The sequence below is a fragment of the Emys orbicularis genome, chromosome 1 (genome assembly GCF_028017835.1).
Source record: "Emys orbicularis isolate rEmyOrb1 chromosome 1, rEmyOrb1.hap1, whole genome shotgun sequence".
NCBI lineage: Eukaryota > Metazoa > Chordata > Testudines > Emydidae > Emys > Emys orbicularis.
In genome coordinates this window covers 142,703,817-142,774,851 of record NC_088683.1, presented here as the reverse complement: position 1 = coordinate 142,774,851, position 71,035 = coordinate 142,703,817, and the positions used below count along the sequence as shown (strand labels likewise).

At 47.9% G+C, this 71,035-nt stretch overlaps 2 protein-coding genes across 3 annotated transcripts in view; one reads left to right on the top strand and one right to left on the bottom strand.

Annotated features, from left to right (window-relative positions):
- The window catches only part of LOC135893174 (TRPM8 channel-associated factor 2-like), a 19,450-nt gene extending 1,183 nt beyond the window's left edge, over positions 1–18,267 (bottom strand). Inside the window, exons 1-6 of the mRNA XM_065420974.1 lie at positions 17,651–18,267; positions 13,253–14,244; positions 12,158–12,252; positions 10,969–11,182; positions 9,730–9,969; positions 2,724–3,061 (exon numbers count right to left, since the gene is read on the bottom strand). Coding sequence (XP_065277046.1) covers positions 2,724–3,061; positions 9,730–9,969; positions 10,969–11,182; positions 12,158–12,252; positions 13,253–14,244; positions 17,651–18,267 — 2,496 coding nt within the window. The remainder of the gene's footprint in view (positions 1–2,723; positions 3,062–9,729; positions 9,970–10,968; positions 11,183–12,157; positions 12,253–13,252; positions 14,245–17,650) is intronic.
- Positions 18,268–42,460: 24,193 nt separating this feature from the next.
- Positions 42,461–68,527, top strand: FKBP4 (FKBP prolyl isomerase 4). 2 transcript variants are annotated; one of them, XM_065403124.1, is made up of 10 exons: positions 42,461–42,544; positions 48,791–48,935; positions 50,654–50,796; positions 61,632–61,752; positions 62,240–62,396; positions 63,779–63,869; positions 65,329–65,412; positions 66,317–66,502; positions 67,039–67,278; positions 68,304–68,527. In XM_065403124.1, the coding sequence occupies exons 1-10, from the start codon at positions 42,461–42,463 to the stop codon at positions 68,334–68,336; spliced, it is 1,284 nt and encodes a 427-aa protein (XP_065259196.1). In that variant the 3' UTR covers positions 68,337–68,527. The 2 variants fall into 2 exon arrangements, with proteins under 2 accessions (XP_065259196.1, XP_065259188.1); XM_065403116.1 differs by having other exon boundaries at positions 67,831–68,527.
- The last annotated feature ends 2,508 nt before the right edge of the window (positions 68,528–71,035 follow it).

Below are 71,035 nucleotides of genomic sequence, written 5' to 3'. Positions count from 1 at the left end.
CTCTGATCAGTACGGCATTTCCTATGTTTCCAGATGGGGAATGCTATGCATAGGCCCTGGCTCCTTCACCTCAGCAGAGAGGCAAGGAGACCCTCAGGGGCTCCGCTGACTGATGGCAGGAACAACACTGGCTTGTTTTCACTGCCCAGCTGGGGAGGGCCTGTCAGCACTGCTCCGCCTGAGTATAACCAATGGCCACTCAAGGGATGGTGGGGGAGAGGGGGAAAGCAGTTGTACTACAGCTCCCCCACTCTTATCTACAGTACTTACCTGGCCCCCACTACCCTAGTAACTGAGCACCTCAATGGTAGGGTTACCATACGTCCGGATTTCCCCGGACATGTCCGGCTTTTTGGTGCTCAAATCCCCGTCCGGGGGGAATTTCCAAAGTTTGCCGATGACACTAAACTAGGAGGCGTGGTAGATACACTAGAGGGTAGGGATCGGATACAGAGGGACCTAGACAAATTAGAGGATTGGGCCAAAAGAAACCTGATGAGGTTCAACAAGGACAAGTGCAGAGTCCTGCACTTAGGACGGAAGAATCCCATGCACAGCTACAGACTAGGGACCGAATGGCTAGGTAGCAGTTCTGCAGAAAAGGACCTAGGGGTCACAGTGGACGAGAAGCTGGATATGAGTCAACAGTGTGCTCTTGTTGCCAAGAAGGCTAACGGCATTTTGGGCTGTATAAGTAGGGGCATTGCCAGCAGATCGAGGGACGTGATCGTTCCCCTTTATTCGACATTGGTGAGGCCTCATCTGGAGTACTGTGTCCAGTTTTGGGCCCCACACTACAAGAAGGATGTGGAAAAATTGGAAAGAGTCCAGCGGAGGGCAACAAAAATGATTAGGGGGCTGGAGCGCATGACTTATGAGGAGAGGCTGAGGGAACTGGGATTGTTTAGTCTCCAGAAGAGAAGAATGAGGGGGGATTTGATAGCAGCCTTCAACTACCTGAAGGGGGGTTCCAAAGAGGATGGAACTCGGCTGTTCTCAATGGTGGCAGATGACAGAACAAGGAGCAATGGTCTCAAGCAGTGGGGGAGGTCTAGGTTGGATATTAGGAAACACTATTTCACTAGGAGGGTGGTGAAGCACTGGAATGCGTTACCTAGGGAGGTGGTGGAGTCTCCTTCCTTGGAGGTTTTTAAGGCCCGGCTTGACAAAGCCCTGGCTGGGATGATTTAGTTGGGAATTGGTCCTGCTTTGAGCAGGGGGTTGGACTAGATGACCTCCTGAGGTCTCTTCCAATTCTAATATTCTATGATTCTATGATTCTATGAAATAGGGAGGCATAAGCCAGGGTCTGCCCAGCACGATCCACCGGGTCTGCAGCGCAGCCCAGCTGCCCCAGCTACAATGCTCAGGCGGGGAACGGGGGGGCTCAGGCTTCCCTCGCGGGCGGGGACCCCCCGGCCACTGGGGGACCCTTCCTGTGGCCCCGTTGCCCCGCGCAGCTTGGAACCCGGCGCCGCGGGAGCTGTTTCCGGCGGGGACAGGCCGGGGAACGAGCTCGGCGGCAGGAAGGAAGCTGCGTCCGGGGCTGCAGGGACCGGCGCTGCCGTCCGAGCGTCTGAAGCCCCCAGCAGGCAGAGGCTGCCGGGTGAGTGGGGGAGCAGGGCAGGTGGGGGCATAGAGGCTGCAGGGGCAGGGGGGTGCAGGGGCTGCAGGGCGAGTGGAGAGCAGGGGTCACAGAGGCTGCAGGGGCGAGGGGGTGCAGGGGCAGGGCAGGCGGGGGGCGCAGAGGCTGCAGGGGCAGGGGGGTGCAGGGGCTGCAGGGCGAGTGGGGAGCACAGGTCACAGAGGCTGCAGGGGCAGGGGGGTGCAGGGGCTGCAGGGCAAGTCGGGAGCAGGGGTCACAGAGGCTGCAGGGGCGGGAGGGTGCAGGGGCTGCAGGGCGAGTGGGGAGCAGGGGTCACAGAGGCTGCAGGGGCCGGGGGGTGCAGGGGCAGGGCAGGTGGGGGGCGCAGAGGCTGCAGGGTGCAGGGGCTGCAGGGTGAGTGGGGAGCAGGGGTCACAGAGGCTGCAGGGGCGGAGGGGCTGCAGGGCGAGTGGGGAGCAGGGAAGCACTTAGCAACCCCCAACCAAGATCAGAGCGGGAGGGAGGAGGGGGAATGCAGGGTGCTCAGAGGAGGGGGCAGAGTTGGGGCAGGGGCTTTGGGGAAGGGGCGGGGTTGGGGCGGGGCTGGGGGTGGGGAAGGGGCGGAGTTGGGGCAGGGCCAGGCCCCCGTGGAGTGTCCTCTTTTTTCAGTGTTGAAATATGGTAACCCTACTCAATGGTTATGTCTGTATTCTCCTCACTGCACCCCTGTGAGGGAGGGCAGCGTTGTTATCCCTGTTTCACGGATGGCATACAGAAACTAGGGCCCAGATCCTCAAAGGTATTTAGGCGGTAACCGCCTATTGAGTTTAACGTGCAAAGAACCAGAGCAACAGCTCCTGTTTTCCTACCCAGGAGGGAGATGGGCTTTGCCACCAAGGCAAAGGAGCCGATGCTGTCTGCCAAAGTCCTGCAGCAGAGAGAGGGCCTGGAAAAACACTATGGCAGACTGAGCCATCCATGTGGCTGCTGGGTGCTTTATAGACCTACGACAAGTCCAGCTCCTAAGCAGATGTTTGTGTGGGCTGCAGACTCCAGCCTGAGGATGTTTATCTGCCAAAGAGATCACTGAGCACAATGAAAACACTCCAATCTCCAACCCCACCTCTCCCATAGTTACCTGCAAGTACGTCTCCAGCGCAGTCCACATGCTCCAGTCCTTCAGCTGAGCCCCTTTCTCCAGATAACCTGTGACCCTCTGCTTCCGACACGGTGGCTGGAGAGCCTGGTGGGCCCTGTCCCTGGGGATCCCCAGCACCTTCTCATGCACATAGACAGACCACAGGTTGCAGGTGGCCTCAGTAGTGTGAGGGGGGAATTCCCAGCCTGCCCGCTGCTGGTTGTGTCCCAGCTCGTGGATGGGGCCCCACAGGCCAGTGGCTCGCATGTGTTCCACATTCACCATCTCCTTCACCGAATCCAGGTGGCCCATGATGGGGTAGCCAGCGTGCATCCAGCCTGGAGGAAAGACATGGGGAGTGCTAACACCAAATGCTCAGACATGCTTATGGTGCATTTGATCACTATGGATGCTGTTTTATTAAAATATGACTAAGCAAGTCCCGCCCATTTCCATAGGGCCTTTCATCTAGCTGAGGAATAAGGCCCTCAGTGCCATAATTATCTGAGCACCTCACCATCGCTAATGTTTTTATCCGTACCACACCCCTGTGAGGCAGGGCTGGGCAGTGATACCCATTGTACAGATGGGAACCAAGGCACAGAGGGGCTAAGGGCATGTCTGTACTGCAATCACGGCATGCCGCTGCAGCTCGTGTAGGTGCCCCCGAGATAGCTGTGATCTACCTAGCACAGGTACTGGCGCTGTGAGGCTGCACCACCCTGGGCTTCAGTGTGGGCTGCACGAGCCAGCCCTTGGCCCTGGATTATTACTCACACAGGTAACCCACGCTAATGTCTGTGCTGCTGCAGCTACACTGCTCCAGTACCTGAGCTAGGTAGATGAACGATAGCTTGGGTATGTCTGCATGAGCTGCAATCACACCCTGTGGATGCAGTCTCAGTGACTTGCCTAAAGTCACACAGGAAGGCTGTGGCAGAGCAGGGAGACCCAGGTTCAGCTCCCAAGTGCCCTGGGAAATGCATCTTCCTGAAGGGTCCCAAAGCACTTCACAAACCACATACACTATCTATGTCTGCATTTCAGGAATCACTTTGCCTTTCACGCGATGTCACCTCTTGGGAGGAGCGCAGGAGCTGTTCAACAGCCCCCAGCAACATTTTGCAAGAGCTCAAGACCAGAAAAAGAGGCAAAACATTAGTCCATTAGAAACACCTGAGGAATTTTAAGTCCACGGAATGTGATCACTGTAACTGGCAGCTGCCCAAGGTAACACAAGTTAAAACTAAGGTTTACAACAAAATATTTCCATGTGACTTAACCAGGCATCAGGAGTTCGGCATTTGAGCACAAACCTTGTGCTGACTCTCTGCACAGTGAGGAATTTCACCCAAAGTGCTGCTCTGAAAAGTGATACAGTAAAAACAGCCTCCTGAGGCGCCATATTTCAAATCTAAGTGACTCTAGATCAGATGTGCTCTGTTTACAAGTAAAAATGTGCTCTGTTTTTTTCCCAGATGCCAATATTGGAACACATCCTGGACTCAGAGTCAAGCTGGGTTTTTTCCCTCTTTTCAATCATCACCAGCAATAAAGGTTCTACAGTTTAAATTCTTCCCTCGGTGACACCGCTGAACCTTATTTTCAGTAGGTTTGCACAGGTGTAATTACAAGGCCCTATCACTGAAATTTAATCAACAATTCTGTTGCTGAGACAGATGGAGGAACAGAATCCAGATTGCTCTCTCCAAGCCGTACTGTAATAAAAGCTATGTAGTTGAGCATTCATGTCAGCAGCTCTGAGTCTGACCATGCCCAGGGAGCAGAACTGCCAAGTAAGAAGGGTTCGTTTTTACACAGTCACTTGTCAGAGTAGAGCTGCACTTTCATGCATCTGTGTAGTTTACAGAACTCTGCCTCAGCAGATCCAGGTTAAAGAACTACAGACCCAAGTATCAACCCTGCAGTGCATCAGAGAAAATGAAGACTTTCTGGATAGGAGTCAGCGTTTGGTACTGCAGGCACAGCATGCTGAAGAATCAGAGAGGGCAGTGCAGAACGGGGAAGAAAATTGGCAGCATGTGACCTCCAGAAGAAAAGAGGGGAGAACTCATGTACCCCCAATGCAGATATAGGTAAGAAACCGTTTTCAGGCTCTCTGCACAGGTACTATTACGGAGAATGGTTTGGAAGAGTTGTCTGAGGAAAGGGATCAGAAGGAGACCCCATCGACTGGAAGGCATGGGATGCATTGTCCTAGGGATGGGGGTTCCACAACCACTACTCCCAAGAGGAGGAGACAGGTGGTGGTGGTCAGGGACCCCCTCCTAAGGGGGACGGAGTCATCCATCTGCCATCCAGACCAGGAAACTCAAGAAGTGTGCTGCTTGCCTGGAGCTAGAACTCAGGATGGATGAAAGCTTATGCTCCAATGCGTCTTTTAGTCTATAAGGTGCCACAGGACTCTTTGTCGCTTTTTACAGATCCAGACTAACATGGCTACCCCTCTGATACAGGAGAGATGGTTGTATTTTAAAGAAGCCTTATTGAGGGCACAGGAACAAACCATCCCGAAGTGCAGAAAGAATGGCAAATATGGCAGGCGACCAGCTTGGCTTAACAGAGAAATCTTCGGTGAGCTTAAACTCAAAAAGGAAGCTTACAAGAAGTGGAAACTTGGACAGATGACTAGGGAGGAGTATAAAAATATTGCTCGAGCATGCAGGGGTATAATCAGGAAGGCCAAAACACAACTGGAGTTGCAGATAGCAAGGGATGTGAAGGGTAACAAGAAGGGTTTCTACAGGTATGTTAGCAACAAGAAGAAGGTCAGGGAAAGTGTGGGCCCCTTACTGAATGGGGGAGGCAACCTAGTGACAGATGATGTGGAAAAAGCTGAAGTACTCAATGCTTTTTTTGCCTCGGTCTTCACAGACAAGGTCAGCTCCCAGACTGCTGCACTGGGCAGCACAGTATGGGGAGGAGGTGAGCAGCCCTCAGTGGTGAACGAACAGGTTAAGGACTATTTAGAAAAACTGGACATGCACAAGTCCATGACTGAATGCATCCAAGGGTGCTGAGAGAGTTGGCTGATGTGATTGCAAAGCCATTGGCCATTACCTATGAAAATTTGTGGCGATCGGGGGGAGATCCCAGACGATTGGAAAAAGGCAAATATAGAGCCCATCTTTAAAAAAGGGAAGAAGGAGAATCCGGGGATCTACAGACTGGTCAGCCTCACCTCAGTCCCTGGAAAAATCATGGAGCCAGGTCCTCAAGGAATCCAATTTGAAGCACTTGGAGGAGAGAAAGATGATCAGGAATAGTCAACATGGATTCAACAAGGGTAAGTCATGCCTGACCAACCGAATTGCCTTCTATAATGAGATAACTGGCTCTGTGGATATAGGGAAAGCAGTGGACATATTATTCCTTGACTTTAGCAAAGCTTTTGATACAGTCTTCCAGAGTATTTTTGCCAGCATGTTAACGAAGTATGGATTCGATGAATGGACTATAAGGAGGATAGAAAGTTGGCTAGATAGTTGGGCTCAACGGATAGTGATCAACAGCTCAATGTCTAGTTGGCAGCCAGTATCAAGCGGGGTACCCCAGAGGTCGGTCCTGGGGCCAATTTTATTCAACATCTTAATTAATTATCTGTATGATGGGATGGATTGCACCCTCAGCAAGTTCACAGATGACACCAAACTGGGGGGAGAGGTAGATACGCTGGAAGGTAGGGATAGGGTCCAGAGTGACCTAAACAAATTGGAGGATTGGGCTAAAAGAAATCTGATGAGGTTCAACAAGGACAAGTGCAGAGTCCTGCACTTAGGACAGAAGAATCCCATGCACTGCTACAGGCTGGGGACCAACTGGCTAAGCGGCGGTTCTGCAGAAAAGGACCTGGGGAGTACAGTGGACGAGAAACTGGATATGAGTCAACAGTGTGCCCTTGTTGCCAAGAAGGCTAATGACATATTGGGCTATATTAGAAGGATCATTGCCAGCAGATCGAGGGAAGTGATTACTCCCCTCTATTTGACACTGGTGAGGCCACACCTGGAGTATTGCGTCCAGTTTTGGGGCCCCCACTACAGAAAGGATGTGGACAAATTGGAGAGAGTCCAGCAGAGGGGGCTGGGGCACATGACTTACGAGGAGAGGCTGAGGGAACTGGGCTTATTTAGTCTGCAGAAGGGAAGAGTGAGGGGGGATTTGATAGCAGCCTTCAACTACCTGAAGAGGGGTTCCAAAGAGGATGGAGTTAGGCTGTTCTCAGTGGTGGCAGATGACAGAACAAGGAGCAATGGTCTCAAGTTGCAGCGGGGGAGGCCTAGGTTGGATATTAGGAAAAACTATTTCACTAGGAGGGTGGTGAAGCACTGGAATGAGTTATCTTGATTTTAACAAATAGGGAGGAACTCGTTGAGAATTTGAAAGTAGAAGGCAGCTTGGGTGAAAGTGATCATGAAATCATAGAGTTTGCAATTCTAAGGAAGGGTAGAAGGGAGAACAGCAAAATAGAGACAATGGATTTCAGGAAGGCAGATTTTGGTAAGCTCAGAGAGCTGATAGGTAAGGTCCCATGGGAATCAAGACTGAGGGGAAAAACAACTGAGGAGAGTTGGCAGTTTTTCAAAGGGACACTATTAAGGGCCCAAAAGCAAGCTATTCCGCCGGTTAGGAAAGATAGAAAATGTGGCAAAAGACCACCTTGGCTTAACCACGAGATCTTGCATGATCTAAAAAATAAAAAGGAGTCATATAAAAAATGGAAACTAGGACAGATTACAAAGGATGAATATAGGCAAACAACACAGGAATGCAGGGGCAAGATTAGAAAGGCAAAGGCACAAAATGAGCTCAAACTAGCTACAGGAATAAAGGGAAACAAGAAGACTTTTTATCAATACATTAGAAGCAAGAGGAAGACCAAAGACAGGGTAGGCCCACTGCTTAGTGAAGAGGGAGAAACAGTAACAGGAAACTTGGAAATGGCAGAGATGCTTAATGACTTCTTTGTTTCGGTCTTCTCCGAGAAGTCTGAAGGAATGCCTAACATAGTGAATGCTAATGGGAAGGGGGTAGGTTTAGCAGATAAAATAAAAAAAGAACAAGTTAAAAATCACTTAGAAAAGTTAGATGCCTGCAAGTCACCAGGGCCTGATGAAATGCACCCTAGAATACTCAAGGAGCTAATAGAGGAGGTATCTGAGCCTCTAGCTATTATCTTTGGAAAATCATGGGAGACGGGAGAGATTCCAGAAGACTGGAAAAGGGCAAATATAGTGCCCATCTATAAAAAGGGAAATAAAAATGACCCAGGAAACTACAGACCAGTTAGTTTAACTTCTGTGCCAGGGAAGATAATGGAGCAAGTAATTAAGGAAATCATCTGCAACCACTTGGAAGGTGGTAAGGTGATAGGGAACAGCCAGCATGGATTTGTAAAGAACAAATTGTGTCAAACCAATCTGATAGCTTTCTTTGATAGGATAACGAGTCTTGTGGATAAGGGAGAAGCTGTGGATGTGGTATACCTAGACTTTAGTAAAGCATTTGATACGGTCTCGCATGATATTCTTATCGATAAACTAGGCAAATACAATTTAGATGGGGCTACTATAAGGTGGGTGCATAACTGGCTGGATAACCGTACTCAGAGAGTTGTTATTAATGGTTCCCAATCCTGCTGGAAAGGCATAACGAGTGGGGTTCCGCAGGGGTCTGTTTTGGGACCGGCCCTGTTCAATGTCTTCATTAACGACTTAGATATTGGCATAGAAAGTACGCTTATTAAGTTTGCGGATGATACCAAACTGGAGGGATTGCAACTGCTTTGGAGGACAGGGTCATAATTCAAAATGATCTGGACAAATTGGAGAAATGGTCTGAGTTAAACAGGATGAAGTTTAACAAAGACAAATGCAAAGTGCTCCACTTAGGAAGAAAAAATCAGTTTCACACATACAGAATGGGAAGAGACTGTCTAGGAAGGAGTACGGCAGAAAGGGATCTAGGGGTTATAGTGGACCACAAGCTAAATATGAGTCAACAGTGTGATGCTGTTGCAAAAAAAGCAAACATGATTCTGGGATGTATTAACAGGTGTGTTGTGAGCAAGACACGAGAAATCATTCTTCCGCTCTACTCTGCTCTGGTTAGGCCTCAGCTGGAGTATTGTGTCCAGTTCTGGGCACCGCATTTCAAGAAAGATGTGGAGAAATTGGAAAGGGTCCAGAGAAGAGCAACAAGAATGATTAAAGGTCTTGAGAACATGACCTATGAAGGAAGGCTGAAAGAATTGGGTTTGTTTAGTTTGGAAAAGAGAAGACTGAGAGGGGACATGATAGCAGTTTTCAGGTATCTAAAAGGGTGTCATAAGGAGGAGGGAGAAAACTTGTTCACCTTAGCCTCTAAGGATACAACAAGAAGCAATGGGCTTAAACTGCAGCAAGGGAGGTCTAGGTTGGACATTAGGAAAAAGTTCCTAACTGTCAGGGTGGTTAAACACTGGAATAAATTGCCTAGGGAGGTTGTGGAATCTCCATCTCTGGAGATATTTAAGAGTAGGTTAGATAAATGTCTATCAGGAATGGTCTAGACAGTATTTGGTCCTGCCATGCGGGCAGGGGACTGGACTCGATGACCTCTCGAGGTCCCTTCCAGTCCTAGAATCTATGAATCTAGGGAGGTGGTGGAATCTCCATCCTTAGAGGTTTAAGTCCCGCCTTGACAAAGCCCTGGCTGGGATAATTTAGTTGGGGTTGGTCCTGCTTTGAGCAGGGGGTTGGACTAGATGACCTCCTGAGTTCCCTTCCACCTCTGAGATTCTATGATTCTATGGACACCCTTAAGGACACAAAGAAGCACCATGAGGGACTAGAAACATTCAGCTCTATGCAGGTCACATGTTTATTTGACTCATTGCATTTGTCTGAAGTTTCAGTTTAACAAAAAAGCCTTGAATGAATTAAAGTTGCTGCCTAAAGCCACTTCTTTTGGAAACCCTGCTAGGACCATGCTGCCATACACCCACCAGCTGAGATCTGGACGTCTGTTACAATCCTCTCTGGCCTTGGGAACTTCACTGGTGCTGCTGCCAACTCAGCTATAGCCAGCATGATCTGGTCCCAGAGGGTCAGAAGAGGCTCTGGGTTCTCTATATGGCGGATGGTGTCAGCAGGCACAGTCAGAATAATGTTCTCAGTAGCTAGTTCGGCCCAGGGAGCAGGGTAGTGCCGGATGCTGGCCAGCCACTGGCATTTACAGGTCTCTCCTGTAGCAACATGGAAAACACATTAAATGTACCCCAGTCTCTCAGTTACACTCCCTGAGTGTTGGCTGCAAATGTGTGACTTCATCATGAATTCCTCTCAGGAATAATAGTACTTGGCATTTATAGAGCACTTCACATTTTTTAAATGCTGGATGGGCATTAATAAGTTAATCCTCACAGCTTTCCTAGGAACTATCACTGTCCCCCCGGTAGTGATAGTCAGATTAAGTGACTTGCCCATGGCCACACAGTAAGGCTGTGGCAGAGCCAAGAACAGTACTCAAATCTCCAACTTCGCAGCTCATTGCCTTAAGCACTAGATCCTTCCTCATTTCACTGCTGAGCCTCCTGTCTAGTAATTATCTCCTATCTTTACATGAGTCCCCCCTCTATACATCCAAACAGTCATGCTATTTAAGCATGTTATGGGCAAATCAAGTCCACAGCTTGTGAAAAGTGGGTCCCAAATCCACGTCATTCCTCCCCCCCAAAAAAACAAAGTAAAACCAAATCAATATGGGGTGATTCACAGGGGACACCTGAGTCGCTGTCCACATTTCTCTAAGTGACTTCTCTTCCAGCGAGTGAGATTGGCAGGCGTCAAATAGCAATGCACTGGTTTTGTTTGGACTGATGGAGGAAAAAGAAATTTCGTAAACCAATAAAGAGAAGACTGATGGGAAATGCAGCATACACATCAAAGGGGCGGTTGTGGATTTCTATTGTAGTGACAGGACATGGCCACACAGGGGCAGCACAGGGAAAGGGGGAGGAATGAGGAAAGGGGTGGTGGAAATCTTTCAAGAGGGCAATAAAAAGTTGACAGTTTTCAGCAAAAAAGAAAGAAAATAACAATCCCAGTTTGTCATTTTTCTGGGAATTCCTATTTTAACCATTTGGACTCTGGTTATATTTAATGCCACACATTTTGGCTTGGGTGCCCATGCGTGGCACTTTGAGAGGGGCTCAGGGGAAAGGCCCCAAGGGATGAACACCTACCCAGTCTGAAGTAGGGAACCTTGACTGCCCCTTCCACAGTGATGGGCACTTTGCCCAGCTGGCTTCCCCCTGGCACGAGGATGTAAATGAGGCCGCCCCAGAGGCAGGAGACTGACTGCTTCTGGCAGCTGACCTGGCACTTGCGTATCACCATGGGGGCCCGTTTCAGCTCCTTTGCAGCGGTGAGGTCATCAGAGTGACACCCGATCTGCACCTGGGGAACAGAAGGGCAGGAAGAGCAGGGTCAGGCACTCCAGGCTCCAGATTGCAGCCCCACTCCCTCTGCCTCAGGGCCTGTCTGAAGTAGAGCCCACAAAGCTGCAGGGCACTGATTGCCATCCAGCCCTGTGGTGACCAAACGCAATTGCTGTCTGACTGCTGTATGTGAAGCAAGAGATCATAAAGCTCAGTGCAGCTCGTAAGAGGGAAGCTGTGCCCCTCACAAAGCCATCTACAGCCCTAGCACTAAGGCTCAGGTCCTCAAAGGTATTTAGGTGGCTTGACTGATTTCATTGGGAGTTCAGCACCTTTGAGGACCTGGGCTGGAATGCCTCCCTCATTAGAAGACTCAACACAGGAGCCATGGATTGGCAGGGCCACAGTGACTGAATTCCCCCGTACCCTTAGAGGTGTCCCTTGAGAGCAAAGAGGAAGCAAACTGTAGAAAGTACAATGTGTGGGTGAGATGCTGACTCGGCTGTTGCCTCAGGCATCCCTGGTTAGAGAAAAATTCAGTCTCCAGGGCTCATTGCACCAACATCAGCGTCATGTAAGGTAACACACGGATGTCTGCAATTTACTGCAGCAGGACCTTGTTCAGTAATGTCAGCAGCTGCCTGATCCCCTTCCCACCTTCCCTTGCTTCCCTGCACAGCTACAATGAAGCAGATATAGTGTGGAGAGCACAGCACCTCAGGGAGCAGCGAGAGCTGTGAAATAATCCAACCAACAAAGCAAAATGGGGAGGCATAAAACAGTTAAGAGAGGGCAGAAGAAATTGTGAGGAATTTTTAAAAATGTAAAGGCATGAAACAGCCACAAGATGGCAGGAGAGCATAAGGAATGAGAAAGGAGCAGGCCTAGGCATAATACAGACTGATTCTTGAGAACCGTTGCAACTCATCTCGCTGATATGGGTACCTCACAAATGTATCAGTGTATAAAGGCCAGCTGGGTTAATAGAAATCACCTGCAGACCAGCACTGGTCGCCATGCAAGGAAACGTTATCACTGCCGTGTTCCCATCAGGTAGGTAAAGTCCTGTACTCATCCATGCTGTCCCACCTGTAGGGAATCACAGAAGAGAGGTCTGAATACAGAGCACTTAGGCTCAGGTCTTCAAAGGCATGCGGGCACCTAATTCCCAGTGAAAATAATGGGAGTTAGGCACCTAAATACCTCGAGGACCTAGGCCTTACTCAGCACTCCTGGCCCCTGCCCATTTCCATGCTTAAAGTAATGCAGTTTTTTTGAGTTGCCAGAGTGAGAAGAAAGAATCTGATTTTTTTCTTGCTCAGAACTCTCAGAATTGGCCTGTGTGTTACCAGACCTGTTGACAACGTGCTGCTTGGCTGAAAGCATGAGAAATTTTAGCATAAGGGGCTTTTTTCCCCTAGCCCTAACTAACACATGAGTACCCTGACATTTCACTATAGTTGGACTTGTTTCTAGACAGCCACCCTAGGGAGTTGCAAACATCAGCTGCCCAGCAGAGACTGTAAAGCTGTGATAAGCAGCTGAGTTCAGAGCTCTTTATACTGCCCAAGCAGAAACCCTCCCTTAACTTGGAGTTAAGGTTGATCAAGTATATTTCAGCACAATTACTAAGGGCCAGATTGCCTCCTCCATTGAAGGTCATTGGACTACTTATGCGAGTAAGTATGCAACAGTGTGAATAAAGACTCCACATCCAGCCCGAAAAAAAGGTCTATGCAATCACCAACTAAGCCACCATTCACACCCACAGCAAGCACAACTCACACCCCTTACATCATACACTCAGACTGCAACTCCACAATACTGTCACTTCTAACATGGAATCACTCCCAGCGCACACATGCAGTGCCCCACAATCACACGCAAACGTACAAGCTTGACACCAACCCGTCTGATTGGTGGAAATAGCCAGTGTGTTATTGGCACATGGGGAAGTATGAGTTTTGGTGTTAAAGTGAAATCTTAGCAGGGGGGGGTGTGTGTGTGAGAGAGAGAGAGAGAGAGAGACACACACACGTGTTTTCCATGTGATTCTACATGGGGAAGGTGGAAAGACTGCTCCTCTCACCTGTATTTGTGCCATCGATTTCCAGGGTGATAGGAGAGCTGGACGGGAGCATGCAGACCCCATCGGTGGGTTTCTGCACCAGGACAGCACAGTCCGTCATGGTCTGGGACAGCTGTGTGGCCAGGCACAGCAGAGCTGCCTCCTTGGAGTTGCTCTTGATTGGGTTCGTCTTGCTGACCTGCGGGATCCCACCTCTGCGCAGCACTTTGAGCAGGATGCGGTGGAGTGAGGAGTACGCAGGGCAGTCTTCAGCTGGGATCTTCAGGAAGGCAGAACAGTCCTGCCCTAGTCTATGCAGCCAGTCTGCCAGGGGAGCTCTGAGTGCCTCCTCCTTGTCCACATGCCTCTGGAAGAGGGAGAGTGCCTGACGGAAGTGGTAGTGACGGGGAAGCTCCCCCGGTAGCAGTGCTGCGTATTTATCTGCCTTGAGGGTCATGCCCAGGATGCTGATCCCAAAGCGGTTGAGGATTTTGTTGCCAGGGTATCCGGCAACGGCAGCTTGGCCTTGATTTTGGGAAGCCCAGTACCAGGCCTGCCCCCCAATCAGCAGCCCTCCCCCCTCCGCCACAAAGGCCTGGATCTTCTCTGTCTCTTGGTCGCTGTGAGAAGGGCAGCAGTAGACGCTCATGTCGCCCGTCAGCGCTGATACCCGGTACTTCCGGCCCTCCTGGGACAGCAGGGAACACAGCCCCTTCAGGGGGGCAGCAACCCCAACCAGCCCCTGCCTCCCAGCGTCCAACCAGTGTACAGCATTGAGCAGGAACCCTGCCAGCTTTCGGGCACACAGCTGGCCCTCATGAGAAGCCACCACCACCCGGCCCCGGCCATAGCGCGCTGCAGCAAGGAAGCAGCGGTGGGAGCTGTCCAGGCCGAGGGGGAAGGCCAGCACCCCATGCACCAGCAGTGGGGAGGGCACCCCGCCGGTCACTATATCCAGTTCCGACACACCATTGAGGAGAAGCTCTACATCCTGGCTGAGATTAGCCCCGTGCCTGCAAAATCAAGAGGCATCCCTGTTTAGGCCCAATCCCAACATCCTTTATACAATCACAGACTCATGAGGGATGCTAGGGGCACACAACAGGCCATCCCTAGCCCATCTCCTCCCCTGCCCACACTCTTTGGTGCTGCCCCTCACAATTTTATAGTGAGTCTGGTGCTAGGTGGAGTTTTTCTGAACTGCAGTCTCAGCCTTCGTTTTTAAAGAGTCCATTTGTAGCCTCAGAGTTGAGCTTGAAAACGTGTCCCAGGTGTGATCTAGAGGCTCCGAACCCAGGAGACCAAAGAAAAAGAACCCAACCTTCACTGTGTGTTTTGGGTTGTTTTAGCTCTCCTGATTTCTAAGCCAATCTCCACTGGCCTGACTCATGATTTTTGAACTCCTGGGGTTGGCAAAACTATGAGGCCTAGCATGCCTAAGCCACCTCAGAAATGCATCCTCTAGTCAAGCCTGAAAGATTTGCCAGTGCCTTTTCCTTAACTATCCCACTGCTACTGCTCAGAAGAGAGGACTGCCTCTGTCCACACATACACATCAGCGACTCAAGCTGAAACAAGTCTCTGATCTCTGTAAAGCATAGCCACCCTTTTCCTAGCCATTAACCTCTGCTTCCCAGTGCTCCTATTTCTCTTCACTCATACTTATCATTTTATCCTGTGCTGCCCCTGCATGGCTCTTGCAGTTAAAGCCGTGTCGAGTGCTGTGGTTTTATTTCCCCCTGACTTTGCTGTATAATTTTACCAAACGTAATTTTCCCTTTGTCACTTGTGATGAATCTGCTGCTATCTGGAACCTCTGAATTTTCCACCCAAACAAAAAAACCAACCGCTTGATAGAGTGTGAGAGTAAATAACACCTGTGTGTCCACAGGGCAGGAATTAAAAACTCTGGCCTCCTCATTTGATTTCTTCTCCCAGCTTCTTTGCCACACATGACACCAATCCCTTAAAGCTCAGTTTTATTTGCTACAGGTGAAATTTACAACTATGCTGGCGGCCAGAACACGGTGAATGCACCATTTAAGCCCCACTTAAACTCTCAAAATAGGGTGAATTCCACCCTAAGTAAAAATTCCCAAAGCACGATAATCTCCATACAACTTTCCTGAGAGGAAAGCCTCCCACACACCTTGTTGCCAATGCCCTGCAGGTGAGAACATGACAATCAATCAGCAACTTGTAATAAGTAACTTAATGACATTAATTTGTAGTTGTGTCCTGAGCACCTTTCCACATCCTACGGCAAAGATTCTCTTTACCTTTGTAATAAAACAAACCCAGCAGCTAGAGAGCAACAAAACCAGTCATCCAGCTGGAAGAGAGAAATGGAGTTTCATAACACAGTGCTAGGGAAGGGGAAGGGACTGGGGAGACAAAAATCTGTGGGGAAAATTTTCTTACAACAGCTGTGGCTTTAACTACAATGAAATGAAGTGGCCATGTTGTAAAAGCAAAGCAACATTTGTGGTCATTAAAGACCCCACTGCACTTTATGGAAGTCAGAAGCCCAGATTCTGAACTGTGCCAGGCACAGCTTGGGAGTGGGGGCAGGACGAAGATGGCTGGGCACAGGCCAGCTGGGAGCTTGTCTGGTTTCTTGTGTAAACCCAAAGCTTTACACCTATTGTTCTTGGCCTGAGGCACAGTCTGCCTGCCAGGCTCCACCCACAAGATGGCTGCATTTCAGTCATAAAGGCTCCGTCCAACTCTTGCCGGAGCCAATAGGAGACTTCCCACTGACTTCAGCGGGAGATGATTGGGACTCCGAAAGCATGGTGCATTATCCAAGTAACATAAGGAATACTCTGTGTCTGTTTTCTAAAGCACATTCATTAATTGGAATTTTTAAAATATAGAATCATAGAAATGAAGGGCTGGAAGGGACCTCCAGGGGTCATCTAGAGGCAGGACCATCTAGACCAGTGATACTTAAACATCAGTGGTTCAGGAGCCAAATTAGTGATCAACATTACCCAAAACAGCCACAGTAGCATGAATTCATTATATCATTTACTTTAGGGCTATTCATATGTTAACAGTACGATGGGGAAATATTTGTATATAAATATTATTCTCACAGCAAAGAAGTTAATAACTTCATGCAAGTTTATAACTTAGTTGGTTAATAACAGCATAAAAGCATCCTGATTGGTTAATAACTTAGACTAGTTAATAATTAAATCAGTGTTGTAATATCATGTGCTGCAAAGAACCTCAGGAGACACATTAAAGAGCCACATGCGGCTTGCCAGCCCCAGTCTGAGTATCGCTGACTAGACCATCCCTGACAGGTGTTTGTCCAACCTGTTCTTAAAAACCTCCAGTGATGGGGATTCCACAACCTCCCTTGGAAGTCTGTTCCAGTGCTTAACTATCCTTAGAATTGGAAAGTTTTTTCCTAACATTTAACTGAAATCCCCTCACTGCAGATTAAATCCATTAATTCTTGCAACTACGTTTTAAATAGTACAGTATTTCAATGAACTTGCTGGCTTGGTACTCAGTAGCTTCCCCTCACCTTGGCTGAGCAGCAGGGAAAGAGGCTAACCAGTGAAGGATGCTGGGTTACTCAGTTCAGTACTCAGCCAGTAGAGAGCTCCATAATCCGTAGGGGACTGAAGAAAGGAAGAAATGTCCTGAGGGCTGAGAGGGCCTGGCTCAGGTGGGATCCAGGGGACAAGCTGGCCCTGAGAGCTGGGCAGGGAAACAGCTAGTTGCCTGTTGTTGGCAAGGGAGCTGTGGCAGCAGCAGGGGCATCCCGAAGCTGAGGGATGCATTGTGTTCCTCCTCAAACAGCTTAGAGCATGATGAATGCCTCAGGCATGTTCCCATTTTATAGGGACAATCACGATATTTGGGACTTTTTCTTATATAGGCACCTATTACCCCCACCCCAGTCCCATTTTTCATACTTGCTATCTGGACACCCTACGGGTCACACTCCCTGTTCTGTCTGAGGTGCCTGCAACGTCACACAATCCTAGAGTACACAGCTGAGAAAAGAGAAAGGGCCAAGAATGGCTATTACTGCTCTCCTCATCCTGTGTGCAATAGACTCCCTGGAGCCTACTAGACAGTCAGTGCTCAGTGCCCACAGACATGACCCCCTCCCCCTCATGGCCCTGCGGATATTTTCTCTTGGGAGGGAAGCAGTCCTTTTGGATTCCATAGCTTAACCCAGTGCCAAATGACTAGCCAGGACACCTCGCTCTTTTTCATTTAGGGTTTGATTAACTAAAGGATCCCCCACCCTTCCCTGCTCGGATAATGATTTGCACCTTCACCACCACCCCGGATATCTGAAAATGGGGTGTTTCCCCCCTTTCTCTGGCATTTATGTAAAACTCTCACTTTATTGGGGCAAAGCCAATAATGGGAAAGGTGATAAGTGTTACTCACGGGACAATCAAGGGGATCTTTGGGATCTTTCCCGAGACTTTGAAGATCCCTGGCCCCACTGTATTGCCGGTGAAGTACACGCCAGCCACGCTGGTCACTCGGTTCCCAGGGAATTCAAACAGCACCTTCTCCGCACCGTGTTGACTAGCCCAGTACCAGGCCTGACCACCGATGAGCAGGCCCCCACCTCCCTTTACAAAGTGGACCAGCTCCTCTGCCTGAGCGTCGTCATAGGCATCTGTACAGTACACCCCTAGAGAGGCACTGAGCCCCACGCCAGGCTGCACTTTAGTGCTGGACCTTAGAAGCAGCTGAGAGAGAGGATCCAGGCTCCTATGGATTCCAACCTGCACCTCTGGGGAGGGTCTGAGCCAGTCCACCGCGTTCCTAAGGAACTGGGAAAAGTTGGGATTCTTCAGGATTTCCTCGTGAGAAACGACCACCATCCGTCCCTTCCCATAGTGAGAAACAGCGATCAGTACCTGCTTCTCAGGGCTTACCAACACCGGGAATGCAGCGTCTCCTGTGAGCAACAGCTCACAAGGAACAAAATTTCCAGTAAAATCCCACTGCCCAACACCATCCACCAGCAGCTCATAGGTGGCAGCAGGCTTCATCTTCAGTTTCCTTTTATCTGACAGGAAGGAAAAAGATTATTAGGGTGCAGCTCGAATCTGAAAAGTGACTGTCAATGACCATGTTAATTGTCCCACGAGGAGCCCACAGCAAATGGGCTTTGTTTACAAAAGAGGGTGCCAGCCCTGCACACACTGGGGGCTGTCTTACAGCAGAAAATTAGATCAAGCCTGCTATGTTGCTCAGGGGTATGAAAAATCCACATCCCTGACTGGCATAGTGAAGCCAACCTAAGGCCCCATGTAGACAGCACTAGGTTGGGAAGAATTCTTCTGTGAACCTAGCTACCGCCTCTCAGGGAGGTGGATTAGCTACAGCGACAGGAGAACCCCTCCCATCGGCATAGGTGATATCTATGCTGAAGTGCTACAACAGAGCAGCTGTGCCGCCGTAGTGTTTCAAGTGTAGACAAGCCCAGGGTATGTGTACACAGCATTTTGGAGCCCACAGCAGCACACCTCCCAGCCCAGGTTGACAGACTGGCTTTTGGCGAGAAACCAGCGATAGCGTACACACTGCAGGGTCACTTTTTTCGAAAAAAAACCGCCTAGTTTTGGCGACAAAAAACTTCCACCCCTGTGACAGACTTTTGTCTTTTCCCCTCCCTTTATTGTCGACAAACAGCCAGTGCAGACACCACAAGGTTTTTTTTCATTTTTTATTGACCTCCAGAAAGTATCCCACAATTCCCCTGCTGCCGCTCTGGTCAGCGGTTTGAACTCCGCTGCCCTGCGGCCAACCCGCCCCTCCCCCTTGCAAGCCCCGGGACTTTTAAATCTCATTTCCTGTTTGCTGGCTTCCCAGAGGAGCTTTCCAGGTGGCTCCCCAGGTGAGCATGGCTGGCTATCGCATCAAACGGGCTCCCGCTTGGACCACCACTGAACTGTTGGATCTGATCCATATATGGGGAGAGGCAGGGCTGGTGCAAGGATATTTTGCGCCCTAGGCAAAATTTCCAACGTGCACCCCCCCCCTTCCTTCCCCCCGGAGCATTGCTTATTATAAACTTTCAAAAATGAATACTGCATAATGTGGCATTGTTCATTAGAATTAATACAAGGGGGTCAGAGGAGATGATCACAACGGTCCCTTCTGGCCCGGGGGAACCTATGAGCAAGGAGGAGGCTGAGAATGCCCCCAGCTTGCAGGGTCTCTAAACATTCCCAGGCTCTGAGTACTTCGCCCTCCGGGGGGGACCCAGGGGCAAGGAGGACAGAGCCGGGCTCTCCCAGGGAGTAGGTAAGGATCTCCCTGGGGATCAGGGCCGGATCCCCACATTGGCACAGTGCCACTGGGGGGGGGGGTGTCAGTGTTTGGAAGTGGCACCTGCGCCTGCCCTTTCCCCTCCATCGCGCTGCGGGGTTTAGTTTCACTTTCCCTCGCCCCAGGAGACGGCTGCGCCAGGCCCCAGGCGCGGCGCGTTGGAGGGCGAAGCTCACCTGAACTCAGGACCGTGTCCTGCCTCCCCCAACGGTTCTGTCCCTTGGCCGCGCTGGTCGCCGCACCCGGCCAGCTGTCTCCTCCTTGCTCCACGCAGGCTCCCACTGACCGTCCTGCGCGGCGCCCCTCACTGCGGGGGCGGGTTTGTTATGGAGGCCTCGCTCCCCGTCCTGCCCCGCTCAGCTGACTCCCGTGGCATCAGACACCGCTTTTTGGCGCCCCCAAATCTTGGCGCCCTAGGAGGCCGCCTAGTTCGCCTAGTGGTTACACCGGCCCTGGGGAGAGGAGTCTGTTCAGTCGCAGCTGCGAGTGACCCATAAGAATCAGGACACATATAAGCAAATTTCTCAAGGCTTGTGGGAAAAGGGCTATGATCGGGACACGCAGCAGTGCAGAGCGAAGATAAAGGAGCTGAGGCAGGCATACCATAAGGCGCTGGAGGTGAACCATCGCTCTGGTGGTGCACCAAAGACCTGCCGTTTCTATAAGGAGCTGAAAGCTATCCTTGGTGGTAACCCCACCTCCATCACCGATAGCACCGTGGATACTTCGCATGCAGCTGAAAGAGGGGGTAATCCAGAGGCTGAAATTGTCGATGAAGAAGTCGAGCTAGAAGAGGATGTGGTGCTCCCAGCGGGGTCGCCCGGTGGGGCAGGCAGCCAGGAACTTTTCTCCACTCCAGAAGTGCTCAACGGAGAGCAGGAAGCAGATGAGTCTGGGTAAGTTGCTGTGGCTTGTGTAGGGAACTGAAAAGAGGGAGGCAGGTAGTGTTTTCTGTGAGCTGGACATTGCCATGTGTAGCTAATCTGCATGGCCAAGCAGGGTGTTGATGGACATCGAGACCTGCAGGGAATCCTCCAGAGAGAAGCTCTGGAAAGTTTCCAAGAGGTACTTGTTAATCCTCTGCTGCAGATTCCAAGGGATTGCAGCCTTGTTAGTTCCCCCATTGTAGGAAACAATACTATGCCATTTAGCAATCACTGGAGCTGGGACCAAAGCGGCATATAGACCGGGCTGAAAGTCACAAGCATTCAGCAGCTGAGCCCTGGTTTCCCTGGTCACCCTAAGCAGCGAGATGTCAGCCAGCAGGTTGGCTGCCTGTGAAAAAGTATGGGATAATTTTAGAATGAGTTTCCTGCAAAGCTGCCCTGCAAGCCGTGACCTTTTTGTCTGTATGCACAACCGCCTTCCCCCCACTCCCGAAACTCACCATGATTGGGATGCTCACGAGCTGTATGCCTGCCTAGACAGAGAGAAAGTGATTTCTACTAGCAAAATGCCCTTTTTACTAAAATGTTTCAATCATTTGCTGGAATGTAACAATCCCTCTTCTGTTCAGCACAGACCTTGAAGAACACATCACGCAGCCCCGCGGACCGGCTGCGGCAGATAAGAAAAAAAACCCTCGGCGCAGCAAAGAAGACATGTTATCCGAGGTTCTACAGCGCGATGAGAGACAGACCAGGGAACGTAAAGAGTGCTGGGAAGCCGAAAGGCAGGACAGAAAAGAGAATGCTGCTTTTGCTAGGCAAGCAACAGAGCAGATGATAAAAGTTATGGAGGATCAGACAGAAATGCTCAAGTCCTTGATACAGCTGCAGACTGAGCAGATCCGAGTTTGAGCGTCACTGCAGCAAATGCACAATTCTTTGCCAAACACCCCCCCCCCCCCCCGCCCACACATTCCTTTTCACTCCACAGCACTCCTGAGTTTCCCCATCACTCCACCCCCTCTCACAGCTTGCACAGTGATAGTTGGAGCTACACATAGTTGTGAGGTTTTACCCTTTTTAACAATAAATAAAGGCTAAGGTATTTAATGGTACAGCGTTTTTATTCTGTGTTCTACAAAAGCGTATAGCAATCAATTCACTCTCGGGAACAGGCTTCTAAAGCGTTGTGTTGCATGGATCTTGGGCCCCAAAATTGTACATGGATGCAACAGGGAAGCAACTCCAAAGCAGACGTGTTACTGCCCCTCATTGTCAAAGTGGTTCCTCAAAGCCTCTCTGATGTTCATAGCAGCCCTCTGGGCTCCTCTGACAGCCCTAGCATCTGGCTGTTCAAACTGTGCAGCCAAGCGCTCTGCCTCAGTGCTCCACACCTGAGCAAACATTTCACCCTTAGAGTCACACAGATTATGCAAAGTGTAACACGCGGCTATGACCACGGGAATATTATCCTCAGTAAGGTCTAGCCTGCCATTGAGACGCCTCCAGTGAGCTTTCAAACGGCCAAAGGCCCATTCGACTACCACGCGGCACCTGCTCAGCCTGTTGTTAAAACGCTCCTTGCTGCTGTCCAGGTGCCCTGTGTAAGGTTTCATGAGCCAGGGCTGTAAGGGGTAAGCCAGGTCTCCCAGGATTACTATGGCATTTCCACATCCCCCACTGTGATCTTGTGGTCTGGAAAGAAAGTCCCTGCCTGCAGCTTTCTGTACAGGCCACTGTTCCTGAAGATGTGTGCGTCATGCACCTTTCCAGATCAGCCTGTATTGATGTCCGTGAAACGCCCCCAGTGATCCACAAGCGCCTGCAATACTATGGAGAAGTATCCCTTCCTATTGATGTATTCAGAGGCAAGGTGGTCTGGCGCTAAAATTGGAATGTTTGTGCCATCAATCACCCTGCCACAGTTAGGGAAACCCATCTCTGCAAAACCATCCACTATTTCATGCACATTTCCCAGAGTCACGGTCCTATGCAGCAGGATGCGATTTATTGCCCTGCACACTTGGAGTAATACAGCCCCAGCAGTGGACTTTCCTACTCCAAACTTATTTGCAACTGACCGGTAGCAATCTGGATTCGCCAGCTTCCACACAGCGACTGCAACATGCTTCTCTACCGGAAGTGCAGCTCTCAATCTGTTGTCCTTGCGCCGCAGGTCAGGGGACTGCTCAGCACATAGCTCCATGAAGGTTGCTTTACACATCCTAAAGTTCTGTACCCACTGGTTATCATCCCACACCTGCATGACAATGCGATCCCACCAATCAGTGCTTGTTTCCCTAGCCCAAAAATGACGGTCTAACATATGCAGCTGCTCTGTGAATGCATAAAGCACTGATAAGTTGCTGCCATCCATATCACACTCGGGTGCCTGCGATTCATCCTCTGCTAACTTTGAGAGTAACTCTGCGAGTAACTGTGCTGCCATGCGCGATGTCCTCATGACAGCTAACAGCACATAGGAGAGAAGTGCGGGATCCATCCTCTCTCACTGCAGATGCTGGCGCGTACTACAAAAGAATGAGTTGGGAAAACGGCACAAAGAAGCCAGAGACCTTTGGACGGGTGGGACACAAAGCGGTGCATGACAGTACATTTTGCACATCCCAGGATGCGCCACACTCTGATTCCGCATTCCCACAACACCTAGCAATGGATGGTGTCGCCAGGGACTGTGGGATACATACCCACAGTCCATTGCTCTCACTGTCAACAAAGGTGCCCTGAATGTGGACACGATCTGTCGACAGAGGGAGCAAATGTAGATACCCTTTGGCGACTTTGCTTTCGTCAATTTTTCCTTGGCGACATTAGTTTCATCGAAAAAACTTGCCAGTGTAGACAAGCCCTGAGTCACAATTTCAAAGCGCTGTCCACACACCTAATTCTAGAGTACTTGCAGGAGCCCTGCTAGCCTGAATCTCTCAGTCCAGGCTGGGACATTTGCTAACGCAGGCTCCAAAATGCTGTGTAGACACACCCTCAGGCTCTCCATCGTCTTTGCCTTCTCCCTTTCTGCTTCTCCAGCACTTGGAAGACATATCACCTTTCTCAGCGGGTGGGTGAGGGGATTTTGTCTGTTTCGGGTTTTTTTAAAGCATTGTGTGTCATTTAAACAGAAAGACATGACAAGAATAGAATCAATTCTCACCAGAGCAAAATATTTAGACATGGAAAAAACTACTGACATAACTAATCCCATTACACATCATGAAAGAGGTAAAGCAAGAAATGACAAACCCAACCAGCAATAAGAATTTCCCATTCAGACTTTCATTGTGGCGTGGAGATGTGCCAGAGACTGCACCACAGACTGCTATTGCTCTTGATTTTACATGAAAGATGCTCAGATACTACAGTGCCAGGTGGCAGTATAAACCCTGAAGATAGATAGAGATATAGAGAGAGAGCTCGATCTGCAGTTAAAGAATTAATCCCCAGGAGACATACTCTGTATTACCTACATGCAATTTAACAAATTCTTCTCCTTTATCAGGCAGTAGAGAATTCAGGTAAAATGTTCAAATGCTCCTGAAGTCGATAGGAGCTCGGGACCCTTATTTAAGTGCCTATATTTAGGCACCCAGCTTTGAAAAGATTGGCCGAAATCTTAATCGAAACGACCTCCATCGCTAAGCCAGCGCTCCTTCTTACCAGACTGTCCAAACAGCAAAGCTTAGGGGGTGGGGTGTTTGAGTCGGTGCCAATCAGCTTCTGCCACTCAGGAGCCCCCAGTGCTGACTCAGTGCAGGGCAAAGGAATGCCTGGGAGAGGAAGAAACCAGCAGGCTTTGGGGCAGGGCTGCCCCTCCCCACCCTGTGCTGTCCCAAGCAAACACTGAAGCCGCACCTAGCTGACTTTCACAATCAGCCACTGAACGGTCATGTAATATTTGGCTGCCCTGAAAGCGAGTCACTCAGCTTTGGGTGGAGGAACAGGATCTTCCATCCGGATTCATTTATTACCTGCTCCAAGGGGCTCAGAAATCGTGTCCCACCCAACAGTCATGGATCTATTAACCCATTGCTTGTCCTTGGACGTGCAAGAAATGTCCTCCATCTTGCCCAAACATGCCGGAGATTTTGTTGCTGTTCAAAACTTTTCAAAGTGATTTTAGTAATTGTGAGCAGTACTGATTAACCCTAGAGAAACCGTGCCCAATCCAGAGAGTTTAACCCTGCTTGCTGGTTTCATTCTGAGCTCCACCTTTGCCACTCTGGGCTTCAATGGCCCCTAAACTGAAAGGTAAACTCCAGAGTTTGAAAACCACACAATATGAGAAAAGTTTGACACAAGCTGTGAACTGAAACCAGCAAGTTTTGCACAACTCTAGTTAAGTGATTTGCCCAAGGTCACACAATGATCCAGTGTCAGAGCTAGGGACTGGAAGGCAACCAAGTAGTCGTTATTCTCTGGGCCTGATTCTCTACTCCATCACACCAGCTTTACACTAGTGTAACTTCACAGACAGATTTACACTGGTGTAAGTGAGAGGAGAATCAGGCTCCTGTCATTTACTCTAAAGACTAAATAGTCAGATTATGTATCCTTATTCAAACTGAGAAGTACCCTATGCGACTACTCATGGAGTAAGGTATTCCTCATCTTGGGGTAAGAGTACCAAAATCTGGCCCTAAATCCTTAGTCTGTACTTCCTCCTGTTTTAAGGTATACAAACTGACATGAAGGCCCTGCTCCTGCCAAGGGATCTGCACACCCAGACACTTACCCAAAACACTGCATGTCAGTGCAGTGTGGACGAGTTGGGAACTGTTTTAATAGCTCCATTATCCCACCAATCATAACTTAGATTTCTTGACTTTCATATATGTAAAAATACAATTTTAATATCGCATTTGCCTTCCCCTCACCCCTTCATTTAAAATCTCCACGGGCTCTCAATTAATCTGGCACCTTTTTACCAGCAGTATTACAATTATTAATTATTGTATAGCTCCCAAAGGTGTGCTAAGTGTCTCACAGAAGACAAAGAAAGGCTCTGTCCTGACCACAAAGAGTTTCCAGGTTACTGCTGAGGTCTGTACAGCACCTAGCACAAAGGGGTTGTGGTCCTTGACTTTAGCTCCTAGGTGCTCCAGTAATAGAAATAAGAATTAATAATCATGTGACAGGAGTTGGGGAGTGCATGGAGTGAGGAAGGGCCAGGGTGACAGCAGTATCATCACCCTCCTGGGGCAACCATCACTAAGAATAGGGGATTTTTTTAATGACTCACAAGCTCATCCAGGTCAGTTCTGCTCTTGGGTAAGAAGAAAGTCCCTGATAGGTGAAAAACATTTGTCTGTCAGCCTGACCATAGGAGTCACCCCAGGGATTGAGAAAACCACAATCACAGAAATGTGAAAGATCTGGTTCACTATTAAATCACACCAAGTGCATCCCACTTACCCCTCTCAGCCAGTGTAGGATTGTGTCCTAGAGTATTATCCAGTGCTTTGTGCAGGCCAGTTTTAACACCCCCTCTCCCCTTTAGGAGACTAATCCACTAATACATCTTTCCACAGCCCTTTTCTCCCCTGGCCCTTCACACGTATGTAGAAAAACAATCTCAGTTCCTTCTCACCTACTCGGGTCCCAGCAGGGGGAGTCACTCACTCACATACAGAAGTCTCTGCTTCCTGCAATCCAATAGTCAGATTCAGATCAGTCACAATCAGAGTCCAGAGGAAATGAGGGGAACGGAAGAGGAGACAGTGATGGAGCCAGAGGGGAGGAGTCAGGGGAGGGAATTCCCAGCCTCTCCAGCTGGTGTCAAAATTCCATGAGAGGAGGCTGTCAGTTCAGGAAATCCCACCCCACAAGCATGTCACTTAACAGAGGAGGTTTTTCTCAGACTGTTTTGCTTACTTCTCACTCCTCTAGTAAGACACTGCTTGTCTCTATTCACTGTGCTGTTTCAGGATTGCTAATGTCTCCTGATGCAGTCAGGGTCATGTTAAAACCAAGCAGTAAAAGTGCATACTCAAAAAAGGCAGCAGAAAGAGGTTTTAAGAGCTAGTTTTGGTGCAAACAAGTTGGTTTCCCTTTTCTTGCTGGTTAAAAGTGACAGCCCTGATGGCTGTAAACTGCTGATTCATTGGACATAGGAGTCCAAGAGCAGGTCTGTGTTGTGCAAATTCACAGATTTTAAGGTCTGACTTCCTGCAGAATACAGGCCACTGAACTACCCAGTAGCTCCTGTATAGAGCCCAATAACTTGTAGGACAGAACTTATCTGTTTGGACACTCACAGTGGCATGGTGCAGAGTTAGAATTTCAATTTAGAGATGCAATCAGGGAGGCAGGGAAGAATGAGCCTTATGCTTTTGATCCAGTGCAGGCAGAAGAACTGGAAGCAGACGAGCTCTCTGTGCAGAGACAGACAGAGAACACATAGTGCAAAGCAGAAACACTAAATACATCTGAAGGCTTGGGAGGAAAACTTCAGCAGGCAGCAGTGTGTGTGGTGGGGAGAAAGCAGCAGAGGGATGCTGTGTATTTGCGTGGAGGGAGGATGGTGTAATAGCAGGAACCCAGGAGTCCGAGCTCCTGGCCTCCTCTGCTATAAATACTAGAGGACTCCCACTGGATGCAGGAATGGAACAAAAGAGTCCTGACCACCAGACCCCTGTTCTAACCACTAGATAATTGTTCCCCACAGCACTCCCCACAGAACCCAGCAGTCCCCACTCTATCCCATTCAAACACAATCCCTCCAGATAGTGGCAGCAGAATCCAATAGTCCTGACACACTTGCTCCAGACACTATATTGCTCCAAACACTATATAGCTCTCCATCACTGCGCTTGGAACAGAATCAAGGAATCCTGACTCCTACTTCCCCCCACACCCCAGGCTCTAACTACTAGATCACACTCCCCAAGGGCTGGCAATAAAACCTAGGATTGGGCCTAGGTAGGCTTGTAAACTCTGTCAGATGAACAGCTGCACCTAAGAGTTTATAAGCTCTGCTGGCACGTACAAGAGGCCCTGTATGTGAGCAGCCATCCCATGCCAACGGTTCACTGTACCACTCATGAGCGCTCACTCTCCTCTCAGCCCAGACACACAGACAGATGGTAATTAGTGTCAGCCCTTTCCATAGGGCTGTTCCTCTGTCCCGGTGTAGATGGCGACAAGATAGAGTATCAGAACCAGTGACACAGTAGCTCCAATCTTCAGGAAAAACAGAAAGAGGATTAAAAATAATCTGAGGGTATGTCTACACTACGAAATTAGGTCGAATTTATAGAAGCCGGTTTTATAGAAATCGGTTGTATGCAGCCGATTGTGTGTGTCCCCACATAAAATGCTCTAAGTGCTCTAGTCGGCGGACCGCGTCCACAGTACCGAGGCTAGCATCGACTTCCGGAGCATTGCACTATGGGTAGCTATCCCACAGTTCCCGCAGTCTCCGCCGCCCATTGGAATTCTGGGTTGAGATCCCAATGCCTGAATGATGCAAAACAGTGTCGCGGGGGGTTCTGGGTACATGTCGTCAGGCACCTCCCCCTCCGTCAGAGCAACGGCAGACAATAGATTCGCGCCTTTTTACCTGGGTTACCTGTGCAGACATCATACCACGCCAAGCATGGAGCCCGCTCAGCTCAGCTCAGCGTCACCATATGTCATCTGGGTGCCGGCAGACGTGGTACTGCATTGCTACACAGCAGCAGCTAATTGCCTTTTGGCAGTAGACGGTGCAGTATGACTGGTAGCCTTCATCGGTGATCTGGGTGCTGGCAGACGTGGGGCTGGCAGACGTGGGGCTGCATTGCACACAGCAGCAGCCCCTTGCCTTTTGGTAGAAGATGGTATATTACAACTGATATCCATCGTCATCGTACTGCAGTGGCTGTCAATCATGGGCACCTGGGCAGACATGCTCAGTCCTATCGAACTGTCTTGATGATGATGGCTATCAGTCGTAGTATGCTATTTTCTGCCCAGCGCCCAGTATTTTCTGCCAAGCACCCAGAAGATGCCGAGGGCTATCAGTCATGCTGCACCGTCGTCTGCCAGCTTAAGATGTAAAAAATAGATTTGTTCTGTATTCATTTGCTTCCCCCTCCCTCCGTGAAATCAACGGCCTGCTAAACCGAGGGTTTTGAGTTCAACCTTTGGGGGGGGCCATTCTGTGTGACAGTTGTTTGTATTTCTCCCTGATGCACAGCCACCTTTCTTGATTTTAATTCCCTGTACCTGTACGCCATGTCGTCACTCGACCCTCCCTCCCTCCCTCCCCCGGTCCGTCAGATACTAGTTTCGCGCCTTTTTTCAGGCCAGACGCCATAGCTTGCACTGGGATCATGGAGCCCGCTCAGATCACCGTGGCAATTATGAGCACTATGAACACCACGCGCATTGTCCTGGAGTATATGCAGAGCCAGGACATGCCAAAGCAAAACCAGGACCAGCCGAGGAGGGCTGGACATAGACCTCTCACAAGGCACAGGCCCCAGCAATGTGCAAATCATGGTGTTACTGGGGCAGGTTCATGCCGTGGAACGCCGATTCTGGGCCCGGGAAACAAGCACAGACTGGTGGGACCGCATCGTGCTGCAGGTGTGGGACGATTCCCAGTGGCTGCAAAACTTTCGCATGCGTAAGGGCACTTTCATGGAACTTTGTGACTTGCTTTCCCCTGCCCTGAAGCGCCAGAATACCAGGATGAGAGCAGCCCTCACAGTTGAGAAGCGAGTGGCGATAGCCCTGTGGAAGCTTGCAACGCCAGACAGCTACAGGTCAGTCGGGAATCAATTTGGAGTGGGCAAATCTACTGTGGGGGCTGCTGTGATCCAAGTTGCCAGGGCAATCAAAGACCTGGTGATATCAAGGGTAGTGACTCTGGGAAACGTGCAGGCCATAGTGGATGGCTTTGCTGCAATGGGATTCCCAAACTGTGGTGGGGCCATAGACAGAACCCATATCCCTATCTTGGCACCGGAGCACCAAGCCACTGAGTACATAAACCGCAAGGGGTACTTTTCAATGCTGCTGCAAGCCCTGGTGGATCACAAGGGACGTTTCACCAACATCAACGTGGGATGGCCAGGAAAGGTACATGATGCTCGCGTCTTCAGGCACTCTGCTCTGTTTCGAAAGCTGGAGGAAGGGACTTTCTTCCCGGACCAGAAAATAACCGTTGGGGATGTTGAAATGCCTATCGTGATCCTTGGGGACCCAGCCTACCCCTTAACGCCATGGCTCATGAAGCCGTACACAGGCAGCCTGGACAGTAGTCAGGACCTGTTCAACTACAGGCTGAGCAAGTGCCGAATGGTGGTGGAATGTGCATTTGGACGTTTAAAAGCGCGCTGGCGCAGCTTACTGACTCGCTCAGACCTCAGCGAAAAGAATATCCCCATTGTTATTGCTGCTTGCTGTGCGCTCCACAATATCTGTGAGAGTAAAGGGGAGACATTTATGGTGGGGTGGGAGGTTGAGGCAAATCGCCTGGCCGCTGATTACGTGCAGCCAGACACCAGGGCGGTTAGAAGAGCACAGCAGGGCGCGGTGCGCATCAGAGAAGCTTTGAAAACGAGTTTTGTGACTGGCCAGGCTACGGTGTGAAACTTCTGTTTGTTTCTCCTTGATGAACCCTCCGCCCCCCCCCCCGGTTCACTCTACTTCCCTGTAAACCAACCACCCCACCCTCCCCTCCCCCCTTCGAGCACCAATTGCAGAGGCAATAAAGTCATTGTTACTTCACATTCATGCATTCTTTATTAATTCATCACACAACTAGGGGGATAATTGCCAAGGTAGCCCGGGATGGGTGGGGGAGGAGGGAAGGAAAAGGACACACTGCAGTTTAAAACTTTAACTCTTATTGAAGGCCAGCCTTCTGATGCTAGGGCAATCATCTGGGGTGGAGTGACAGGGTGGCCGGAGGCCCCCCCACCGTGTTCTTGGGCGTCTGGGTGAGGAGGCTATGGAACTTGGGGAGGAGGGCTGTTGGTTACACAGGGGCTGTAGCGGCGGTCTCTGCTCCTGCTGCCTTTCCTGCAGCTCAACCATACGCTGGAGCATATCAGTTTGATGCTCCAGCAGCCGGAGCATCGACTCTTGCCTTCTGTCTGCAAGCTGACGCCACCTATCATCTTCAGCCCGCCACTTGCTCTGTCCATCCCGCGATTCAGCACGCCACCTCTCCTCTCGTTCATACTGTGCTTTTCTGTAGTCTGACATTGACTGCCTCCACGCATTCTGCTGTGCTCTCTCAGCGTGGGAGGACATCTGGAGCTCCGTGAACATATCATCCCGCGTCCTCCGTTTTCTCCTTCTAATCTTCACTAGCCTCTGTGAAGGAGAAACATTTGCAGCTGGTGGAGGAGAAGGGAGAGGTGGTTAAAAAAGACACATTTTAGAGAACAATGGGTACACTCTTTCACGTTAAATTTTGCTGTTCACATTACACAGCACATGTGCTTTCGTTACAAGGTCGCATTTTTCCTCTTATATTGAGGGCCTGCCGGTTTGGTGTGAGAGATCACTCACGCAGTGCCAGGCAACAGATTTCGGCTTGCAGGCAGCCATGGTAAGACACAGTCTTTTGGCTTTTTTAACCTTCTTAACATGTGGGAATGGTTTCAAACAGTAGCGCTCTCATTTCCCATACCAAGCACCCGTTGGGTTGGCCATTTAAAATGGGTTTGCAATGTAAAAGGAGGGGCTGCGGTTTCCGGGTTAACATGCAGCACAAACCCAACTAACTCCCCTCCCCCCCCACACCCAATTCTCTGGGATGATCACTTCACCCCTCCCCCCCACCACGTGGCTAACAGCGGGGAATATTTCTGTTCAGCAGAGCAGGAAGGTGCACCTCTGAATGTCCCCTTAATAAAATCGCCCAATTTCAACCAGGTGACCGTGAATGATATCACTCTCCTGAGGATAACAAAGACCGATAAGGAATGGATGTTGTCTGCATGCCAGCAAACACCGGGACCATACGCTGCCATAATTTGTTATGCAATGATTCCAGACTACGTGCTACTGGCCTGGCGTGGTAAAGTGTCCTACCATGGCGGACGGGATAAGGCAGCCCTCCCCAGAAACCTTTTGCAAAGGCTTTGGGAGTACATGAAGGACAGTTTTCTGGAGATGTCCCTGGAGGATTTCCGCTCCATCCCCATACACGTTAACAGACTTTTCCAGTAGCTGTACTGGCCGCGATTGCCAGGGCAAATTAATCATTAATCATTAAACATGCTTTCTTTTAAACCATGTGTAATATTTACAAAGGTACACTCACCAGAGGTCCCCTGTGTGCCCTCAGGGTCTGGGAGCACGCCTTGGGTGAGTTCGGGGGTTACTGGTTCCAGGTCCAGGGTGATAAACTTATCCTGGCTGTTGGGGAAACCGGTTTCTCCGCTTCCTTGCTGCTGTGAGCTATCTACATTATCTCCATCCTCATCTTCCTCATACCCCGAACCCGCTTCCCTGTGTGTTTCTCCAGTGAGGGAGTCATAGCACACGGTTGGGGTAGTGGTGGCTGCACCCCCTAGAATGGCATGCAGCTCCTCGTAGAAGCGGCATGTTTGCGGCTCTGCCCCGGATCTTCTGTTTGCTTCTCTGGCTTTGTGGTAGGCTTGCCTTAGCTCCTTAATTTTCACGCGGCACTGCTGTGCGTCCCTGTTATGGCCTCTGTCCTTCATGGCCTTGGAGACCTTTTCTAATATTTTGCCATTTAGTTTACTGCTACGGAGTTCAGCTAGCACTGATTCATGTCCCCATATGGCGAGCAGATCCCGTACCTCCCGTTCGGTCCATGATGGAGCTCTTTTGCGATCCTGGGACTCCATCACGGTTACCTGTGCTGATGAGCTCTGCGTGGTCACCTGTGCTCTCCACGCTGAGCAAACAGGAAATTAAATTAAAACGTTCGCGGGGCTTTTCCTGTCTACCTGGTCAGTGCATCTGAGTTGAGAGTGCTGTCCAGAGCGGTCACAATGAAGCACTGTGGGATAGCTCCCGGAGGCCAATAACGTCGAATTCCATCCACACTACCCCAATTCCGACCCGCTAAGGCCGATTTTATCGCTAATCCCCTCGTCGGAGGTGGAGTAAAGAAACCGGTTTAAAGGGCCCTTTAAGTCGAAAGAAAGGGCTTCGTCGTGTGAACGTGTCCAGGCTTAATTCGATTTAACGCTGCTAAAGTCGACCTAAACTCGTAGTGTAGACCAGGCCTGAGAGTAGCCCATGGCCTTCCCTTTCCTCTGTTCACTTGTCCCAACCACATAATAGTCATTCTAATACATGGTCACCAACAAAAAGTGTACTAATAAATTATAATAAATCAAAGAAAACAGTAAAGATAATAACTAGTCTAGAATAACAAACAAGATTAAAGTGATGGGAAAGATCAGAATGAACAGTAAATACTTTACTAATATTAAATTGTTACTAAGAAGTATAATTGCTAATGGTGAGCAATAAAAATAATGAGGGTAATTCTCAGAATAATTAATAGCTCTTATTTCTACTGGTAATGTAAATGACATTTTACTTTTGAATGAAGGAGACAACTACTCTAATAATCCTAATAAATCATTAATGATCACAAATAGTAAGACAAATCTGGCTAGTTTCCCAGGCAGTGAGGAAGCTCTGGGCCCCGTGCGGGGATGAGGCAGCTCTGGCAGAGCTAGGAAAGAAACAAAGCAAAACACTGACTCAACAGTTCCTGGGACTCTGGGGCCGTGGGGTTCGTGCACTGAAACCCTGCACTGTAACAGGGACCAGAGAATCTTTATCCCCAGTAACAGTCACACTTGTAGTTACAGCAGCTAATGTGGGATAATGGCCCTGTAACGGGTTGTGCTCACCACCATGGCGCCTCCTGCTGATTGCTCCGGGAATTAGCTCTGTCCATCAGCAGGGTGCCCTCCTCTTGTGGTGTCTCACTCTCAGTCACTGCTTCTCCATCATCTCCACTGTCTGTGGGGACTGGCTTCGCTCCCAGACAGCATCCTCTTCAGGGCATGGCCCTCCGGCTGTGCCCCAACTCTGTTGTCTCCCCCCCTTCCGGGGGAACCGACAGTCCTTCACCTGGCCTTTCACTGCAGCGGCGAACTGCAGCCCCTAGTCCACCCTTCGTTCAGGGGCAAACTGCAGTCCTTTGGCTGGCCACTTCCTTTGGTGGCCAGTGGGGCAAAGAAGGGGGGCAGGCCCACCCACTACTCTGGGCCCCACCCCGGGGACCATCTAGTTGGCAACCGCTCACTGCCTCTCCTTCCCCTCTGCCGCTACCTGCTTTCACCTTTTTGGTGACAGTAATGTTCATCCATTTGGGTACATCCATTTGCAAACAGACTCTTAAGGAGTAAGAAAATTAAGTTTGTACAGAATAAATCTTCCCAGGCAATTTGAATTGCTTTTTAAAAAGTAGAAGTTCAAAATTAGTGGATGAAATAAATGCAGCAGAGATCATGTATTTAGATTTTTTGAAACAAAAATTATATTGGATTTCATGAAAACTTAATTACAATGTCTTAGACAAAAATATTATCTTATGATTGGAAGACAGGCTAAAAGACCATAAACAAAAGTAATGGTAACCAGTACCCAGTAGGGTACCACAGAGATCAGTGCAGAATCTAGTCTTATTTAAAATTTACATTAATGAGCTGGAAAGGGGAGTAAACATCAGGTTAGCAAACCTGGTAGATAATACTAAATAGGGAATAGCTGCACATGGCCGTGCAGAAAGAGAGAAAAAAAGAAGGGAGCTAGAGAGAAGAACAAGAAGAAAATAACAAAATGAGATTTGGCATATAGTTATCATGTACCACCTTGTTGCATTAGCCCAGCTATATATATTTAGCTCTTTTAAGCCCCGATTTGGAAAGGTGTTTAAAATTAGGTAGGAGCTTAAGCACCTTGCTGAACCAAGGCCTTAGCCTTTTCTCATAAATCAGTCTCTCCAATCCCTGATATTTTTTCTCTTTGCTGAACTCCCTTCCGCTATAATGTGGTGCTCAAAGCTGGATGCAGTCTTTCAGGTGTGCTTGAACAGCTGTACAGAGAGGAACTCTCTGCTCCATGCCTTTGTTTATGCTGCTCTAAACTGGCCTTTTTTACTACTATATCACCTTGCAAAGTCGTGTCTAGATTGTTGCTCCCTCTCACCCCTACTGCCCATTACATATTTGTTTCAGATTTTTTTTCAGATGCATTAGTTTGCAAGCTGATTCTTATTTGGTTAGTTTACGACCCTGTTTCTAATCTCTTTAGATCCCTGTGATAGGTCTTACCCCCCATCACCTGCCAGGCTAGCAAATGCACCCAATTAGTCAGGCTTTGCACCTGTCATGGGGCTTTCCATGGAACTCTCCCATTGCCATAGGTGTATCTTCACTAAAGTGCTACAGTGGCACCGCTGCAGCTTTTTAAGTGTAGACCTGCCCTCAGTCAGCACCTGTTTAGATCTAGAGTAATTCCATTAACTCTCAGGGAGTTATTTTGCATTTACATAAATGTAACTGAGAGCAGAATTTGCCTGTTCTAATGCAAAAAAATCATTTTAAAACAGGAAAAATGGTATAGCTGTTTCCACCAGTGGTTCTCCAGCTGTGACCGGTGGAGAGCAGGCTGGGCACATACATACGTGCTAAGTTCTGTGCAGCTCCACATGGAACATTTCTCAACAGTGAGAAAAAGTCACTGATTTCCCCTTCGGGGGTTCCCCAAATAGGGTTACCACCTTTGAAATGCAAAAACCCCGGCACCCCTCTGCCCCCCGCAAGGCAAGCCGGCCGCAATTCCAACCCCAAACCATAAGGCAACTCTGCAACCTTCCACATCAACAACCACTAGAGAGATCTAGAGACAGTATCTAGGGAGATAACACATATAGATAAGATTGGTAACATCATTTTCTTTCTTAAACTGTGGCAGTGGGAACACTGCAGCACCTTTAGCCGAACACAGAAACTTTTAACGTTAGATATCCCAGTGTATTGTGATGATAATGCAAATCATTAGACACCTGTAAAAAAAAACAAAAAAACTGGCAGCTTAAATTATTTTTCTGGCAAATACATAAAAAAACCTGGCCAGGCCAGTCAAATTTTGGCCAGGTGGTAACTTTACCCCCAGACCATGATTGCAGGTGAAGGGGCCTTTTTACTGCATATCTCAGCAGAAAGGTGATGTGGGAGGGAATATGGGGAACTGGGTACATGTTAGGAGCCAGGGGGACCAGGCAGGGAGGAGGAAGCAGTCAGGTGCTGATGGGGTTGGGGTGCTGTGGAAGATAGATTGTTGGGGGGGGAGACTGGAGGGTCAGCGGGGGTGAGAGGAGCCTGGGGAAGCTGGAGAGGGCTGTTGGAGGCAGTGGGAGCCTGCAGGTTATTAGGGGTGAGGGGAAACCAGACACAGCCTCTCCCACTCTGTCCCTATCCCCATCAGCCTCCCCCAGCCCCTCTGCCTGTTGCTCACCTCTTTTCTCTACCAGCCATCTTCACCCTGCACTTGGCAGTGCGCCAGCCAGGGGAACAGAGAGAAGGGAGGCAGAGAGGCTGCTTGAAACTGACACCACAGTGTCCCTTGGCAGCCGGGAGGAGAAACTGCCACTGTCTGCCAAATGCATCACACATGAGATTGCAGCTGAGATGTAGGCAAGCATGCTGGGCTGCCACGTGTGAGGCTTGGTTACATAACCCTAGCGATTTATGGCAGTATACCTATGCCCCTGAGCGACGCAGTTACACCGACCTAACTCTCAGTGTAGACAGCACTATGTCGAATGGAGAGCTTCTCCACCAACATAGCTACTGCCTCTCGGGGAGATGGAGTACTTACGCCGACGGGAGACCCCCTCCCATCAGCATGGGTCCACGTTCTGAAACAGATTGAGAACCTCTGGCTTATGCTATCTGAGTCAAACTTGTCCATTCCCAATGCCTGAGCACACAGGCATCCCAGTGACTTGCACAGGCTGCTTAGGAGGGACAGAAAGAATCCTACCCCACTGCCCAGCAGCTGGGTGCGCAGCCCCAACGGGGACTCACTGCAGTCAGTACTACTGCCCACTGCATGCCCCATCTGCTGGACTCACTGGCCATGCTTCTAACATTCCCCAACCTTCCCTGCATCCCACTGAGTGTGTGATGGCATCTCCCAGCATAGCTTTTCCATACAGCAGAACCAGGGAGTTTTCACTGTCTTTTGATCTGTAGAAGGCTGATAATTATTGTACTACATTGTAAAACGACTTTGCATTACTGATTGAGACTTGCTGTTGGTCTCACTGAAGTGGACTGATGCTTTGCCATTGACTTCAAAGGGCGCAGGACAGGAAAAGGGTGTGCAAAGTGCAATTCAATATAAAGAAAAATGCTTGAAACAAAAATGATGCATAATTTAAATGTAGTTTCCTTCATGTTTACAAGATTTTGTATTGTAATAGGCCAAAGTATTTCAAAATGTATTTGATCTTTTGAAACACTGTCTTTATTGTCTGCTTCTTCCTCACTTTTCCAGTGGTTATAGCAGTTCCCCACACCCTAGTCCTCTTCCACTTTAGACATAGGACTGGAAGAATCTTCCTGGGTCAGTGAGTCCAGTCCCCTGTTATCATAGACAATCCCACCATATAATCCCCTTCATAAATTTATCAGGCTCCTTCTTAAAACTAGTTAGGTTTTCTGCCCCCACAACTCCTGTTGGGAGGCTGTTCCAGAAGCTCACTCCTTGGATGGTTAGAAGCCTTCTCATTTCCAACCTCAATCTAGTCATAGCCAGTTTATACTCATGTGTGCCACTTTGACTACTGCACACTTGTCCTCTCTATTACCTTGCTCCTCTTCCAGTCTGTCCAAAATCAGCTGCCAAACTCCTTGTTCTCAGCAGGAATTCTGTTCAAGTCATCTGCCCTCTTTGAATACCTCCACTGGCTGCCTTTGCCTTGCATACTTCTTGTCTTTTCTTTTTGAGGACCTATATCAATCATCTCTGAGCTACAGCTTTCACAGTGGGCCTGAATCTCTTTTTACAGGAAGGCTCCTTTACAATATTCTGGCAGTATAAACCGGTCTTAAAGCATGTGTAAATGAGCATCACAGCCTTTGTCTCTATTTGTGTCTCTCTGTGTCATCCCTTTCACTTCGCTAGTGACACCAGCTTCAAGGCCCCCTTCATTTTCTTCTTGCAGTCCTGCTTCCATGCTTTTTTCCATGACATTCCCTATGTCTGGAATAGCCAGACAGCACTTGTTCACCAAGCTCCTCTCCTCTTCTTCATTTCTACTTTTCCTAAATTCTCACTTCTAGCATGTCAAACTAAGTTAGTTAAATTGGTTAGGGTTACCATTCGTCCGGATTCCCCCGACATGTCCGGCTTTTAGAGCTAAAAATAGCATGGGGGGAATTTGTAAATGTCCGGACTTCCCCCCCCCCCCCCCATGCAGAGCGCGCGCGGCTAACAGGGCAGCCGGCCGGATGGTGCCACTTACATGGGGCTCCGACAGCCAGAGAGAGCCCATCCTCCGCTTCCCCCTCCTCTCCCCTGCAGCTGAGAGCACTCCCTCCCTCCCTCCCTGCATTCCCAGATCACCAGCCGGCCGTTCGCACCGGCAGTCTGAGCTCCTCCCCCTGCTCCTCCTCCCCAGCACGCTGGTCTGAGCAGCAGAGTAAGGGGGTCGGAGAAGGGGCAGGGAGGTTCTGGAGGGGGCAGTCAAGAGACAGGGAGGGGGGGGTTGGTATTCAGGGGGGGCTTTCTGGGGGTGGGGGTGTGGATAAGGTTTTGGGCAGTCAGAGTACAGGTAGGGGGTAGGGTCCTTGGGGGGGCAGTTAGGGTGGGGGGGTCTCAGGAGGGGGCAGTTAGGGGACAAGGAACAGGGAGGCTTAGGTAGGGGGTGGGGTTCTGGAGGGCAGTTGGGAGCAGGGGTCCCAGGAGGGGGCAGTCAGGGGACAAGGAGCAGGGGGAGGGTTGGGGGTTCTGAGGGGGGCGGGAAGTGGGAGGGAGTGGAAGGGGCGGGGCTAGGGCAGGACAGGGCGGGGCTAGGGCAGAACGGGGGCGGGGCTCCTCCCGTCCTCTTTTTTGCTTGCTGAAATATGGTAACCCTAAAATTGGTACCATTTCTGCGTGTAGCCTGAGCCCCTAATGTTCTCTCCCCCCGGGTACAAAGTTTACAGTTTAAAGTTTAGACCACCCTTAAGTTCTTTTGCAGTATCAGTTTTTCGTAATATTTGAATTGCCCTTTCTGAGCACACACAAATTCAGTAGTACCAACTCTTGTGTATTAATCGCAAGTCACTGGATTTTGGAGCCTGCAGGGGGAGCTCTCACGATAACATGAGAAGCTTCTCCATTCCTACAATTTTGAGAGCTGCTCCAGACACAGCAGCAGCACAATCTCCAGACACAGCAGCTGCACAATGTGACTACAGGAGGAGTGGAGCCTTGGCAGCACTTCCCTAATGCACACTGCTCACACACAACAACACGCTCCACTCCAGGACTTCTCTTGGAAGAGCAGCTGCTAGGTTCCAGGCAGAGGAGAATCCCTGGAACAGCAGGGAGGGCAGAAAAGGTGGGGGCAGTTGGGGAAGTGTTGCTTCTTGCAAAAGGCTAAACCAGTCCCATCGTGTGTTTCCTGTAACATTATAATTTATATGAATGATTGATATAAGTTGCGACATAGAAATATTGTCATTATATAGGATCATTTTTGGAACATTACAAATACTTTAAATATAAAATTGCACATTATTCATGTGTATGAATAATGTGCAATTTTATATTTAAAAATTATAAAGTTTGTGGGGAGGACAACTTTATGCTTTATAAAAACAATGTTTCTAGAGCAGGGAATGGGGGGGGGGTGGAGAGAAAACCACTGGAATCATGCTCATCCCACAATACATCCATTCCCTTCTAGATGTAAGAGCTAGGGTGACCAGATGTCCAAATTTTATAGGGATAGTCCCGATTTTTGGGTCTTTTTCTTATGTAGGCTCCTATTACCCCCCACCCCCGTCCCAATTTTTCACATTTGCTGTCTGATCACCCTAGTAAGAGCACTACTGCTTAAGGCCCTGATGCTGCAATAAGCACCATGTGGGTGCAGTAGTCCCTCAAACAGAGCTCATTGCAGGGTTGGGGGGGGGGTCTAGCCAGATTGTGAATCAAAGGCAAACCTAGCAACTGTCAAAGGAGAGCAGTCAAATATCACGTGGTGTCAGTGAAAGTCCTTTACTGAAGGAGCATTTGTCTAAGAGTTCAATACAAACATTCATCCTGCTGAAATGCAATTCCCAGATGCAGTCAAACCACAGTGAATGAAAGAAGGAAAGACAGAGTATATCACCAGGGAAATACAGAGTTAAAAGATTCTAGAAAGAAAGAAAATACTGATTAGGTACCACCCAGAAGCCACAACCTTACTCCATTTACTCCTTCCCCCCTCAAATAATATCATAGCTGTGTGTTTGTTTGGCTAGGCATATTCTTTCACAGACTTCGGGTTTGCAGACTACACCCATATACTAAGGAAAAAGAACCCTTGGATTACACTAAAGTTACCTCTCCCTCCCCCTCTTTTTAGGGCTTAGAACATAGAAGAGGAGATTAGTAAAAACACTAATGTAAGGCAATCTAGCCAGCTGTCAATCTCTTTCATGAGGTACCCATCCACCCTGTGTGAGGCAAACAGGATGAGGAAGTAAAAAAGAAAAAGTCCCAAACAAAAGATGTTTCTCTTTGCATTCCCCGGGATTGCAGGGCTGTGCGACTGTACGTGCGTTGTCTTGCCATAATGACTGTTATTTGCAGCAGGTGTCACTTGTGAGGCAGAGCTTTACTGAGAACGAATCACACTAGGAGAACTGACTCCTGGGGCGCTGTGTTGCCATTGGAGTCGGATGTCAGGGGGATCCGGATGCAGGGATTTCACACCACGGCAGTGGGCCTGGCGGGAGGCAGGGCAACATTCTCTGCATGTCTGCTGCAGACACCAGGAAGTGACAGCAGAGGGCACTGCCTACTCGGTAGGGCGCTGCAGAGCCAACCCCACCCCACGCCCCCAGACACTTAGGGAACGTCTGAAAAGTGTAAGAGAAAATGGGAAGAGAAAGTGCAAGAAATCTCGGGAACATGCCGGCAGCTTCCTTCATGCTGTGTGCAACAGAGGGGGCACAAAATGTGCAGCTGACAGGAGAAATTGTAAAGTTGCTGGTTAGGACAAAAAAAAGGCAAACAAACCCTACATGAATGTAATTGTAAGAATGAAAAGTGAACATGAAATCAGGTATTCTGGGTATCCCAAGAATACTGGCCCAAATACTGATCGCTTGTACATCAGTGCAAATTCAAAGTAACTCCACTAAGGTCAGTATAATTACTTACTCCTCATTTGCACCAGTGCACTCGAGATCAGAAGTTAACTATGCCATACTGCAGCTATTGTGGCATTACATTTGGTGGGGGCAAAACTGCAATAAATTGCATGTAAAATTTTACCCCACAATGAATTGCCAGGAAAAGGCAGTCACAAAACAGTAGGCACAATTCACTGCAGCTGCAAAATTGTGCCTGCAAAAACAGAAGTCTGGCTAGCAAACAGGCCTTTTAAGAGGGAGGGTCAATGTTGCTATGAGAGTGTTTGCATTTCTTGTTTTTCTTTGTTTTATTTTAAAGTCACCATTTTCAGAGAGAGCACCAGACAGGAAAGTCAGAGACCTGAGTTCTAGTCCTGGCTGTACCATTTTCTCACTCTGTGACCCCAATGGGCACATTACATCTCATCTCTATGCCTGTTTGTCTATCTGTAAAATGATCATAGACTTTAAGGCCAGAAGGGACCATCGTGATCATCTAGTCTGACCTCCTGCACATAGCAGGCTACAGAACCTCATCCACCCACTCCTGTAATAGATCCATAACCTCTAGCTGAGTTACTGAAGTTGTCAAATCATGAAAATAATTTTAAAGTTAAGGCAACTAGATTTGGAAGAAACTTAGGGCTTATCTACTACACTTAAAATGCTTAGCAACACATCATCATATGGCTCCTCCTTTTTAAAGTACTTTGAGATGTATGGATAGAAAGTGCGATATAATATATGTGTAATATATGATTAATAATACTTAATGCGATTTTAAAATGCAATATTCAAGGATACCACCTCCTCTTCCCTGCAAAGAAAAAAGGGTGAAAAAAGGATTGAAATAATTGAATTGACTTCTGCTACCCTGGATCACTTGTAATTCTTTCCACTTTCAGGCAGAAGCCTCTTAACTGGACAGAGGCACAGACAGACATGAGTGTGAAATTTACAAAGAACTGCCCAGTGGACACCTATTGCAATGGGGAATGACTGGATTCAATAAGAGAGACAATGTGGGTGAGGTAATATCTTTTATTGGACTAAATTCTGTTGGTGAGAGAGACCAGCTTTCATGATTACACAGAGCTCTTCTTCAGGTCTGGGAAATGTACTCCAAGTGTCACTGCTAAATACTAGGTGGAACAGATTGTTTAGCATAAGTACTTAACACATTTCAAGGGACCGTTCAAGGTGAAATGGCCTGTTAACATGTGTCCGGGGAGGATAGGCAGGGGAGGAAGCAGCTGGGGGAGGGTTGTTAGTGGGTTACTACAGATGTTGTATTAAGCCATAAATCCAGTGTTACTGTGCAGGCTGTGATTTTTAATAACAGCGAGGACTCTCTCTTCATGCAGTGTGCACACACCTGCCTCCGCTCTTCTCCCTCTTTGCGGCTCAGGGACCGCGCCACCCGCCTCCCCGCCCCTAGGATTTTTAACAGTGGCTTTTCGTGTGCTTGCGCGGTGCGAACTTTAGACCCGGCCCCCGGCCCTCCCCTGCCTTTAACTAGAAGACCCTGCTGTCCCTCTAGAAACTTCTCAGTCCCGCCTCCTGTCGCTGCCGCGCCTCTGCTCCGAGCTCCTGCGCTGCTCTCTGCCGCGCGCCGTGCCCACCCAGCGCCCCGTGCAGCCGCGCCGCGCGCCGGCCCCTGCTGCGGAGCGAGCCGCGCCATGACTGCGGAGGAGATGAAGGCGGAGGGGGCTCCCGTGGAGGGCGCGGACATCACCCCCAAGAGCGACGGGGGGGTGCTCAAGGTAAGGCGGGGGCGGTGCACGGGGACGCACGCGAGCGCCCCCCGGGCCGGGCAGCGGCGGGGAGGCAGCGCTGGGGCCCGCCCGGACGGGACGCACCTGGCAGCAGCCTGCGCCTTGCCCCCTCCCCAGTGCAGACCTCGGGGCCCGCCGCTCCTTGCCCCGAGCCGGGGCCCGGCTGCCGTGTGAACGCTGCCCCAGCACCGCTTCTCCAAAGGCCGGGCGGTAACCAGGCTACCGGCCCGCCGCGCCGGAGGCGTTTACAGCTTCCGCGGTTAAATCTGAGCCTCTCTTCTCGCTCGGTCTCCCCCGAGCGCACGGCCACGTGCGTGTCTGCAGCCCGCGGGCTTCGGGGCGCAGCAAGGTGCAGCAGCGGGCTCCGTCTTGCAAGGGGCCAGGCACTTGGCGCCGCTGAGCTCCTCTCCTTCCCCCACGCTCCCAATACAGTGAGTGCATCAAATGGTTCCAGCAGCAGCCTTGCCTGGAGGGTGGGAGGCAGCTGGAGTGACACGTTACAAGTGATTGGGGCCCAAGAGAGCCAAATGCATCCCGTGGAGACTGCAGGCTCCATCTTTAGCTGGTGTAATTGATGTGGTTCCACAGAAATGCAGGGCGCTCTGCTGAGTTACAGCAGTTGAGAATCTGACCCTAAAGGTCCCAGAAAGGGATGCTCCATCTTGATGTGCATGGCCGCCCCCCAGACAAAGATGGAACACTGCATGCTTGGACCTGTAGTCACCTTGGGCCCCACCTCCCCGCTTTTTAAAAAAAAAAAAAAAAAAAAAAAGAGGGGAGGCTGCTATATATCAAATCTTGCGCAGATAAGATGCGGCCTGTAGAGTGTTGGCAAGCTGCAGATGCAGCTCTCGGCTGGGCCAAGTCCCTGTGCCCTTGCATTAAGAGGCATGGCTTATTGCCAAACTGACTGCAGTGATGCCTCTGATCACTCTACCCAGAATGGCAGAAGTCTGACTTCTCTTACTCTCTGAATTTGCAAACCCTGTGTAGCTAGCTTTCTTATTTATTTATTATTTGTTTGTTTGTTAGGTATTGTGTCTCCACTTTCTCCACCCAGACTGCAGAGTAGAGCCCTGCACAGGGCTATTTTTTTTAATCCCACTCTCTCCTGCTCCTCATTGTCTCTTGCATTTTTATTCCACTCCCATCCCTCAAGTCCCACAAGAGAAGGAGAGATTCCCCCATGCTACTTAACAAAAAAAAAAAAAAAAACCCAAAAAACAGTGTAATATAAATGGAATTCAGCTGCAATTTGTTATGTGATAAACTGGTGAGAGGTTTAGTGTTTTCCTGCAAATTAGTGCAGTCTGTTCTCCTCCCCCCCCCCCCCCCCATCCTGCCCACAAGAAAGTACTTTTTATCTGCTTCTGCTATTATGGTGCAGGGGTAGCTCAGTGGTTTGAGCATTGGCCTGCTAAACCTAGGGTTGTGAGTTCAATCCTTGAGGGGGCCATTTAGGGATTGGGGCAAAAATCTGTCTGGGGATTGGTCCTGCTTTGAGCAGATGACCTTCTGAGGTCCCTTCCAACCCTGATATTCTGTGATCCCAGTCCCCCTGCAGAGTCCCTTTTTCAAAAGTCTGTTCTGATGATCATGGTTAGTCTTGTTGAAATGTGAGCATGCTGGTCAGTCAGGGCACCCAGACACTGCACCAATAAAGACTATATGGAATGAAAGACTTTGTCCACCCTCCTTTTGGGCTGGGTGGATTTCCTTGGGTCTATCCTGTAACCAGCTGTGTTAACATACGTGTATTTTCAGTAAAAGTGTATTTTCACTCTCTTTAGTGAAAACCAGTAGACTTTTAGCCTGCTTTCCCAGACCAGAGTTGACATGGATTTCTTTTCTTAAAACAAAATCCTGGACTCTAGGGGATCAAGTCTGTCCTCCAAGAAGTGTTCTAGTCATGGAAACAAAGGCAGAATCAGGCCTGTACACAGGTTTTGTAATGGGGGAGGGGGATTCATTCACATGTCAGGGAAACTGCAGACACTTCCATGGCTTATTTGAAGTTTACATAGCGTGTATGGGGATGGCTAAAATGCAGCCACTTCATAGAGTTAGCCGCACAACTCAGATTGCTGTGTCTTTTGACCCCCCCAGTGCATGATGCCTGTTAAGATTTTGAGATGTGATGGATTTGGGTGACTGTTATTTCACAAACCATAAAATCCTACACTGGGGGTGGGGTTAGGGAAAGAAGGAAGGGTAGGAAATTAGGACTTTGACTTTAACAAGATTGTCAAAGTGTTCTCCTGCCAGGAGGGCGTGGGGTGCTGAGCAGAGGAGTGCACCTGAGGGATGCTGCATCACCACTTACCACGCTGCTGTGGGCAAAGCAGCAAGCCACATACTTTCCCTCTCTGTTCCTGTGAAGGGTGGTGCAAGATAGAGCTGACCACAGGAGCAGCTCTCAGGTACAGGCTATGGACTCAGGAAGTAGCCTGCTGATCCAACCTTTGTGTCTGAGCTCCCATAACACAAGGCCATGGCTCAAGAACAGTACCTTCTGTCCCCACCCCAAGCAGCATGAAGCTTTCCAGTGAGTGAAACAAGACCAGAAGGGAGTGGTGGTGGGGAAAGAACTGAGAGGAAAAGGAGAGATGCAAAGACAGTGAACAGAAGAGTCATGGCATCCATGCCACGACAAGGTGTGAGGGAGACGTGAAGTCCATCCAACAGTTTCTCAGGGGGATTTTATTTAGACACGCACACACACCTCTTACATCAGTAGAAGTCCATGGAGTTACGCTGGCATGAAACCAGTGTAATGGAGTTGGAGCACCAGGCCCAGGCACTCCTGTAAAGTCACTCCTGACTGTGTCTCCAGGGTGTGAGGGGAGTCAGTCCCTACTCGCCCAAATGCAAATACACTTTGGTAGGGATCATGGGCTAGCTGGCAAGATGAACTAGCACGAAGAGCAGTGTGGTCTGCCTCTGTTCTTGAGCTACTACAGAATTATAGCATTAAGAGGCTCTTATAATTAGTCAAGGGGCTTTTGTGTATTGACTTAGGAGCAGCAGAATTGGGAGGGATGAAACAATAGGATTTTCTCAGTCTTAGAGACCTGTCCAGATTCTGCAGACTGGCTGTTTGTGTGGCATAACCCCACTGAAATCAGTGAGCCTGACAGATCTCTCATACTGCAATTTTTCACTGGTACAGCTCCCTAGATTTCAGTGTGGTTGCTCCCGTTTCTCAGCAGTGTTGGATTACAATCAGACCCAATGGCTGTACCTTGGTTACTGGAAGCAGCATCTGGCCTATGAGTTTGGGCCCAGCACTTGTGCTTTTCAGTAAATAAAATTAACCTAAAAATGAGAGCATAGGGAGCATAGTCATACTATGAATGGAAAAATTGAGATTCTCTTGGAAGGGAAATGTAAACATTTCATTCAGGATAGGAAATTGAAAATACTGTCAGTATTGCAGGTGATACTTGCTATCATCCAAACTGAATGAAGCACAAAAAGTAAACCACACATAAGTGGTGCAAGGTCAGGCACGGCTCTCTTTTTGTTTGGTTGGTTGGTTGGGTTTTTTTTTTTTTTTTTTTTTTGAGTGCCTAAGCTGAGACATCTTAAAGGAATTTGACTCTTCAGAGTGGGTGCCCAGCACTTTCTGAGAGTGACCCCACTTCAGGGAGGTCTCAGATTGGCACCTCCACATCAATAGCCACTCCTGACAATTCAGGTCTGGATTTTATTATTTTTAATAAAAAAAAAAAAATTCTAAAATCTGAAGCAGCAGGTGGCATACAATTGGTGACACCAAGGGCTACTTTGGTAATTTTCCAAGACCCAAAGTCTATGCTATATTTCCATGTAAATATACTTGCCTAAATCCAAAAATAGCGGCCTACAACCATAGCAGTTGCTTGAACGTCTGTCTTCCTTGACAGATGTCATGAAGTTGTTTGTCTCAGTTCATCAGCAATTTTTTTTTTTTTTTTTAAGCAACCCTCAGATTGGGTGGGAGGGATGGCAGCTATTGGCCATCATGTAGTGGCTGACGGGTTGTATTTAGCTTTTGGGCTTTTCTCCCTATATAAATCTATACAAATAGGGGAATTTTTTTTTCTGTTACAGCTGGCACTGGTGGCTTTCTATTATTATAACACTCTGTTTCAATTGCTGATAAGTCTGTCAAACTCTATCATTCTGGACTGAAACTCTGTGCTTGCGCTCTACCTTAGGTGCTACAGTTCAGTCCTTTGCAAGAATGAAGCTGGTAGGAGGGGCACACAGGAGGGTTCCTATTACTGGGTAAAGCCTCGTACACCGCTACCTCGATATAATGTGACCTGATATAACAGGAATTCGGATATAACATGGTAAATCAGCGCTCCGGGGGGGCGGGGCTGCGCACTCGGGTGGATCAAAGCAAATTCGATATAACGCGGTTTCACCTATAACGCGATAAGATTTTTTTTTTTGGCTCCTGAGGACAGCGTTCTATCGAGGTAGAGGTGTACCTTAGGAGGAAGGCAAGTAATGTTTCCCATGTTACAGATGGGGTAACTGAGGATCAACAAGGTTGCAGGAGGTTACTGCTTGTCGAGCTGGGAATTGAGCCCAAGTGGCAGTGCTGCTTGGAAAGGATATGCCAAATCTGTGTATTTGGATATGTTGTCTGTAAAATGGGCTATCCCCCACCACCTTTACAAAGTGCTGTGAGTCCATGGATGAATGAGTACCATGAAACCGAAGAGCTTTAACTCTGTCCCTGTGACGGAGCAGGGCAGATTTGACCTGGGAATGTAGCCTGGGAGTTACATTGAGCTACCTGAGCTGTAACCTGAGCCAGGAAGGGGGGTTGGTAGAAGTGACACCTTCTGCCCTGGAGTCGGAACAAAGGAGAGGAGGAGCAGAGGGGAGTGGGGAGAAAACTGCTGGAGGGATTTGGGACGTCTTCAGTTTTGGGCGGGGAGGTGCAACGCAGGGAACCCCAAGCTGGGGTCTAAGCTCCCTGCGCTCCCCAAGAGGACTTGATTGAGGGGTCCTGGTTGTATCTACGAGCTCTGCTGTAGACTGTGTTCCTGTTATCCAATAAACCTTCCGCTTTACTGGCTGGCTGAGAGTCACGGTGAATCACAGGAAACACGGGGTACAGGGCCCTGAGTCCCCCACACTCCGCAACAGTCCCCAACTAGATAACACTTGGATTTGGGAATAGAACCCAGGAGTCCTAACTCCCCATCTAATGTTAGAACATGTCCTCACACAGAAAGAGGCAGGGCTTCTTTTTCATTCACTGCACGTACGTTTTAGTACAAAGTTCTACCTCTGTGGTTAAGACAGCCATAAAGCATATGCACAAGGAAACTGAATTAAGGTTTTGTGGATTACCTTAATTTTGGCACTTCCTAACTTTGGGGTGACGTCCCTTTAAAGTCTGGGGAATGAAAAGTTAGCTGATAGTGTCCCTTTTCCAAATAGGCACTATGCTGTGAAGCAATTATGTAAGCAACTCTTTGCTAACGTATTTAACAGTAGTTTGGTCAATGTTGGGATAAAAATATTTCCATGAGTATGTCAGTGATTTCCTCTCAGTAGAGCTGAGAGGAAGTTAATTTCACTCATTCATGAAATTGTGATGACCACCTTTCTCTCCCTGCCAAAATAATCCCCAGTGTTGTGCTAAAACTGTCTCTCGTAAACTTTCCCATTTTGTGCTGGGTAAATCCTGTAGTTGGATTTAGTTACCATTTTTAAAAAAACAAAACAAAAAACAAACCTCCATTGGAAACCTGATATTTTCACTTGCTTCCTTTCAGACAGTTAGTGCATCTTTAAAGGCTGCAATTTTCAAACCTAGTGCCTGTAGTTAGGCTCCTAAATCTAGATGGCTAATGCATATATGGATGCCTCACTCTTCGATTCAAAGCTTCAAAAATGTTCTTGCTCTTTCAGAGCAAAAAGTACACCTACCAACCCAAAATAGTTCAAATGCAAGAATAGCTTATTGTAGCCAGGTAGTATTTTAGGGTGAATAAAACACAGTAATAGTAGTAATCTCCCCAGTTGGCATTGTCCAGGAAATCTGTATAGATACAAGGAAGCTGAGAGAGCTGTTTTCCCTAATTTCTAATCTAAAGAACAAAGTGTTACCTCTTAGGATAGTTTAGGTCTGCCTAGTGTTATACACACGGCAGAGTTATGTGACTTTGTTATCCAAACTGTATTTTTTGTATCCAGCTCAGTATCACTTATTCAGCATTTCTTTCTCAGGTTATCAAGACGGAAGGAACTGGGGCAGAGTCTCCCATGATAGGTGATAAAGTGACTGTCCATTATACAGGATGGCTTCTGGATGGCACAAAGTTTGACTCTAGCCTGGACAGGAAAGACAAGTTCTCATTTGATTTGGGGAAAGGTAATATCCCATGTTTTGTGTTTAACAGTCTGTTTGGCACCATTCAGACTGAGGCCCCATGTATAATGATTGTGGCTCTATTTAATTGTTCCATAATTGCACATTTTAAAACTCCTACATAATTGTGCTCCAGGAACTAAATGTTAATTTTTTAAATTATTAGACGATTTTTGAAGAATACACTCCATTCACATTCAGGAGGTTGTCCATGCAGCAATGCCTGCCTAAGGGGTTTGTCTACATGGGAAGTCATTCCTGATTTATTCTGCCCAATTAACTCTCTGTATGAATGTTCTTAGTATGGAATAAGAATGCCTTCTTTCAGATTTTCTTAATGCACTTCCAAAGCAGATTAAGCTAATTTGGAATAAGGCATTCTTATTCCAGAACAAGATCATCCACATAGGAAGTTAATCATGAAAAACTATTCCCCTTTAAATAACATCCTATTGTAATATGGATTAATTTCGTCATGTAGAGAAGCCCTAAGAATGCAGATGGTCTGAAACAATAGCCTAGATAAGTGAACTGTCACATTCATCTCAGTGGGGGATTCACCCTGAACTGTAATGATAACTTAAAATATCCACACTGGCCATTTCACTCCTCTCATCCTGGAAGAAACATCAAGCAAGCCATGTCTATTTTTGATGGTTGGATATTGAAGCAGATTGCAGTGGGGCAGTTGTCAAACTGTGGAGGTGGAGAATGAGGAAACCAGCCCCTCTGCCCCTAAACTTCTACGTCATCCTTGGTCAAAAGGGAGCAGGAAAGAAGAAAAGCATGCCTCAACTGTCTCCTTGGTGCCAGAAGCCTAGTCACTCCTTCCACCATTTCAAAACTTCCAGCTTCTCCCAGACATCTTGTACCTGGCACTTACATTTTGTCAATACGAAAATTTCAGCACAGTTAAAATTAGGGGACAGGGTAAAATTGACTGCCCTAAAATAATTAGCACAAGGAATAGTGTACCAATCGGATAAGGGGCAGTGAATAAGAGGGCTTGGTGTGGCCATGTCATCGGAGGTTTAGGCCTCTATTTGGTCTCTGGCTTCAGAAGAAACCCTTTTTCCTCCTTTATAATTGTGTGTAACTTTATCTTTTGGAGGGTGGGGGCTTGGGGGTGTGTGGGAAGAAGGCAAGTTCTAGGGATGTCTAAAGGAGTTAGTGCCCCAGCCGTCCTCAGCAGTAGCAGAGCTTCTTCACCTAGATGTTTGTTTCATGTTGAAGGGCATCTGGATAACATTTGTGCTGGCCTCTGCCAATTGATAAAGTACAAAGAGAAAAGACCATTGTTGTGGATTGTCTGTTTTCAAAATATGAAAAATCTCACACCCTAAGACCTTCCTCTTCCAAAAGTTTATTATTATTATTATTTCACAGCACTTGGCAGTGTGCCAGGAACTTCAGACATAGTCCCTGCTTCAGATGGCTTGCACTCTGTGTAGACAAAAGATTGGGGGGAGGGGGGGTTACGGGAGCAACAATTTAGGGTTCAGCACTGTAGGCCAGATTTTGATTACTTCCACATTTTGACTTGAGTGGAATTAATCCTGATGTATACAAGCTGAAGTGAGAGCAGAATCAAGTCTGTAGTTTCTATGAAGTGCCCAATCAACTTTTGGGTGTTTGTGTAATAGTAATGACCAGTATCTCACGGCTGTTGACTTCTTTAATATATGCCTAGCAATTATATGACTGAGCTCTGATTTGTGCAGGTGAGGTGATCAAAGCTTGGGACATTGCTGTGGCAACTATGAAGATTGGGGAAATCTGTCGGATTACCTGCAAACCAGAATATGCCTATGGTTCTGCTGGGAGCCCCCCTAAGATACCACCCAATGCCACACTGATTTTTGAGGTAAGTAGGGACTGTCCTTGACTACACTCTGTGTAAGAAAGATGGTGCATTTGCAGTAAAATGTAGGGAGTGCATCTTAACTCAACCAGGTGACACTTGCTTATCTGTAAATTCCCTTCATTAGCTTGGAAGACTGGGTAGTCTGTCAGTGGGAATAGAACGGGATGGTCCTTGCCCTCAGAATCCAAGACCATCTTGTGAACCTGCAGAAAGATTAAAGGGCTGGAGGAGAGAACTGTGTGACCTGTTACTATATTAATCTGATCCACACTCTAGATCTGGTAGCAGACGTAAGGGAGAATGACATAGAGGTGTAACTCACTCTAGGGTAGGATCCAAGGCAGTACCTTATCAGCAGTCCAAAATAATACATTAAAAGTGAAATACTCCTTTATATAAAGAGGGAGGAAGGATGGTCTGGAAGGGCAGAGCATGAGAATTCTAGGGGTCTATTCCCAGCTGCCATTGACTTGCTGTGTTACTTAAGGGAACTTAAGTTAAGGGGTTCTGTAAAATGTGAATAAGGGCTGGTGTACACTGGGAACTTACACTGGCACATCTACATCTCTCAGTGGTGTGGATCCATACCGGCCTAATCCCCGGTGTAGACAGTGCTAGGTGGACAGAAGAATTTTTCCATCAACCTAGCTACTGCCTCTCAGGCAGATGGATTACCTATGTCAACAGGAGAAACCCTCCCATCAGCATAGGTAATGTCTACACTGAAGTGCTGCAAGTTACCCTGGTACTTTCTTACTTCAGAGGCATAATTAATTTTAGTAAAGCATTTTAAAAAATTGTATATGTCTCCTATCTAAGGATCTTAACAATGAAGGAATAAAACTGGTTAAGATTTGAAGTAGTTGGAAAAATGAAAGTTAAGAACCCACTTCCATTTTGCAGGGTTCAAACCAGACCTACTTTTCACTTTATTGAAACAACTATGAATTTTTCATTTACCCCAAAAAAGCCACTAACAGTAACAATGATAGGATAAATGTGTCTTCAAATCTTAGAGATAAGGTAGGTGAGGTAATATCTTTTATTGGACCAACTTCTGTTGATGGACGAGACAAGTGTTTGAGCTACACAGTTGTTTTTACCACAAAATTTCACACAACTTGAGAGACAGTTTAGGATTTTTAAGTCTAAACCAACTTTGTTCCAAAATTGTGACCAGCTCTAGTTAAGATGTTCAGAGTTCATCAGTAGCCTTAAAACTACAAATTGTAGTTCTTCTGCAAGAATGGAATATCTTGCTAATCCTTAAAGTAATGTAAGGGAGCAGTTGCACTGTAGTCCAGAGTACACTGGTGATCTGCAGAGAGCTGGCTAGTCACATAGGCCTGGATCCACAAAGGGACTAGTGGTTAGGATATGGGAGACCCTGGGTCCAGTCCATCTACCCCAGTGACTATTTAATTACTCGTTTAAAATGGAACAGGATCAACAGGAGAGACCTACATCAGACTATCCCATAGTGCAGTGGTTAAGGCACTCAACTGAGAGGTGGGAGACCCCTGTTCAAATCCCTTCTTTCCATTAGGTAGATGGTAGAATTGAACTGAGATCTCCTACATCCCAGGTGAGTGCTCTAATCCCAGGGCACAAAGCTATAAGGGAGGGACCACCACCACCTTCTTAGTTAGAGTGGGTACTGATCCAGTGAGCATGCTCTGAGCACGCTTACTGCGTCAGGACTCAAAAGTGAGATAGGTGTGGGCAACACTTATCTTCCCCTGGTTCAAGGATCACACAAGGGTTTAGACGGGAGATGGGCATCCAGACATCTCAAGTGAGGCAGCAGCGTGCATGCCCAGAGGCAGGAACTTGACATCTAGGGAACTTTTTCAGTGACACTTAGGTGCTGAGTGAGTTTAGGTACCTACAAGGTTAGGTGGCAGCCGAGCAGTGGTTTTGTAGATTGTAGAGGTGCCCAAGTCCATTTGTGCATCTTGGCCTTAGTGCTGGAACTTTTCCCTTCCTCCTACTGCTACAGGTGTCCAGGGTCTTCATTGCAAGCAGCCTGGAGGCCTGTAAAAGCAGTTGGAAACAGAAGGAGGCAACTTACCTGCCTCCACGAGGAGCCACTCTTGCATAAGAGGAAGTGGGAGCAGCCTTCAAATATTGGAGCTGCCCTGGAATTAGTGCCTATCAGCCACCAAGACCAGAGGAGTGGCTGGGTGAGGAGGGAATGAAGTAGATGGGCAACATATCTGCAGTGAGGGTGCAGAGTAGGGGAACAGAATGGATAGGAGGGGAAAACTTGACTCATGTCAAAAGGAACAAAACTTAAGTCGCTAAATCTTGTTCTTTCCTATCCTAACTTTTCCCATGTGAGCAGTTGCTGCAGCTGCCATAAGGGAATTCTGGGTTTGTAAATGGAAGTGTGTGTGTACTGCGGATGGGGAGAGAGAAAGGAGTTGTTCCATGTGACCATCTTTCTATCCATGTGTTCTCCATACTTTGGAAAAGCTTTACCCCTGTTGGAAGGCATGTAGCTCCCTGCTTGGTTTGTGGGATGTTCTCAGTTGAACAGGAGAAACTTAGAATTTGAACTGAGATCCTTACAAGTGTGGTTTTAAAAACAAACCAAAAAAAAAGTTTACATTTCTGTGGTTCCTTCCGTCAGAGGGAGATGACTTTTTACAAAGTCATTAACGTTATCCCATCTTACAGAAGGGAGGTGGGGGAGGAGAAGACACACCAAAGCTAACAACTTGCCCACTGTCCTAGCAATTCTGTGGCAGAGTGGGACTAGAACACAATCTCCTGCTCCCTGTAGACCAGGGGTGGGCAAACTACGGCCCGAGGGCTGCATCCGGCCCTTCAGACATTTTAATCCGGCCCTCAAGCTCCAGCTGGGGAGCGGGGTCCAGGGCTTGCCCCCACTCCAGCCGGGAAGTGGGGTCGGGGTCTTGACCCATTCCACATATGCTGGGGCTCTATGCAGCTCCCGGAAGCAATGGCATGTCCCCCCTCTGCCTCCTACATGTAGGGGCAGCCGGGGGCTCCGACACTACCCCCGCAGCTCCCATTGGCCGGCAACTACGGCCAATGGGAGCTGCAGGGGCAGCGCCTGTGGACAGGGCAGCACACAGAGCAACCTGGCTGCGCCTCTGCATAGGAACCGGAGGGGGGACATGCCACTGCTTCCAGGAGCTGCTTGAGGTAAGCGCCACCCAGAGCCTGCACCTCTGACCCCCTCCTGCGCCCCAACCCCCTGCCCCAGCCCTGATTTCCCCCCTCCCCCCCCCCCGCCCTTCAAACCCCTCGGTCCCAGCCCAGAGCACCATCCTGCACCCCCAACCTCTTGTCCCCCACCCCAGAACCTGCACCCCCAGCCGAAGCCCTCATCCCCTCCCACACATCAACCCCCAATTTCATGAGCATTCATGGCCTGCCATACAATTTCCATACCCAGATGCAGCCAAAAAGTTTGCCCACCCCTGCTGTAGACAACGCTGCCTCCCTTGTAAAAGCAAACAAAATGCCTTTGTGGTTTTTTTCCCAATTATTACATTCATTCATTCATTCATTTATTTAACTGATTCATCAAGAGGCAGGAGTGTGGGTCAAAAGGTCTCTGGTTCTGACTTCGTCACTCATTCTAGTTTTTCTAGAGGCAAGGAGGTTTTACTTGCCTACTTAACAAGGGTGTCCGAGACTAACTAGTTCAAAGCATCATCTACATTAGTGTTACTGGCATAGCCTGTCTATTGGGGGATGGGGGAGTGTGTTGCTGACATAGCTGTGCTGGCAAAAAACAAACAAACCTAGTGTATATGCACCTATACTGGTATTAAAGTGTCTTAGGCTGGTAAAGCCTATTTTGCTTTGTTGAGCCAGCATAAGCTACATCAGCATAAGCAAGATAACTGGGTCTATGCAAGAGGGGTTTGCTGCTTTAACTATACCAACATAGTTAATGTCAAGTTTTAAGTGTAGACCAGGCCAAAGTTTGTACAGTGACTTCTAAAATGTAAAACACTATACAAGGATAGTCATCAGTGTCTTATTTAATGATCCCTTCAGTTCATTTTTAATGGAAAATGGAGGCTGGTCAACACGGTTGAGAATGTAAATAAAATTTAGTGTGACACCTTCACATGTCTTTCCTTCATTGTCCTATTAACTTCTGCGCACTAAACCACCTGTCTGCATGAAGATATTTCTACTACAGAAGAATGAGGGGGAGAGACTGTTGGGAATGGGGGCTAGATTGTAAAACCTTACTCCCAGTGATGAGCATTTGCCCATGTGAGTAGGTCCATTGACATTAATGGGACTACGTATGCAATTAACTGTTTTTGCTAATGGGAATAATGGGTTCACAATCTAGACCTAAAATAAAGACCTTGCAATCATCATTACTCAGGATCTCTCCCTCCAGCTAGTTATGGTTCATTTGTATTGGGTTATTGGGCTATGCACGTATATGGTGCATTGTTCCCTATAATAAATCCTTGTGTATGTGCAGGTGCATGCACCTGCACAAGCAGAATTATAAAGATGGTCCCTTTCTTTTCTCAGGCTATTTTGGTGGGGACAGCTTCAATGCTGGAGGGCCTAAACCTCCACTGTGACAGTCCTCTAATGCAAGGGTGTGAATTTTCCCAGGGTCAAAGGCACAAAGTAGTTAAATTTAACCTTAGTGTAACTGTTCTTGAACATGAGCAGCTGCCAGCTGACCAGAAATATACATCAGGGCATTAGAATCAAAACCCCAAAACAAAACACTCTACTTGGCTAGTTGAAGAAGCAGCTCCAGTGACTCAGCTAGTAGTGGGTATAGCTCTGTATGTAAGTACACCTCCACCTCGATATAACGCTACCCGATATAACACAAATTTGGATATAACGTGGTAAAGCAGTGCTCGGGGGAGGGGGGCAGGGCTGCGCACTCCGGTGAATCAAAACAAGTTCGATATAACGCGGTTTCACCTATAACACAGTAAGATTTTTTTTTTTTGGCTCCCGAGGACCAGAGGTAGAGGTATAGAAAGTAATGGCTAAGTAGAAAGCAACTGTTTCTCTGCTAGATCAACCAGAGCTCATTCTTTAGGCCAAGGCGGAGTCTCTGCATTTCACAAGAGTTCAGCTTAGTGACCAGGCACCAGTTTAGTCATACTAGCTGCCAGCAATCATGTGTGGCACAGTTAAATGTATGTGAGAAGATGCTGCCTCTATTTGAAGCCAACTCTGTGGGGCATACTTCTATTAACCTCTTTTTGATGTTGGAAAATTTAAAATAAAGGTTTATTCCAAAAAAGTATAATGGCCATGTTTACTGTCAGTACAGTATGAATGAGTAGCAATAAGCATGGAGCATCTTTGATAGCATGAACATGCTCTGAAACACTTCCTCCTTACCTTCATGGCTCGCGAATATGAAAACCTGTGTTTCACTCATCTGGATGCTTTGAAAGAGAACTCCCCATGAGATCGTCTATATTTTATTTACATACATTTTCACAAGCTGAGCTCAGCTGTTCCACTGCCATTCTACCAAAGCCCCCAATAACACAGGTATGTCTGAATCTCAGCCTTTCCCTTTCCCTAATTGCCCATGCTTTCTTAAGTGGGGATCTGTGTAACGTGCTATGGTTATATAGTTGTGAATAAACAAACAAAAAAAACCCCAATCCTTTGTTTTATAGAAACAGCTGCCTGTTATTGCTTAAAAGAGGAAAAGCCTCTTTCTCCAGAAGGCTGCGCTGCACCCAATGCCCTTTGCGCCTCACTACTTTAAATGATGCTTTGATTCACCCTGCAGCATGATCTAGGTAGCCTTGAATCATCCATGGTGAAGCTAGAAGGTTCAGATCCTCAAAGGTATTTAGGTGCCTAACTCCTATTGACATCAATTAGAATTAGGTGCCTAAATAACTTTGAGGATCTAGGCCGAAGTCTCTGTGATGTCTGTTTCCAAGCCCAGATTACCCTTCCTAGCAAAGAGAGGTCTCCTCTTTCCCCCTCCTACAAACAGCACCCCCTAAAGTGAATACAAAGTAGAAAGGGAGGATGCTGTCAGCTGCCTCTGTCAACACTGGGGAAGTGGTTGCGTGGGGGGCAGGGTTGGAGAAGTGCACATCATCCCTTCCCTCCTTGTGCCGTTTCCTAGCAGAAACTGATGAGAGCTTTGGCCTGAGTTCATTTCTCCAAGCCAGGGATTCCCCCTTTAAGGCAGGTCCAGGAGCATGTTTTGTAGTGTGAAGATTCCATCGCATACTTCCCTTCCTTCCTAGATGTTCCAGTGGGGGGAACAGGCCACAGGTCTCTTACCCAGAAACCATGCTCATCCCTGCACATTCATAGGCGCATTGGTTCAGAGGTTCTGATTTGTTCAGATGAGGCGATCAAAAGCCTGGGACTTTACTGTGAAGATTGGAGAAGTCTGTCAGATTACCTGCAAAACAAAATACTCCTATGGCTCTGCTAGGAGCCCCCCTAAAACACCTCTCCCAATGCACACATGATCTCCCTCCCCACCTTGAGGACTTTCCTAGTCCAAAACTCTATCATTTTTGTTGAGTTCATTCCTCCAGGCCAGGGATTTCCCGTTTGAAGGGAGATCCAGGAGAGTCCTTGGCTGGGTGGCTCCACTGAAATGCACTGCTGTGGAGACCACAGGCCTTCCGTACAGATCTGCCTGTGGATTTGTAGGGATGTGCATGGTGCCTGGCTTGGAGCGGTGGCCTGTTTCCCCTAATGGAATGTCTGTGGAGGAAGTTTATGATGGAATCCTCTCAGATTTCCTCCCTCTTTGCCCCATCATGTGAGTTTCCCCATGGGAGGGAGGCAGTCTGCCTCAGAGAATTTAACCTGGTTTATATCCCCAAGAGGGACTGTGATAAGAATACCAGTTACATCAAAGAGATGAGTTTACATTCCTCCCCGTCCCACTGAAAAATGCTGCCTTGTTCTGATCTATTAGCTCAAAAAAATAAGATTAGCCCACTGTCTTGTATACCTTAAGGCCCAGGAGCCAACGGTACCCTGCATCCTGCACTGTGGGGATACAAGACCTTTCCGACTAAAGTGTTTTTTTGCAGTTTATTCATGCAAAAAGAGAAGTAACATTAAAGCTCTGGTGAGAAAATCATTATAATCATTTTAAGTGGCTCAGCTTGATTCTAACCCAGCAAAGACTGCAAATACACTACAGCTTTTATGCCTGGTGAGAAATGTGTTTTGATCTTCCAAATGCTTGTGCTGAGCAGACTGGGAGGAGCTTTTCTATAAAGAAATAAGTTCCAGTAATATGATGCAAATGACTTTCCTGAGAACCTTAGGAGAAAAATTCCAAAAAATGACTACTTCTCTTCTGAACTGAAGTTTTGCTTTTCACTAACCTCAACCTGCTCCTTCCTGTCCTCTGCCTCCTGTTTCCCCCTGCTGCTGTTATGCCTCAGACTCTTAACATGAGGGCTCTAGTACTGAGTGTTCTAAGCAGTGAGTTGGGGCCTCCAGCCTTTCTTTTCCCAGTAGGAGTCCTTCCACCCATCTGCCTACCCCTTCCCTGCCCTATATCCAGATGAGCAATGAAAGAGGGAACCATCCCCCAGACATAGAGCTCCCTATTCCTTGCCCTCTGCACCTGATCCCGATTTAGCTGAAGTCAGTGAAGGAATCGATAAGGCCCTTAAACCAAAGTAAGTGTGTCCATGCCACAGGGTTGCACTGATTTACTAAATCAGTTTCTAAACCCCTTTAACTAAGCCAGTGTAATTTTTCTTTTTATGAAAACAAGGCCCCAGAATGTAAATTTCCCTTTATTACCACCTGCACATTAGCCAGTTAATTGTGGGGTTGGAATGAGGTTACAAAGTGATAATCTGCTAGCCAAAAGAAGCCACATTCTGCAGGAGAGGGGAGCAGGCCCTCAACTGGTTATAACTCCCTGTTTCTTTGACCTGTGCAGGTCCAGTGTGCCCCTGGTAGGCTGTTCTAATTTACACCAGCTGGTCACAGTCCTCAAGGGACCATCTGCGAGCTGAGAATTTCTAGAGAACAGCAGTGCTCCAGCCAGGACCCCTCCCTCTCCTTACACCTGGGACAAGTGTGAGGGATGGTATAGAACAGGGGTTCTCAGACTTTTGTACTGGTGACCCCTTTCACACAGCAAGCCTCTGAGTATGACCCCCCCCCCTTATATATTAACACTTTTTAATATATTTAACACCATTATTAATGCTGGAGGCCAAGCGGGGTTTGGGGTGGAGGCTGACAGCTCATGACCCCCCATGTAATAACCTTGAGACCCCCTGAGGGGTCCTGACCCCCAGTTTGACAACCCCTGGTATGGAACCAGCTTTATGCCCATTGAGAGTTTCCGTCCCCAAACAAGGGGCTTCTCAGTTGGCTGGATAAAGCTACTAGCCAACCTTGCATTGCCACTTGAGCAGTGCTATAGTCTAAATTGTGGGGAGACTCTGACCCAGGAAATCTTTCCAACAGTTGTTAGACACACCCAAAGGATTAAAGCCAGTTATGGCTTGGAATTAAAGCTAGTTCTGAAAATCCAAACCAAATGAGCAGTTACTGTGGAACAATTCCCTTTTCTGTAGGGAGGGGCAAATCCCCTCCTAAAGTGTCTCAATCAGAAAGTCCCAGCTCTCCTGCAGTGACATTACATGCCATTGAAAAAAGAGGGAGAAGCACAGTGCATTCTGGAAGAGGGTTAGTGAGAAACAGAAATGAAAGCGCCTTCTCATGACTGGCTTTGTACACAGTAGGCTCAGGAGTGTGCAGTTGGAGATTGAGCAGCTGTCTCCTCATCCCGCCAGCATTTGGCACTGGTCACAGGCTGGACTCATTTCTCATTTTTCCGTCCTTCTGCCAGATTCAATATGTATTTGAAAGTAAAACAGAGAGGGCTAGGACAGAGTGTGAAAAAGCTAGATAGATACATGCTAGCATAGGGTTTCAAATTCTTTATGGAACTTGGGACAAAGGCTTGTCATCAGCAAAGTGTTGTGGAATAAATTGGCTTGTCCTACTCTGGTCTTTCTCCCGTTTCTCTCTGGACAGAGTGTTAATCTGGGATCAGGAGCCCAAACAAGTTGAGAAAGAATTAACTGGAATCAAAGGCTGATCACCGCTCAAAATTATCCCTTAAAAGAAAGTCCCAAGAGAGAAGTGTCATCAAATTGTGCAAGTAGAACAGTGTTCTACTGTTTACAAGTGTCAACACCTTTCCAGATCCAGACATTCTGGTCCATTCTGTGAGCTTCCACCGCAATGACCTTGGGCACATTTGTTTGCCATCTTAAAATAGGGTGCGTTAGTCTAAACAAGGCTGATTATAACAACCGTGTTGCTCATTTATACTCTTTGTTTTTACCATCAGTCTCACTACAGCATGTTTATTGGTCAAAACAACCTCTTGTTACCATTGTCATAACATAAGACTTGCCATAGGTGATCAGATTGCTGGTCCATCCTGTTCCCAACAGTGACCCAAGCCAGATACCTCAGGGGAAGAATTATCAATTCTTAAAAATCTGGAACTAGACTCTCATGCCACAGTATCGTTGAGAACTCAGGTTCATGTTCCAGCCAGGTCAATTTCCAATTGTAACAGGGGCAGTTTGCATTTCCCTTCCAGCAAGCCTACACACTCAGAGTCAGTTTGGCTTCACCCTCCTCTGTACACCTGAAACGTAGCATTTCCCAACCTGGCCCCCTTCGCTTCAGGGTGGGCAAGACTAGAGAAGAACATGGATGGAAATAAAATGAGAGCAGCAAGTGTGCTAGGGCCTAGGAGAAGGATAATATGGAGGATGGGGGACCCTCATTCACCAATCCATCACAAGGAGAGAAGGAGGGCAAATGAATATAGGTTGGGAATCACTGAGTTCTGCTGAGATAAAACTGGGCTGAGCCTCAGCTCTGTCTAGACCCCTGAAGAGCTCCTCCTGGGTTTCCTTTGATCCCGTGGGACCAGCCCCTTGGAATCTGTCTTGAGTGGGGCTCCAATCCTGTGCCTGTTGAAGTCAATAGGAGTTTGTCCATTGACGTCAGTGAGAGCAGGATCAGGCCGCAAGTGAGCAACTAGCTTCAGCTCACATAGCTTGATGTTTCTGCATGTTCCCCCACACCCCCTGCTCTCTCTGCCCATCTTTTCCATTTCCACCTCTTCTTTTTGGCTCGTGTCCAGCCCTGACCCACTTAACGTTTCTGTTCCCTCCAGATTCCTATCCAAGAGCAGGTCATGGCCATGCCCGCTCGTAGTGCACTGAGTTCCAGCGTGTTACCTCAGCACCAAAGCGGCGACCATGAGCACGTCCATCAAGCTTTAAAATGCTAGTCTTTAATGTTACCTCTGCTGTGCTGCCTGTGTTCCAAGGGGTATTTGATGTAAACGCTCACCTCTACCCCCTCCCACACAAACACACACTGCTTTTAATCAGCCTGTGGAAGGACGAGGGCTAGATCTCGCCCAAAGTGTCATTCTGACTTCACGCAGCATCATTGTTGTCAGTTAAACAGTACATGGAAGGCAGGTCTGTGTGATCACAAAGCTTGTTAATGGTCCATAGTATTCAGGCTTTTATGTTCTTTGGGGGCTTCCAGCCACTAGAGGGCTAGATATAATCACAAACACCTGAGCTGCTCTGTCTCCATCCTGCAGAAAGGTAGGTGCACTCTGCATATGGCAGTAGCCCCAGCCTTAGTTGTCTGATGCCTGAGGTGTACAGTCCTTTATGGGCAGCAGGATTTTCAAAGGCCTCTCTGCTGCTGCTTTTCCTCTCATGTCTGGGGACTGAACTACACAAGACCGCTGTGTTGACACTACAGGAATTAATGTAAGGCTGTCCTTTCCTCTGCAGATAGAGCTGTTTGAGTTTAAGGGAGAGGATCTCACAGAGGATGAAGACGGCGGAATAATCCGAAGAATCCGTACGAAGGGCGAAGGCTACTCCAAGCCAAATGAGGGAGCCCTTGTAGAGCGTAAGTCTGTTTCAGGAGGCAAATGCAGGAATATTAAAGGAAGTTGCCTTGTGCGTGGGTAGCAGGAGGGATGGCAGGCCACTAGGTAGCAAAGGAGCCATTCCAAAACCACCTCTCATTCTGCTGCTGGACAGCTTTTATCCTTCTACCAGAAACCTGACTTGGGGACTCAGGAGGCTTTGTAGGGCTGCTCAGGTGCCCCCCCTCCTTGACAAGAAGAGCCAGACATTTTTCAGGAAGATAGAGAGCAAGGGGAAGGTTCTGACAGTTGTTCAGTGTTGCACAAAGAAGACAACCCAGATGTGCAAGTGAAAGGGTTTATTGGGTTTAGCCCCAGATGTTACATTTGCTGCCCAGACAGTCTTTTTAAGGGGAAGAGGTTGCTTTTTACAAGGAAGCCTGGCATTCTCCTGGTTCCCTCTGCTAGCTTCTCTCTCGCTGCTCTAGATACCCTCTAACCTGCCTGTGGGGTTTTTTTGTTTCTCAGTCCAACTAGAAGGTCGATATGGAGATCGAGTGTTTGACAAGCGGGAGCTGCGGTTTGAGATTGGAGAAGGAGAAAATTATGACCTTCCTCCTGGCCTGGAACAAGCAATTCAGAGAATGGAGAAGTCAGAGGAATCTGTGGTGTATCTCAAACCCAGGTAAGCATCTGCTGAACTCCAGTGGTTTCACTAGACTGTGACCCTGGCCCAAGGTGGCCCCAATACTTCTGTCTTTTGATTATTCTGGGTGTGTTTGCAGCTCGGAGGAGTGGGTGTGTTTTCTAATTAGTGTAGTTCTGCCCCTTCACCTCCCAAAATACCCTGGTCAAAATTTGGATGGCCCCAGAAACCTGATATCTGGGAAGTATCTAGCCAGCTGAGACGCCGGTTGAAGAAGCAGCCAAACTCGAATGTGGGTGGGCATGAGCTGCATTCCCCACTGTTGGGGTGGAAGAGTAGAATTGACTATAGAGATCATGTAGGAACATAGGGATTGCTGTACCAGAACAGAGCGATAGTCTAGCTAATCCAGCTTCAGAGGCTAGGGAGAGATGTAAAAAATGTATGCTGAGGTTAGGAGAGAAGCTGTTCTAAAATCCCTTTGCTGATAGAACAGCTATGAACATTTTGTGAGGCCTTTGGACAGAAGAAAGAACCTCTCCGCTTTCTCTGAAACAAGACCAGTTTCTGTCCAAACCCTGCATCCACCAGGGGAGCTGTTTCAAAGATACATGTTCTTGAGTGAGCTGAGAATGGCTGGGCCTGGGGTATGGAGAGCCAGATACGGCAACTTTTTTGATGGTCCTGCATGTAAGTAGTAGTTCCCCTTTCCAAGGAAATAAGACAGATTCTGTGGAAAGGGGGAGATGCAGGCTCCATAGCAGGGTTGCAAGCAAGAGAAAAGTTTGTCCTCATAGTTTCCAGCAAACCCTGGCTTGTTTTAGGTTTTGAAATATTTTAAACTGAATCTAGTGGTAGTGAACGATGCAGGTTAAACAGTAGTTGGGACCAGAGTCCTCTGTTTATTCTCAGAATGGATAGAGCACAGGCAGCAGCTAGACATGCTCCCCCACCCCAACATGCTGGCACCTGAGCTTGAGGGACTACCTGCAGATGGGAGGAGGTAGTTCAGTGTCCAAGCTCATTAAATGCTTGGCCTCACAACAAGGGAGGCATCTAGTGCCAGTTACCAGTAGTTTTATGGTGTGGTCACGTCCACTAGGAACTGAACTGAGACCAGCAAACTCATTTAATAGAGGCCATCTAACAGCCATGAGATGGTAATAACTTTGGGTGACCCAAAATCAATACAAACTGGTAACCTAGAGATGCAAGACTTTGCATTCCAATCCCACACAGTCACCCTGGCCCCCCACCCCTGCTGTTTTTAGGCAAAAACTGCTCATGCCTTTGTGTCTTTGGTAACACTGAGCAGAATGTGAATTTGGTGCATCTATATAGGCATGTTCTCTTGGCTCCTGCTTCCCTAACAGAGAACAGGTCTAGCTGGATTCTTTAGAAGCCACTTATTTCTGTTACAGCTACGGTTTTGGGAGTGCTGGGAAGGAGAAGTTTCAGATCCCTCCAAATGCAGATCTGCAATATGAAGTGAAACTCAAAAGCTTTGAAAAGGTAAGAACAAAGGGATGAAGTCCTGTTGGGACGGGGAGAGAGGTGTGTGTGGATACAGCCTCTGCCTGAGAGAGCAGGAGGAAGAGGTGAACTTTGATCAGCTGAGGATGGGAAAAATAATAAATCTATGGAAGGTGAAGTGGGAATAGGAATCCTTGGCTGAAATCCCCTGTATTCTCAGTGGACCCAATCTGCTTTGAGCAGCATCTCTCCTGCTGTAATCCAGTTCCCTCGTGCTCAGTGGCAATACCTCCACCCATTCTTCCATGCCTTCTTTCCTCTCCTTACTCCATAAAAAGATGCAGCACATACCGATTGATTTCTGTAATGCTGCCTGCAGTGACTCAAGACCCTGAGTACCAACCTCAGAGCAGACTGTTAGGAAGCAGGGCACAAACCCCACACTGCTTATGAGTTTTATACTTAGATTTCCCCAACCAGTTATCAAGTGTAAGCTCCTCAAGCACTATAACAGCTTAATCATGGAGTCACAGACAGTCCCCTTGGGTACTTCAATCTATTTTGCCACCCTGGTGAGCGTACTTTTGTGGTAGATCGTCACTTACACCAAGAATCACAGCAATATTCAGGTCACTCCCAGTCCCAAAGGACCAGCACTTTACCCCAGATCAGTTGTGCCTTAGATCTCACACTAAAGACAATACCTGTAACCAATTCTATAATAAACTATCTAAAGATTTATTAAGTAGGAAGAGGAAACAGGAGTTATTTACAAGGTTAAAGCAGCTAAACAGATACACAAATGAGTTAAAATCTTAAGTTTTGAAAAGTAATAGAAGTTTCTATAATAAGCAAGCTGTACACGACCTTTAGCGCTAACCCAGGTTAACCACTGGGGATCTCTCACTTACGCCTAGTAAACCTTGCCCTCCACAGTTCAAGCAGCATAGATTTCCTTCTGTTTGGTGTGATTCCCCTTACCCCTTGTGCTCTGAGGTGCAAGCTCAGCATCTTCACAGGGAGAGGGGGGTGAGGAGGCAAAATAACAAACATCTGTTATCTTCTTTATCATCCCACAATAGTATGTCTGGTGTCAATGGACTTTTCCTGTTGGGTAGGATGCAACGCCTTCCATTGCAGATCAGCACTTTACACCAGTTAATGTTTTTCTCTTGTCTGGTGATTTACACAGTCCCAGAGGCTCTCAATACAAGTGTTCAAATATTATCGTACAGTACAGGATACACATGTTTTACGTGAGATTAACGCCTGCAACAACTCACAAGCATTCAGTAAAGTGTAAACACTAAACACATTCTTACAACTCTCATACTTGTTTTAACAATACTAACACACAGTTGAGTCAAACTGATTCCAGCTCTGTATTTGTCAGTGTTGAGTTGAGACATGGAGACCTTAACATGAGCTGGCATCTGGTCTGCCAGCGTCAGTTTCTTCCAAAATTAGATGGCTGACTGAACTGTTTCTGTCTGGACAGGCTAAGGAATCTTGGGAGATGAATACAGAAGAGAAGCTGGAACAAAGCTCCATTGTGAAGGAGAGAGGCACTCAGTACTTCAAGGTAAGTTACAGTCCTCCCTGCGTGTGGTCAGCATTGCCCAGTCCCTGCTATAGGCCAGTATTGGTACTGGAGCAGACCCTGTTGCAGGGCTGTCTCACACATTGATGGCATGTTGCATGCAATGTGCTGCTGAAGATAGGGGTACTTGTCTTAGTTTTTTCTCGGGTGCTGGAGGATGGGCCTTGGAGTTTTTTTGTCCTGTTAGGGAGTTCTCCTTGGTGTCCATTGTGCACTTTCCCTGGGGACAAAGAGCTAGAGGTTGAGCCTCGCAAGTTGTACCCACTTGGTATTTTCCTCCGTTATATGTCTGGGGTTAGTGACCCTTGGGCTTTTGCAGCTCTACAGGGAGTTCTCCACTGTGCAGGAACAATGTGGCAAAGCTGCCATGAAACAGTGCTACACATGGGCAAGATTCTGCCCACCGATGGGGGCCTGAAGAGGCCATGTTACAGTTGGAGTCCCCAGGAGGAGCTTTAGCTGTTATGGTTGCTTTCTTCTTGGGCGCTTCCATGGCACACATGCCAGAGTGGTAGCTACACTACCCCTAGAGAGTACAGTATGCTCCTCACCCTGCATCTAACCAGTTGTGACAGCTGGTGCAGTGGGGGGACAGTGGTATCGTGCCTTTCCCTGCTCTGTTTCAGACAACTGGGACTCATGGGGGACTGTGCTCCCCAGTGGGATTCTGGCCTGTTCCTGGGCTTTTTGCACAACGACCCAGAAGCGTATTCGTATCTGGCCCTTATATTGATTTTATCTTCACATACAGCACTTGTGTGGAGTTTAGCCACAGAAAATATTCTCTGTTCACCTTAAGGTAGCTGTTCCTGGGTTGAAAAAGGGAGTAGGGAGTGTTGTGAAGAGGAGGGTGGAGATGGACTAACTCCAACTTTATTGACTACAGGAAGGGAAGTACAAACAGGCAACATTACAATATAAGAAGATTGTGTCCTGGCTGGAGCACGAAACAGGCTTCTCTGAAGAGGATGATGCAAAGGCCAAGAGCCTGAGGCTTGCTGCCCTCCTTAACCTGGCCATGTGCCATCTCAAGCTGAAGGAGTACTCCCTGGCCTTGGAAAACTGCAGCAAGGTAACAAGGCTTTATACACCCTGGTGAGCAAAGTGGGCAGAGCAGCTGGATCGTGCTGTAACTAACTGGGCAACACAAATCACTGTGGTGGGTTTGTGCCTCTCTCTTACCCTGTGTCCACCCCTGGGAAGGGCCAATATATCAAATTCCTCAGTGGAAATGATTATTCTTTTCCATCTTCATTCTCTGTGGGAGATTTTTAATAGCTTCTTGTCTGAGAATCTCTAGGCACTTTAGAAAGGAAGGTAAGCTTCACTTTACAAATAGGGAAACTGAGGCACAGAGCAGTTAGACGACTTGCCCAAGGTCACACAGGAAGTCAGTGGCCCAGCCAGGACTAGACCCCACATCTCCTGATTTCTTGTCAGATGCCTTAGCTGCCACACCACACTGCCTCCCTTTCTCTTACCAAGCCCAGAATTCCTGGAGCATTTACCCTGTAAAATAAGCAAGCTCATCCCATAAGTGTCTCCTGCTGATTGTCTGGCTGTATTTCCTGAAACCAAACTCCAGCCTGCTGCTCCCTTCCTATCCAGGCGCTTGAGTTGGACAGCAGCAACGAGAAAGGCCTTTTCCGGCGTGGCGAGGCCCATCTAGCTGTCAATGACTTTGAATTGGCCCGGGCAGATTTCCAGAAGGTGCTACAACTTTACCCTAGCAACAAAGCAGCCAAAGTGCAGCTACTAGCCTGTCAGCAAAAGATCCGGGAGCAGCACGAGAGAGAGAAGAAGTTGTATGCCAACATGTTCCAGAGGCTTGCAGACAAGGACTCCAAGGTAAGTGGTAGCAAAACCCTGGGAGAACTGAATGGGTACATGTGGGAAAAGAGGCAACAGGGATTGGGGCATTCTGCTTGCCATCTTCAGCGCTGCCAGTGGTACAAAGGGAGGACTCCCTAGCATTGCATCTGCGGAGAATGGAAGCAGCCCTCTGGTACCAGGTTTGGCTGCGTTGTCAGAGCCAAGCAGCACAGAGGGTTGTGTAGATTGGAAATGTTCTTTTACAAATCCTCATGATTCAGAGCCAAAGTGGAGTCAGAAGCATGAGCATGTTGTTGCTCCCTGCATGAACCTGGCCTCATTTAGGAAGAATTGCAAGAAGCACCTCTTTGCCCAGGCCTCCCTAACTGCTCCTGGTTTCCTAGCTAACTGATAAAACTTGAGGAAAGCAGGGCGCATGGTCTCCTTTACTGAGATCCTGAGTCTCAGCTGAACCCCTTAGGGAGCCCAGATATCCTGCTGATGAGCACCAAATTAATCTCTGTTATAGTGATAAGAGTGGGGAAGGGGTGAACGTTTCGCTCAGTTTTTTCAATGTCTCCCATGTAGCCAGAAGCTGAAACCCTCCAGACCACTGGCAGCTGCAAAGATGACACAGACATGAAAGAAGACAAACAGAACGGAGTCGAAGATAAATCACAAGTTGATGCAGAAGCATAAAAACAAACCCAATTCCATTAGTTTTGTAAACTGAAGAATTTCCAGTGAATTAGACCTTTATTTTTCTATCTGGTTGGATGGTGGCTTCAGGGGAGCAGAGGCTGGGGCCACGACACCGCAGTCATTTACAGCTTCGTGTGTATGTCTGTGTAGGAAACTTGGTGGCGGCCCAGATCTGGTGTAATCCTAGGGACTTTATTTATTCATTCTAGCTCTCTGTTGTTGTCGGGAGGTCTGTCAGAATTCCTTCTGCTCAGTTTCATTTCACTCTGCCATTGGGGTGTCTCTTTTTTTGTGGTCCCAGCTCATTCTAATCCCAGTCCTGCTTCCTAAACCTATTTCCTTGATTTTTTCTTTTAAAGCAATCTGCCTTTCCCGAGAGAGTCCTCACCTGAGAGACTTATGAACAAATCACTGCACCGAATTTTTCCGCCTCCACCTTTCTCCTTGCTGTTGCCTCTGTTAAAGCAGAGACCCCCTCCCATGAGTAAGTGTTGTAACCTTCCTTGTATGCCTGTTCTTTGCACATTGCTGAAGGTGAAGACTGTGAAGTCAAAGCTTAAGCAATAAAGCAGAAAAACTCCCAGAGGTCGAATTTGTGTTTTTAAGCAGGATGTGCACAGCTCTACGAAAGAACTTGATTCTCCCAGCATCCCCGAACTATACCAAACCTTCCCAGTCATGCAGCTGCATCTTAGCCATGGTAGTTTTAATGAATGCCTGTATTATACAATGTTCACTACATTCACTATTATAAAAGATTTGCTCTCTCCATCCACTAATTGCAAGGGGAAAAAATGAATTTCTCACTGTTCCTAGAAAAACTGGGAGTCCAGTTTGAAATCGGTGCCGTCAGCTTCTGCACATGGCATCTCTATTCATGGGAGCATTGTCAACAGACTCAGTTTCTGAAGTGCCTAACTGGGCCTGCAAAAATACCCTTCACTGATGCATCAGTTTTAAAGGGACAGCAGCAGTGGTTAAAGTTAGACCATTAGACATATGCAGGATTTTTAAATCTTAAGCATAAGCTGTTGAGAAGAAAGTAGGGAAATGACTCCTGTTAACTGCTCTGCAGGGAAGCCGTTATGTGTTGTACCCCCCCTCCCAACTGTGAGGTGTGCTTCCTGGCTGCAGGCATGGAATGTAGCACTGTTCTAAATTTATCTGTCTTGGTTGTCCTGCTACCTGGAGTGAAACCAAGGGGAAGCACTTTTCCTTTTGTAGCTACACAGTAGGGGGAGAGGAATAGGTGGGTTCACCCTGAGGGCAGAGTTCTTGCGAAACCACACATTGGATGTCTTAAGTGGAATGTCCACTTAGGCAGGACAGAATATTGGAGCAGACATCCTTCATTTAGATATAGGATGGAGATCTTTGCCTTGAGGGGAGAAGATAGGTAGAAATGCCCCTTTGTCCTTCCATTGGAGAAAGGGAGCGGGGGGTTGTATAATAAGGTGGAGAAAGAAACAGCCCAGAATGAATTTCGAGGAAAGGAAAAAAATCTCACACTCAGCTGAACCAATATGTACGTTATGACTTTCATTGAAATGCATGTACAGTAGAACATCAGAGTTACAAACACCTCAGAAAGAGAGGATGTTTGTAACTGAAATGTTTATAACTCTGAACAAAATGTTCTTTCAAAAGTTTACAACTGAATATTGACTTAATACAGCTTTGAAACTTTACTATGCAGACGAAAAATGCTGCTTTAACCATCTTAAATGAAACAAGCACATAAATCGTTTTTTACCTTGTCAAAAAATTTTTTTTAAAACCTTTCCTTTATTTTTTAGTAGTTTACATGTAACACAGTACTGTACAGTATTTATTTATTTTGGTCTCTGCTGTTTGATTGCATATTTCCAGTTCCAAATGAGGTATGCTGTTGACCGGTCAGTTCGTAATTCTGGTGTTCGTAACTCTGAGGTTCTACTGTAACTGCCTTTCCTCCTGAATTGACCCACTTTACAGACATTGGGCCTGATTCTGATCTCACTTATACCCTGTAACACCACTGACTTAAATGTAATTACTCCTAATTTACTCTAGTGTAAATCAGAGAAGAATCAGACTGTATGTGCCAAAAACCCATTTCCTTCCGTACTGCAGTGCAGCCACCTCTTGAGTGGAACGTTAGAAATACTATGTGACAGTATAGGACAAGCTATGAAGAACAGTCTCCCAACTGAAGTTATGAGGTGGAATTTCAAGGAAGTAGAATATAATTGGAGTTGGAATTTGGCTAAGAAACCAGAACAAACATCCCTGCTCTGATGGAAAAAACAATTGGGTCTTCTAGCATCTGTTCCGGTTAAGATTTATTCTATTTTCCTGAGACAGCCCCAAGATATCAGGAAGAATAAAACCAGAAAATGAAGCTACTGAATAGGGATTTTTAAAATTATTTTGTTTTTAAGAACAGAGTTTGCATAGTCTATCAGGAGAGCTCCCTCTTTGCTGCCTGGTGCCCACTGGAAATATATGACCGCCTTCTCCTCCAACTTACTATTCTGTCATTCCATTGACTTCAGCGATGCTAACTCCTCCTTGCTTGCAGTAGTGGGAGTAAGAGGAGAACTGGGCCCACAGTGTCCCTACCCCTTGGAAGGCTTTGAATATTGACACACTCAAAGGTTGAATAAATGGTTTGAGGGAAGAATTGCTCTGTTGGCCTTGTCTGATGCTCCACAAGCATAAAAACAACTCAGAAGAGAGAATTTCTGGTTGTATGTCATTAGCCTTCCTCACCAAAGACACATGTAGATATCGTCAATTTAAAGGTGGGGACACAGGTCAAGGCCATCCAGCCAGTCAATGGTCTCAGGGTTTGTTTCCCCACCTGTAAAATATGAACACTGCCTGGATTAGACTGAGAGTTTCTGGACCTGCAAGCACCTCCACAGAGCTGATTATGTAACAAGTTCAGCAGGAGATGTTTTACACAGGATCCATAGCCCAAAACGACCTCAGAGTTCTACCATCTTCTATAATAGTACTTGTATATTGCTTTTCATTTGTACCACTACACCTGCTCAAAGAAGTTGCTTCTGCCACAGGACAATGCAGATGGAGATTTCAGTCATCTGCA

Bases quoted from the DNA above. Each gene is read 5' to 3' on its own strand.
- FKBP4 (XM_065403116.1), top strand. From the start codon at position 42,461: ATGACTGCGGAGGAGATGAAGGCGGAGGGGGCTCCCGTGGAGGGCGCG. The intron at 61,753-62,239 runs GTAAGTCTGTTT...TTTGTTTCTCAG, and splicing joins TGAGGGAGCCCTTGTAGAGC to TCCAACTAGAAGGTCGATAT. The intron at 67,279-67,830 runs GTAAGTGGTAGC...TCTCCCATGTAG, and splicing joins TTGCAGACAAGGACTCCAAG to CCAGAAGCTGAAACCCTCCA.